The sequence below is a fragment of the Microchirus variegatus genome, assembly GCF_963457635.1.
Source record: "Microchirus variegatus genome assembly, chromosome: 21".
Lineage (NCBI taxonomy): Eukaryota > Metazoa > Chordata > Actinopteri > Pleuronectiformes > Soleidae > Microchirus > Microchirus variegatus.
In genome coordinates, this window is record NC_139822.1 from 17,382,256 (window position 1) to 17,454,344 (window position 72,089).

The window sequence follows — 72,089 nt, forward strand, 5'->3', positions numbered from 1 at the left end:
TGAAAGTTTTCTGTTGTTTAAACTTTAAAGGACCAGTACGTGAGAACGATTGGGACTTTTCCACGATACAGTTCCAGCACGACTCGTTAGTTTGTCTCCATTAAATCTCAAGAGTTGATGCATAAGATTAGATAAGATAAGAGAAGAAGAACATATATTGAAATGCAATTTTCTTCAAATACAGAACAAACATGTAATTCTGGACATTAATATTATTTTCATAATTCATTTGTCAGTTATTTTTTGTCCAAAAAATTGTAAAACAAGCTTCTTGATAAAAAGCTTTTCATTTCTACAATATTCTATCCTCTTTTTTGTGTTCTCAATTCTTTTTCATGTAATTTTTTCATTTTTAGTCCATTGTAAAACAACGTTAAATAAAATACTAGCACTAACATACCTAAGGACAAAAACGTCCTCATTGAAACCCATTCAAATCACCATTGGTGATGATGAGCGTGACAAAAACTTTTTTAAGGGTTAAAAACTTTAAAAATTCGATAATATTTGATATGTACGACGAGGACTGATGTTGATTTAAAACAATTCAAATAATATATATATATTTTTTTATAGCTTATAAGATGAGAGATGATCAGAAAAAATGAGAGATAAGTAAAGAGAAAATCACAGAAGAGTTGATAAGAAGATCAGAGGAAATAAGAGATCAAAGAAGATAATAAGAGAAGATCAGAGAATAGAGAAGATCAAAGAAGATAAGAGATAATAAGTGAAGATAAGAGATGATCAGAGAAAATAAGAGATGATGAGATAAGAGTAAATAAGTAAAGAGAAAATCACAGAAGAGTGAGGGTTTTTTGATAAGAAGATCAAAGAAAATCAGAGGAAATAAGATAATAAGAAAAGATCAAAGATCAGAGAAGATAAGAGACAATAAGGGAAGATAAGAAAAGATAAGAGAAGAGAGGATCAGAGAAAATAAAGAGATGATGAGAGAAGAGTAAATAAGTAAAAAGAAAATCACAGAAGAGTTGATAAGAAGATCATAGACAATTAGAGAAGATAAGAGATAGTGAGAAAAGATCAAAGAAGATTAGAGAAGATCAAAGAAGAGAAGATAAGAGAAGAGACAAGAAGAGAAGCTCAGCGGTAAATTCACAGCGTTACAGCTGCAAAGATAGTAAAAAAGGTAACAGTTATAAATTGTAAACATGCATTATTAACTTCTAGGAATATAAAACTGTGGAAACACGTGAAATATTAACATAATAAAAACCAGAACAGGATATTAAAAGGTAGTAACGTGTAGTAGCGTGTGAGCAGAATACGTGGTATTTACAGACAGGAAGTGAAGATCATCAGTGTCCACTTTAAAATACGTTCAGATCTAATCTAATCTAAAATAATAATAAAAAAAGAGACGTCGATAAACTTCTTCAAACGACAGAAAAACACTCGCATACGAATAAATAAACGGGTGAAAAACAAAAAAACGCACTTTCTATTCTCCTGTGCTGACCTGACAAACACACATCATCATCTCTGACTGACAAACAGCTCAGTGTGTGTGTGTGTGTGTGTGTGTGTGTGTGTGTGTGTGTGTGTGTGTGTGTCAGTCAGATGAGTGGTGTTTGTGCGTCCTCACGCTCCGCCGGTGCTCGTGCACGTGTCCTGCAGGAAGACGACGCCGTTTGGATTCAGGGCACAAAGACAATATTTGTGTCTGACGCGGCCCGATGTCATTGCATGTCAATGAGCCCCCGCCATCACCATCACCGCCGCCGCCGCCGCCGCAGCCGCCGCTATCCAACACCCGCCGTGTCCCCCGCGTGTCACTCCTGTGTGATTACTGCGAGAAAATGGCACAAATCAGGCCTTCAACCCCTAGAGAGGAAGAGGAAGAAGAGGAGGTGACAGGGCGATAAAGGAGGGGAAGATAATTTTAGACAGAGTGAGACTTTGTGATTTTGAGCATGTCTGTGCACTGTTGCTCACGTGTGTGTGTGTGTGTGTTGTTGTACTTGCGGCATACTGAGGACCAGTGAGGGTTTTTAACCAACAAAGTGAGGTCATTTTTACGGAGTGAGGACATTTTGGCAGGTCCTCACTTTGTTTTCATTTAAATCACTTCCTTAGGTTGTAAACATGCTATACTATAAAATTTGGACGAATAGTATATAGTATGACGTTTTTGTCCAATTTTGGACCAAAAATTTTGGTTCAATTTTTTTTTTCAAATTTTGGGTCAATTTTCTTTTACAAATTTTGGGTCAAATTTTTTTTTCAAATTTTGGGTCAAATTTTTTTTTCAAATTTTGGGTCAAATTTTTTTTTCAAGTTTTGGGTCAATTTTTTTTTCCAAATTTTGGATGATATAGTAGTATGACATTTTTGCCAAATTTTGGACCAAAAATTGTTGGTATTTTTTATTTTGGACGATATAGTATAGTATGACGTTTTTGTCAAATTTTGGACCAAAAATTTTGGGTCAATTTTTTTTTTCAAAATTTGGGTCAAATTTTTTTTTCTAATTTTGGGCAAAAAATTTTTTTCACATTTTGGATGATATAGTAGTATGACGTTTTTGTCAAGTTTTGGACCAAAAATTTTGGGTAATTTTTTTTTAAAATTTTGGACGACATAGTATAGTATGACGTTTTTGTCAAAATTTGGACCAAAAAAAAAAAAAAAAAATCTAAAAAGTTTTCCAGCCCTTTTTGCTCTGGGGCTCCACCTGCAGACATTTTATGGTACTGCAACCAGTAGTTCTTTGTAGATGTCATTCATGACGTAGATATTTGTAATTGTGTTGATTTATAAAGTGGAAATGCTGGTCCTCACTTTGTCAGCAACCCAGTCCTCAGTATGCAGCAAGTACAAGTGTGTGTGTGTGTGTGTGTGTGTTTGTTCTTCATCTCAGGATATTGACTTCTAATTAGCCCATGACCTTAACCTTTAACCACAGTTCAAATGATCTCAAACCAGTGCCACAGAAATTAGGTTTTGCCTCATTTAAGACCAGGTTTTGGTCTCTATGAGGACTACTTGGTCCTAACCAGGTCCTAACCCTATGAATAGCATTCAGTGTGTTTACGTGCATGTTAAAAGTCCGATTTTAGTCAGACTAATACAATAATTATGTATTTTCTGATTGTCATGTAAACACATTAGTCCAACTAAAATTGGACTACTCTTAGTCGGACTAACATAAACCTGGATAATGTTATTCATAGTCTGACGTAAAAAAGGTCAACAGAAAACTGATTCAATACGCACTAGCTTATAGAGAGCGAAAACAGCGCCACCTGTTAGAACACACTCTTCTCTCCTCCTCCGGTGACAAAATGGAATGTTTTGTTCCCCCCGAAAGTTGTCAAAACCTTCGAGCTTCGTCATCTGGAGACCACACACACACACACACACACACACACACACACACACACACACACACACACACACACACACACACACACACGATCGTGCCCTTTTTAATGAGCGTATCAAAGAACAAAGCTGATAAAAATGCGTGTCGTGGCCCAGCCTTTAAAAAAAAAAGAGAATAAGAAATGGGCGACTGTGCTGTGCTATGCAGAATGGCTAATCACCACACACACACACACATGCACACACACACACACACACACACAGATGTTAGCACAGCTATCCTTGTGAGGACTCTGCATTGACTTCCTAACTCCTAACCCTTAACTATAACCACAATTTAATCAAATCTCAGCCCTAAACTCCTCGAAAATGAGGTTCTACCCCCCCCATTAGGACCAGGTTTTGGTCTGGTCCATGAGGACTACCGGTCCTGACAAAGTCAGCGTTTATACCAGAACAAACACACACATACTCACATATATGCATATTACACTGGACAAATCAAACAAATGAACTCCAAATGCTAATCTAAAACACACACACACACACACATCCAGTCCATAATCCAGTGTCTACACAGTATAATCTCACATAATCCCATTGTTGAACTCCTCTGTTGTTATTATTACGAGATAATTCGTCTCTGGTGTCACAGAAAAACCAGGTTTTTATTCTCCTGGAGGGAGAACTCGGTTCAGGAGGATCTGTGCTCTGATGGTCTGCGGCTGTGGGGGTATTTGTCGTCCACTAGGGGGCAGCGACACCACACTGTAAACCCAGGCAAGAGAGAGGGAGCAGAGGTGTTTGGAGCTGATAATCTTCTACAGGAAGTTGCATCTCAATGAGCGATGATGAATAATGAAGGTTTTTTGTTATTAATGTGAATCTGTTGTCTTTGGTTGAGTTTGTCCTTTTGTTAAAGAGACAGCAGGACGGGGACGCTTGTTTACCCTGTCAGTGTGTGTGTGTGTGTGTGTGTGCATCAGCTGTAATTAGGTGGAAGTGTCTCCTGCTGTTCTTTGACACGAAGCAAATACAAAACACCTCTTCCTGTTTTGGGCGTGTGACGATGTCACTTCCTCTAGTGGCCAGTCGGGGTCATGAACATGGTGACGACTAAGACCAGATCCATTTTTAGTCTGACTAACGTGATTACATGACATTAAGAAAACCAAATGATTGTCTTAGTCAGACTAAGGCCTTAGCTCGATTAAACTGTGCATGTAAATGCACTGAGTTTCAAGGTTTATGTTAGTCCGACTAAGACCAGATCCATTTTTAGTCTGACTAATGTGATTACATGACATTAAGAAAACCGAATTATTGTCTTAGTCGGACTAAGGCCTTAGCTCGATTAAACTGTGCATGTAAATACACTGAGTTTCAAGGTTTATGTTAGTCCGACTAAGACTAGCTCAATTTTAGTCGGACTAACGTGATTACATGACATTAAGAAAACCGAATTATTGTCTTAGTCAGACTAAGGCCTTAGCTCGATTAAACTGTGCATGTAAATGCACTGAGTTTCAAGGTTTATGTTAGTCCGACTAAGACCAGATCCATTTTTAGTCTGACTAATGTGATTACATGACATTAAGAAAACCGAATTATTGTCTTAGTCGGACTAAGGCCTTAGCTCAAATAAACTGTGCATGTAAATACACTGAGTTTCAAGGTTTATGTTAGTCCGACTAAGACTAGCTCAATTTTAGTCTGACTAACGTGTTTACAGCACATTAAGAAAACTGAATTATTGTCTTAGTCTAACTAAGGTCTTGCATGTAAATGTACTGAGTTTCAAGGTCTATGTTAGTCCGACTAAGACCAGCTCGATTTTAGTCGGACTAACGTGATTACATGACATTAAGAAAACCGAATTATTGTCTTAGTCGGACTAAAATTGGACTTTTAACATACATGTAAACGCCCTGAGTGAATGTGTGTGTGTGTGTGTGTGTGTGTGAATGAAAAAGTGAAAGGGTGAGTGTGTGATGATGATGATGATGATGATGAGTGTGGATCACGTTCAGCCTGTGGGAAGGTGAACTTTTGTCAACAATGGATCGGACTGAATCTAGGCCTTCACATCTGTGTGTGTGTGTGTGTGTGTGTGTGTGTGTGTCCGTTGAGTAGCCTCAGGACAGACTGACCTCTCTGACTGAACGTCTTTGTACTTCCTCTCCATCTTTTCTCTCTCTCTCTCCAGGGGCTTCTTCTGTTTGAGGAGAGGAAGAGGAGGAAGAGGAGGAAGAAGAGGAGAGAGGAGGAGGAGAAAGGAGGTGAAAGTGAACGCAGCCATGACTCCATGTTCTCCTCTCCGTCCATAGATCAGCTGATCAGTGGAAGACGCATCAGAAAAGACAGAGACGACGACAGGTGAGACGACGTCTTTGTGAAGATGATGATGATGATGATGATGATGATGTCAGGGGAAATATCAATAGAATAGAATAATAAAAACTTTATTTATTGTTTTTTATGATTTTTATGAGGTCTCAAACTTGCGGCCCGTGGACCACATGTGGCCCCACAATCCATTTAATGCGGCCTATCAAGTAATCTTAAATTATAATGATTTATTTATGCCTCTATTTGAAATTTATACATGAATTATGCATCATTATGGTTTTTTTTTTAAAATAAACAAACACTTATTTTGAAATTCTGTGACAAATCATCATGAATATCTTTATTAAAAATATTATGATGGAATATGTTGATATCATGTTTAAACTGATAGTTGACCCCTGGTTTAGAGCAATAAATATAAAATAAACATAACTGCATTTATTCATTCAACAGTAAATAACTATAATAAGACAAAACACTTAGGTGTATTTTTATGATTAATTTGTTGTTATTGTAATAATAACACTTTCACACTTATTTTCTATTATTTTGCTATATTTCTATATTATTATTATTATTATTATTATTATTATTAGCATTAGCTGTGACACGACAAAGGTTAATCTTACGTCTTAAACACACACACACACACACACACACACACACACACACACACACACACACACACACATATACAGCTTTATTGAAAAATACCTTATATGAATAATTCACTATTGTTTTTCCTTCATTATCTTGTATTGATTGTAGATAAATCCGCTTCTTTTGTGAACATTAGCTCGTTTCAAATAACAGTTCAGTGCTTTAATCGACAGGAAATGACTCAGGAGACATATTTGACCAATATAATATCGAAATAATATTTATCATTTTCTCATTTTGGCAACAACATTTAAGACCTTTTTTTCCCAGTCTCTCCTGTCATTTATGAATATTTATACAATATATTTCGAAATTAAAAATTAATTCTTTAATTAATTAAAGTGCAAATTATTCAAAAAATAACATTTAAAATAATTATAATATATATAATATATAATTATAATAATATAATACATTTTTTTTGCTCTTTTGAAGTAAAGTTTTTCTTTAAGTTTTTTTTTTTTTTTAAATGAAAATTAAAAGTGTTGTAATACCATATACTACCATATCCTATGGTACCATATACTTTATATGGTACCATATACTTTATATGGTACCATATAAATATGGTAACTGAAGCCGAAAGCTTCCAAATTGTTGTTTAAATTTCAAGTTTAAAGACAAAATGTTAAAGAAATTACATACATTCACACCGCTGCCGCTGCCGCTGTCGCTGCGCCGCTGCCGCTGTCGCTGCGCCGCTGCCGCTTTTCCTCCCTCCTCATGTCTGTTTTCCCTCCTCATGTCTGTTTTCCCTCCTCCCTCAGGATGAAGCTGTGGGGCAGGTCAGCGTGGCCTTTGCAGGTGGCCTTCCTCGTCGCCGTGGTGACGCTCTGCGTTGACCTGGTGTCGGCCGGCAGCCGTAACCACCGGGGACAGACAGGTAACACCGGGTCTCGCTCTCGGCTCCTCCTTTCAGAGAGGTTAATTACACTGTCACTGCGGCGCTGCCACACATGTCGAGGACGGGCGTGGACGACGAGGGGGGTACGCCGTCGTCCCTCCTCGTCCTCCCTCGCTTTGACAGAACCTAATCTCGACAGGACCTTGTTTGCGTTTGAATAATTAAACCCCAGCAGACACATTTAAATATAAAATGACATAAAGACCGTAGACGGTGTCAGTGTAAACTTTTAAACTGAGTCCACAGTGGACGTTTACATCCCATAATTCTCTGTTTTTATTCAAAAATGTATAAATTCAGATGTGGATTCACAGAACGCAGACGTTTTCAGACCCTATTGGATCAGTTTTTAGTCTAAAAACTCAAAACTGCTGCTTAATTTAATCTGGATTGGCAGAGAAATTGACAGCAGTTCAGATTAAGATTAAGAAATAGTGTTCATTTCACTCTTTTGATGTAAAAGTTATACTAAAAGAGGTAAAAGTACTCAGAAAATGAACTACTTTAGTGTTAAAACTACACAAAATGAGTCAATTTAACTGAAACAAAAGATAGCATAAAAATATTTATTTTATTTTGAAGGAATAACTACTAAAAGAAAAGATAACATGAAAATGTGTATTTTATTTTGTAGGAATAACTACTAAAGCAAAAGCTTGCATAAAAAGTGTATTTTATTTTGAAGGAATAACTACTAAAACAAAAGTTAACATAAAAATGTGTATTTTATTTTGTCGGAATGACTACCAAAACAAGGGATGATGTAAAAAAGTGTATTTTATTTTGTAGGAATGACTACTAAAACAACAGAAAACATAAAAAAAATGTGTTTTATTTTCTAGGAATGACTGCTAAAGCAAAAGCTTGCATAAAGAGTGTATTTTATTTTGAAGGAATAACTACTAAAACAACAGAAAACATAAAAAAAATGTGTTTTATTTTGTAGGAATGACTACTAAAACAAAAGATAATGTAAAAAAAGTGTGTTTTATTTTGTAGGAATAACTACTAAAACAACAGAAAACATAGAAAAGTGTGTTTTATTAAAGAAGTTGAAGATGTGTATTTGTAACACACTTGGAAATAGGAACTTATAAATGGAACGTACCATTTTCCCCCCATAACAAACAAACAAACAAACACAGTTATCATCCTCACAGTCACACTTTGAACAGTGGATTTCTGCTGAGTCATGATCTTAGACTTTACTTTTCCTCCTCTGTCAAACTCTGTCCTTGAACTAAATTAAAACATTTCCCTTTAATTACTTTGCTCTCGCCGCTCGTTGTTTTCCACGTTGACCTTTGACCCCCGGCGGTCGGTGAGCGATGGTGTTAGTTTTCTGTCGCGACGCTTAACGTAGCGCTTACGGCGGGGACACGCGCGCGGCTAATTGCGGCGCGTGTGTATGTGTGTGTGTGTGAAGGTCAGCGCGGGTTTAAAGCCGTGAAACGCGACGACGATTCACTTTAATTATTTCAAACCGAAGTCTTGGACGTCGTCATCAGCGCAGACAACCTGTGGTTTGAGGCGGGGAAATAATTGTTTACATTTATATACTTTTGAATGACTGTTGTGGTGTGTGGTTTTCTGCTGCAGTACCAGCTGCCGCCACATGGTGGCTCTAGAGGTCAAAAAATGCTCCCGTGCAAACGTTTCCTGTCTCGTTGACTGCAAGATAAATCAGTTTATGTCTATTATGTTAAAATATGAATAAATCTCACCATATATTCTGAATATTTTCCTATTTTCTGAAAGACAGGTTTAATAATGAGATGTTTTACACATTTCCAGTCCTGAATTCATCATAAAATAGTTAAATTAACAGCGAGGAACAACACAAACAGCCGGGTTTATGTTAATGATGACGTTAAATTAAATAGATTTTTTGTTATTCCTGGAACAGTGAATAAACATCTCTGAGACATTTCTCAGTAACATGAAGCTACAGAAAATCATTAGCTTCCTTTATCGATTAAGAAGAAAATCCTTAAATACATGTTAGTGCAGTAAAGATGCACTTACATTTGACTAAAAACACTCAAGAAATGAAAAGAAAACTCAGATAAAATAGGAATAAACTGCTATTTTTCCACAGAGCAGTAGAAATACAGAAATTTTCCCTCTTTTATACGCAGTTTATTATTGATGATTTATTCCTATAAATAATAAATCCCTTCTCCATTTAAGACCAAATGTAACCACGTCACATCATATTATTATACAATCGAGATTTTAATCCAGTTTATAATCACAGTACGAGAAAAAAGGGCTTAGTAAAAGTGGACATAGTTGTGAATCTAACCAGGAAGTAATACATATATTGAATAACCACCAGGGGGCGACTCAGCTGCTTTTAAAGATAACTGAGTTTATAGGAGTTCATGGATTCAATCACTAGTTACAGCCCTTTAAAAAAGTAGTTTAGTATATCCCTTCAAAATAAAATAAAATACACATTTGTATGTTATCCTTTGTTTTAGTAGTTATTCCTTCAAAATAAAACACGCTTTTTACGTTATCTTTTGTTTTAGCCGTTATTCCTTCAAAATAAAATACACTTTTTTTACGTTAGCATTTGTTTTAGCAGTCATTCCTACAAAATAAAACACGCATTTTTATGTTATCTTTTGTTTTAGTAGTTATTCCTACAAAATAAAACACATTTTTATGTTATCTTTTGTTTGAGTAGTCATTCCTACAAAATAAAACCCACATTTTTACGTTATCTTTTGTTTTAGTAGTTATTCCTACAAAATAAAACACACATTTTTATGTTCACTTTTGTTTCAGTAGCCTTTTCAACTCTTCAAAATAAGAGTTTGCTTTGTCAGTTTTTACATGATATACTGGTTTATGTGAAGGTTACAGCAACACACAACACACACACACACGCACACGCACACGCACACGCACACGCACACGCACACGCACACGCACACACACACACACACAGCCTCAGTCGCGCTCTGATGTAGAACTTAAAGAGTGCAGACCTGTGAACTCTCTGACCTCATTATGCCACAGGGAGGAGAGCAGCTCTTTGTTCTCTCTGCTGCCTCTGACACTTCTTCTTCACCTCCTTCTTCACCTCCTTCTCCTCCTCCTCCTCCTCCTCCTCCTCCTTCTCTCTCTCTCACTAACAAGCTGCCTGTTGCTGCAGTGGGACACACTCAGTTGACCAGTTTTTTTAATCCGTCCACTGCTTCACACGTGAATAAAAGTCTGATTAAGATACTGATTTAGTTTGAAGTGGACTTAAAGCTGCAGTACGTAACCTTTAATGCTTCCTTTTCCGCCCCTGTTGTTGATGTCAGACACTGATTGGTCAGAGAGAGTCGTCACTGGAAGAGTCGCCCAACTGTAGATCAGTGAAAAAAAGACTAAAAAATCCCTTAATCTCTGACATTTTACAAAGGAAATGTCGATAATCTCAATATTTAACATCTGGCCCACGGGACAGGAAGTACAATTGAACGATTCGGTAAACAAATCTTTTTTTTTAATGAACTGATTCTAATGATTCATTTACACCCGAAACAACTGCTTTACAAAGTCACGCGTTTTTGTGTGTGTTTGTGTCGCGTTTAAAACATCAGGGCATCGCGGCAGTTTCACGCAGCCGTTACTATGACGGCTCCGCCCACTTTGAGGAGGAGCTACGACGTCATGGGAAACACGACGAGTTGGATCGAATCGAGCTAGAACTGCATTACGAATAATACACGTCTAGCATGTTAAAAGTCCCATTTTAAAAACAATATTCTATAATATACTGTATATATTAGCGCTAACGGCGCTACAGGAGCTAACACAGCTAACGGCGCTAACGGAGCTAACTGGGAAATGGTGTCTGGACTTTTTTCGGTCAGTCGTCATGGAAACATGTCACGAGTTAACGTGCCCAGCACTAAATATATAGTTTTTTAGTTGTTTTTTTTTGAGCATCACGGAAACATGCTAGTTTGAGTAACACTAATACCCGGAAGTAGAAGCAAGCGCAACCTTTAAAATTGTACTTCCTGTTGCCTGGAAAAAACGGACCGTGGCGACGACTAAAGTGAAACTTTTGGACGGATGACCTTCATGCTTCGGTAGCTGAAGGAACGAAAATATTCCAACTCACCGTTCGCTGTTCGTTTGTCGACAGGAAACTGATTCGTACACAGCGCCACCTATAGGGGCGGAGTCAGAAGTACGCCGTAATTAAGTTGAATTTCATGTCCTCTCCAGAGCCGACGTAAGAAGCGTTTGTCGGTTTTTAGGGCAGAATGATGATGATGGTGGATGAGCGGTAGAGGGAGTGGTCTTTTAATTGGGAAGGTGAAGGGTTTGATTCCCAGCCTCGACCTATGGGCAAGACATGAGTGTGAAAGATGTGATTTTTGGATTTTTTAGCTTCTTTAATGTGAATATTTTATGGTTTCTTTGCTCAATTTGACTAAGAAATCATTAAAACTGACCAACGTTGGCGTCTGAGAAGACATTCGATCTACGTTTTTCGGACATTTTTATGCACCGAGCAAACGCAACCGTGAGTGGCGACGGCACATTTATCGGTTTATCCGAAGTGTGATTGACACCTGGAATCTATGTGGGTCTGAATGTGACGGACGTTTGTTTACATTTAAAAGTTACACATTAAAAAATGTTTTTTTTTTTGCCTCACGGATAGTTTTCTTAAATAAATCCCTCTGAGATCCGCTGTGTTATGTTATGAGATTTCTATCACTGGATATAGGCTTTATATGTGTGTGTGTGTGTGTGTGTGTGTGTGTGTGTGTGTGTGCGTGCCTCAGGAGAGCCCCCCCCCCCCGAGACAGAGAAGTGAGGGAAATGAAAGTGGAGGGATGATAGCGGAGCGACGCCCTCAGAGAGCCGGGGGATCATCGACGGGTCGCTCTCTGGAGGCGAGAACAAACAAACTTTAAATCAGAAAGGATGAGAGAGGCCGCGGCCTCTGTGTGTGTGTGTGTGTGTGTGTGTCTGCGTGTGTGTGTGTGCGTCTGCTTGCCGAGCTTGAAAAAAGTTTCGCTCTCCGGTTAAAGTCACGGACATAAATGGGAATCTTGGGGCTTTACGGTACAGTACAAACCAAGGTTTTTTCCTGCGCTGTTCGGAGGCTTAGACGCAGTCATGTCAGCGGAGAGTGAAACAACAAGCTTTTGAGAGCAAAGGATAAGACGACTGCAATCCATTCAGAAGCCACAATCCATTTTTTTCCTATAAACATTTGTGGGGGATTTGTTTTTCTTTAGGTGGTACAAAAAAAATCTAGTATTCAGTCAGTGTGTGTTTAAGGTGCTTGAACAGAGAGCAGAATAACATTTAAATAGGGGACAATACAGTTAAAGCTGCATTATGTAATAAATCTAAAGCAACTGTGCCATAAAATCCTCCTAATATGTCACAGAGACTCAGGAATAATGTTCATATAACAAACTGAACTCACCAACAACAACAGTACAGACAAAATATTTGCATTAAAAAAAATATTTTGCAGACTGCAAATCATGTTTTTGCATGTGGCGCCACCTACCGCCGTCTACCGATCACTGCAGTCGGTAGAGTCTCAGCTGCCGAGCGACCACGGGTTGCCAGTTACGTCACAAAACCAAAACCTAAAAGACCTCGGTGTTTTGAATTTGAGTTCACATTCTTACATGTGGCGCCTTTAGCGTAACCGTATCGGAGGGTTTATAGCTAGCTGTTGCTGTTTTTTTTGGCGCCCGAATCGCAACGTTCATTATCTCAAGGTTCTGTGCGTAGACAACATCGTCGAGAAACGCGGAAACCCAACACTAGGTGTCAGCGGAGATTAAAAAAAAACAAAAAAAAAAACTCTCTGACTAAACCAGACTTAAAGATGTGCGCGGAATGTGCCGAGACAGGTTGGGGTGAAAGGGAAAAATGGGGGGAGGGGGGCAATGTGGGGTGAGGTAGAGACCAGGATATAGAAAATATAACAAGTGCATCAAGTTATAAGTTTAGACAAAGACAGCTCTGAGTAATAATAATAATAATAGTAATAATAGCCTCGAAACGGGACCTGGATCCTGCAGCCTGCAAAATGAGGACACAGCGAGCGAGAGTGAGAGGAAAGACACAAACTAGGGAGCGAAAGAATAAGGTTAATGACATATAATGAAGTCATATTCATACCCAGAATGCACCACAGGAATTTCCCCAGCAGTCCAGGTCTATGGCAGCCTAATAACTAAGAGAGGGTCCAGGTTACCATGAGCCAACTCTAACTATCTTTAGCTTTATGAAAAAGGAAGGTTTTAAGTGTAACTTTAATGTCGTTTTTTAGGCTAATTGTCAACATATTAATTACGACAAACGCACGACATAAAACGAGCATAAAAACAACAACAAAAATGCACCTGTATCTAATTTTGTCGACATTTATAGCTCTGGTTTTATTTCCGCTGCACCCTCTCAGTGATGTATGTGCACTTTAATGAGAGCAGCGAGCTGAGAACACCAACAACACATCACTGAAGGGTTTTTATCTGAAGAGGAGGGAAGGAATAAAGTGAATGATCCAGCTGATTTGTTTAAGTTTTCGGCGAAGTCTTCTTTTTGTTTTGAAATTCAAACGTCACAGTCACAGAAGTCACGTTTTTTTTATTTCACGGCCTCTGAAATTGCCAGGAAATAACGTCCGTCTTCCTCTCTCTGTGTGTGTGTGTTTCTCCCTCTCAGTGTCGTACCAGGTGAAGCAGGGCACGTGTGAAGTGGTGGCCGTCCATCGCTGCTGTAACAAGAACAAGATTGAGGAGCGCTCTCAAACTGTCAAGTGCTCCTGTTTCCCGGGGCAGGTCGCAGGCACCACCAGAGCCAGGCCCTCATGTGTGGAAGGTAAACGTTCTCACTGTGTCTCACTCCTGTGTCCGACTCCTTATATGGACATCCTGGTGTGTTTGTGTGTTTATACGTCATATATTCAGGGTTTAAAGAATGTGTTGTTGTACGACGGAGTATTACTGAAGAAGAAGAAGTAAAAATCGTTCGAGAATAAAGTCGTAATTATTTGAGAATAAAGTCGTAATACTATGAGAATAAAGTTGTAAAATAATGAGATTAAAGTCGTAATATTATGAGAATAAAGTCGTAATCTTTCAAGTATAGTCGTAATCTTTCAACAATAAAATTGTAATCTTTTGAGAATAAAGTCGTTCTCTTTTGAGAATAAATCGTAACATTATGAGAATAAAGTTGTAAAACAATGAGATTAAAGTCGTAATGTTATGACAATAAAGTCGTAAAATAATGAGATTAAAGTCGTAATGTTATGAGAATAAAGTCGTAAAATAATGAGATTAAAGTCGTAATATTATGAGAATAAAGTCGTAATCTTTCAAGAATAGTCTTAATCTTTCCAGAATAAAGTCGTAATATTATGAGAATAAAGTCGTAAAATAATGAGATTAAAGTCGTAATCTTTCGAGAATAAAGTCTTAATATTATGAGAATAAAGTCTTAATCTTTCCAGAATAAAGTCGTAATATTATGAGAATTATACCACATACCATAGTCTCGCGAGATTCGTGTGAAGGATACAGGAAATATCATGTGACCACCATAGTCTCGTGAGATTTGTGCAGAGGATACAGGAAATCTCGTGTGACTACCATAGTCTCGTGAGATTTGTGTGAAGGATACAGGAAATCTCGTGTGACCACCATAGTCTTGTGAGATTTGTGCAGAGGATACAGGAAATCTCGTGTGACCACCATAGTCTTGTGAGATTTGTGCAGAGGATACAAGAAATCACGTGTGACTACCATAGCCTCGTGTGATTTGTGTGAAGGATACAGGAAATCTCGTGTGACCACCATAGTCTCGTGAGATTTGTGCAGAGGATACAGGAAATCTCGTGTGACCACCATAGTCTCATGAGATTTGTGCAGAGGATACAGGAAATTGTGTGACCACCATAGTCTCGCGAGATTTGTTCAGTGGATACAAGAAATCACGTGCGACTACCATAGCCTCGTGTGATTTGTGTGAAGGATACAGGAAATCTCATGTGACCATCATAGTGTTGTGAGATTTGTGCGGAGGGTACGGGAAATGGCGTGGAGAGATTTTGTTGGATTAAGTCTCGTGTGACCACCAATGTCTCGTGAGATTTGCGTGGAGGATACAGGAAATGGCATCGTGAGATTTCTTTCTATCGCGATTAAGTCTCGTGTGACCACCATAGTCTCGCAAGATTTGTTCAGTGGATACAAGAAATCACATGTGACTACCATACAGGAAATCTCGTGTGACCACCATAGTCTCATGAGATTTGCGTGGAGGATACAGGAAATGGCATCGTGAGATTTCTTTCTATCGCGTGTGACCACCATAGTCTCGCAAGATTTGTTCAGTGGATACAAGAAATCACGTGTGACTACCATAGTCTTGTGAGATTTGTGCAGAGGATACAGGAAATCTCGTATGACCACCATAGTCTCGTGAGATTTGTGCGGAGGGTACAGGAAATGGCATGAAGAGATTTTGTTGTATCGTGATTAAATCCCGTGTGAAGACCTTAGTTTTGCGAGATTTGTGCGGAGGATAACGGAAATCTCGCGTGACTACCGTAGTCTCTCGAGATTTGCGCAGAGGATACAGGAAATCTTGTGTAATCACCATAGTCTCAGGAAAGGATACAGGAAATGGGCATTGAGAGATTTTATGACTCAATGCGGGATCTTGGGCCCCTTTGACAACGAGACGTTACATCTCAAAAGGTTGTCCGTTTTTTTGAACTCGCGTCTTCTGGGTTTTACGCAACGTCAGACAGTTGAAAGCGTTCCGCCCGCTTGTTTGCTCTGAAAGCTCCTGCTCAGCAAGAAAACAAGCAGTGTCACTGACCCCCATCATCCACAGATGCTCCGCCGAGATCACACACACACACACACACACACACACACACGGTGTCAGCCAATCACGCTGCATTAGCCTCCACCAGAGGAAAAATACACAGTTGTCTCAAAACACGAGTGGGTGCCAGCGATTCTCCGAAGCGCCCGGGTTATCCACACTGTTGAGGTCGGCCGAGCGCTGGAAACCGATTCATCACACAACAGCACACACACACACACACGAGTGAGGGGTGACGACAAACATGGAGACGCTGTCACTGTGCTTTCATTTCATTCATTAAATCACTCATTTTCGACCACTTTATGTCCACATGAGGGGGGGTGGGGCCAATCCCAGCTGGCATAGGGCGAAAGGCGGGGTCACGTACAACCAATTTAGAGCGTCCAGTTAACCTCATCTGCATGTTTTCGGACCGTGGACACAAAACAAATACAGCAAACAAAGCAATCCATGAAGAAAAGAAAAAGTATAGAGGGCAGGGGTGTCAAACATACGGCCCGCGGAACACGACTGGCCCACCAGAAGGTCAAATCCGGCCCTCTGGGTGACTTTTAAATGAAACTGTATTAATGCTATATTTATCAGTTACAGACAACTGCGAGTAAAATGTTTGTAACGCACACGAAATCTCCCGTGACCACCATAAACTTGCGATATTTGTGCGGATGATGCAGGGAATCTCGAGGGACCTTCATAGTCTCGTGTGATTTGTGCGAAAGGATACAGGAAATCTCGTGTGACCACCATAGTCTGGCGATATTTGTGTGAAGGATACAGGAAATCTCGTGTGACTACCATAGCTTTGTGGGATTTGTGCAGAGGATACAGGAAATCTCGTGTGACCACCATAGTCTCGCGAGGTTTGTGTGGTTGATGAAGGAAATCTCGTGAGACCATCATAGTCTCATGTGATTTGTGCGAAGAATACAGGAAATCACGTGTGACCACCATAGCTTTGTGGGATTTGTGCAGAGGATACAGGAAATCTTGTTGGACCACCATAGTCTCGTGATATTTGTGTGGTTGATGAAGGAAATCTCGTGGGACCTTCATAGTCTCGTGTGATTTGTGCGAAAGGATACAGGAAATCTCGTGTGACCACCATAGCTTTGTGGGATTTGTGCAGAGGATACAGGAAATCTCGAGGGACCTTCATAGTCTCATGGGATTTTTGCGGATGATGCAGGAAATCTCGTGGGACCTTCATAGTCTCGTGTGATTTGTGCGAAGAATACAGGAAATCACGTGTGACCACCATAGCTTTGTGGGATTTGTGCAGAGGATACAGGAAATCTTGTTGGACCACCATAGTCTTGCGATATTTGTGTGGTTGATGAAGTAAATCTCGTGGGACCTTCATAGTCTCGTGTGATTTGTGCGAAGAATACAGGAAATCACGTGTGACCACCATAGCTTTGTGGGATTTGTGCAGAGGATACAGGAAATCTTGTTGGACCACCATAGTCTCGCGATATTTGTGTGGTTGATGAAGGAAATCTCGTGGGACCTTCATAGTCTCGTGTGATTTGTGCAGAGGATACAGGAAATCTTGTGTGACCACCATAGTCTCGCGAGGTTTGTGCAGATGATGCAAGAAATTGCATGCGACTACCAAAGCTTCGCGGGATTTGTGCCGAGGATACAGGAAATCTCGTGTGACCACCATAAACTTGCGATATTTGTGTGAATGATGCAGGAAATCTCGTGGGACCACCATAAACTTGCGATATTTGTGTGGATGATACAGGAAATCTCGTGTGACCACCATAGCTTCGTGGGATTTGTGCAGAGGATACAGGAAATCTCGTGGGACCACCATAGTCTCGCGATGTTTGTGAGAGGATACAGAAAATCTCGTGTCACCACCACAAACTTGCGATATTTGTACGGATGATGCAGGAAATCTCGTGTGACCACCATAGTCTCGCGAGATTTGTGCGGAGGATGCAGGAAATCTCATGTGACTACTATAGCTTTGCGATATTTGTGCGGAGGATACAGAAAATCTTGTGTAACCACCACAAACTTGCGATATTTTTACAGATGATGCAGGAAATCTCGTGTGACCACCATAGTCTCGCGAGATTTGTGTGGTTGATGAAGGAAATTGCGTGTGACTACCATAGCTTTGCGGGATTTGTGCCGAGGACACAGGAAATCTCATGTGACCACCATAAACTTGCAATATTTGTGTGGATGATGCAGGAAATCTCGTGGGACCATCATAGTCCTGTGTGATTTGTACGAAGGATACAGGAAATATCGTGGGACCACCATAGTCTCGCGGGATTTGCGCAGAGGATACAGGAAATGTCCTGTATCTCCTCGTGTGGTAGTCACACGAGATTTCCTTTCTCAGACTCTCACACGCGTAAATGCTAAATTTAGGGTTAATATTGTCAAAATTTTACCTATTTTTCTCAAGAAATTTCAGGTGTTTCATGTGTTTTATAAAAAGATACTTTGTAAAACGTACTTTCACACCTTCAAAGGTGTTTTACGCGGCGTGCATGAAACAAACATGTTGTTTTCCATAGCTTTTTTTGAGGGAGTTGGGATTACAGATCTCGTTGGTGTGAGATCCTTCACTTCTGCACTTTACTTTACTCTCCTTTAACTTCTTTACTTTAGCTTTTATACTCTGTTGAAGAAGAGATCTTATATCTCCTGTCTAAATAAAGGATTGACGGATAAATAAATACATGAATAAATATGAAAACCAAACCCAGCAGAATTCACAGTATTGTATTCAAAACAACATTATGACATAAAGATAGACAATGAATGGAATAACTACAGTCGTTATTTCTCATGAATACAAGTTGCGTGTTTTGTGACAGTTAATCGCAGCTAAAAACAACAACAATACATATTTAAAATTGACAAAGGACAACAAATGCACAATATTACACCCATTTAAATGCAGATTATTCATAAACTGGCTCTGTCATTTCCTGCAGAACTTGTATTTATTGGCATCTTATTTTGTAGTTGTTGTTTTTTTAATCCCTGTGTGATTGATTTGTTTAGGACTTTTCTTTAGTATTTAGTATTTTTTTAGCTTTCCCTCTCCCTCCTCTCTGATTACCTGTTCCTCCCCTGATGTTTTCCACCTGGTGTCTGATGAGTTTCACCTGCCCTGTGTGCTCTTAATCCAGCCTCCTCAGTCTATTTAATCCCTGTGCACTGTCAGGTTTATCTGTTTGATTTGGTTTATTGTTGTATATCGTGCTGTGTTTGGGTTTGTTGTTTGTTTCTGGGCTTTTTTTTGGGACAAAAACAGAGGTTTCATTTAAAAACACACGTTCCCTCATGCTTTTTAAGGCAGAATGTTGCATAAAAGACCTTTACACATTCTATTTTTTTTCCCATTTTCCTTTAGCACAGCCATTATTTCCCCACCAAAAAGGAAAAAAGTTCATATTCTATGTATATTTCTTACTATTTTGCCTTCATTGACACAGTCACAGTGTCAGTGGTGAGCCTCACAGTGCTGCTGTTCCCACCTGCAGCCAGCAGAGGGCGCTTTTCCCATTCGAATGACTCGTGTCTCACACCATCGCCACACCATCGCCACACAGAGCTCAGAGTTAGTTTCGGGAGTAGATTTGTTGTTCATTTTGATGAGTTTTTCCCCGCGTGGGAACAATCACTCGATAATGATAAAAATCAGGGAAGCAGAGCAGAGATGATTGGCTTTGTAATGAAAACTGGGATAAATAAGGAATCATGTGAGCGTTTGTCAACCTTTGAGGGAGGAAGAGGAGGAGGAGGAGGAAGAAGAAGAGCTGCTCCAGCTTTCTCTTTCTGTTCACTTCAAGGATTTAGAAGATTTGATCAAAGAAGGGAACGACACTGTACCCTCACACAGACTACTAATCTGATATAATCTACACTGATATCAGATAACCTGATATAATCAAAACTAACGTGATATAATCTACACTGATCTGATATAATCTAACCTGATGTAATCTAAATTGATATAATCTAAAATAACCTGATATAATCAAAACTAACGTGATATAATCTACACTGATCTAATCCCACTTGATATAATCTAACCTGATGTAATCTAAATTGATATAATCTAAAATAACCTGATACAATCTAAACTAATTTGGTATTATCAACCTAATCTAACCTGATCTAAACTAAACTGGACTGATATAATCTAACCTGATATAATCTAAACTAATTTGATATAATCCAACCTAATCTAACCTGATATAATCAAACTTAATCTAACCTGATATTATTCTAACCTGATATAAGCGAACCTAATCATAACTAACCTCATATAATCTAACCTAATCTAAACTAACCTGATATAATCTAACCTAATCTAAACTAACCTGAGATATCACTAACTTGATATAATCAAACCTAATCTAAACTAACCTTATATAATCTAATCTAATCGAAACTAACCTGAGATATCACTAACTTGATATAATCAAACCTAATCTAAACTAACCTTATATAATCTAATCTAAACTAACCTGACATAATATAAACTCACGTGATATAATCAAACTTAATCTAACCTGATATAATCTAACCTGATATAATCTAAACTAACACATTTAATTTGGTTTTAGACTAAAGACCAAACTTTCTTGAAAGTCTTAAACCACGTGTTCATAAATCCCAGCGAGTGAATGAGTGAATAAACAAAGATTGATTCTCTGTTCAGATCAGATTCATATTTGACCTCTGACCTCTGACCTCACTCACACACTAACACTAGTGTTTCTCTGTGTGATTCTGACGAACAGACAAAGAAATCCTCGCACAGTCGGTCTTTGAAGGCATCGCTGCAGCGATAATGCGGCTCCATTATTGATGCCTGGGCTGAAACGGGGGGAGTAAATGTGAGCAGGAGAACATTACTGTGAGACTTAACTTTCTCAAGTGAACTCCATTCATCACCGTGTTTTCTCCCCTGATTTTTCTCTTCATTAATCACAGAAGCCACTTCTTTTGTTTTTGGCTCCGACTCCTTTTGTTTTCTCTTGGAATTAATGGTGTTAGTGTTTTGTGTGAATGAAGAGGTGGTGATTAAAAAAACGACAACAAATGTGTGAAGAGTTTAACCCTCTTATGACCGTCATAATGATCAGGCCGCCTGCAGTTATTTAGATTCCAGCTCTATATATACAAGCTAAGCTAAGCTAAGCTAAGCTAAATGACGTTAAAAGTTAACCTGAAACCAAACCTACAGCCTCATCCTCGCGTTTAGTACACATGACAACAAACTTCATGAATCTTGGAACTGTGAGTGACCCGAGTTGCTAACTTAGCGACTTTAGCCATCGCTAGCAACTCTTTTCCAACAAAACTAATTAGCTAGCGACTTTCTCTGATGTTATTGGAGACGTATGGAGAGTTAATTTGCAGTTCTATACATATTTTCTATATATTTTATTAACTTTTTGTCTTGAGTACACACGCTGGAAACACAGCTGTATCTTTGGCTAGCAATAGTTAGCAATACCACTTCGGTAACAACGCTCCACGCTGTATTCTGCTCACACAAACGGTGTAGCAACATGTCTGTGGCTAACAATTCAACGGTAGTATTTGTACGACCGATTTTCTGTGAAATAAACACAAAATACGTGCTAATACAGGTAAACACGAGCAGTGTTTGTACGGTGGCAGCCATTTTGGAATCCTGAACTTTGAAATGTGAGGTTTGCTCTTCAGGAACGCTTGAAACATCAGAGTTCTGACTGCAAATGCAACGTAGCATTAGTCAAGAAATGTTCCCGCGCTACACTCGGGTAGAGCTAACCGCTAAGCTAACAGGCTTGTTCATTACTTTGCCATATTATGTGGCGAAGGACCCGAAATACTTCGACCTGTCACGTTTCAGATGTTTTGTTGTCTGCTCAAAGGACGATTTAGCTTATATACTCCCTTTTTATAGCAAAACTACATAGATTTCACCGTTTTTCTTCTTCTTCTGATGAACCGAAAATGGCATTCAAAGTAGATCTAAGGGCTGTAATGACCTCGGATGCTCTGATGCACTTCAAGGTTGTATTTTGAACATTTTTTTTAAAGGTTTTAAGTGAAAAAATTTGAAATTAGCATGAGGCTAAATAGCGAGTAGAACATTCCTAAGGAGACATTTCCCATGGGAATTTTCTTTTTGTTGTTGTTGTTGTTGCAGTTGTAGTTTTTCATGATTTTTCCTCACTATGTCGACTTCAAATACTCACAAAAACCATCGCACTCTCACTTCTAATTGAATCGCACGGTTTGATGCGTGATTTGCGGCGGTTTTCTCAAAGTCTCGCTACGGACGACTAGAACAAAGAAGCGTGATAAATACTTAGAATCTGTGCATTTTCTCATTCCACGCGCATTAGAACGCCCAGTCATGCTTAATACTTAATACACGCTTAATACTACACTGGGTGGTAAAGTGTGTTTAAAGCGACACTGAGATGAAAATGGCTGATGAGTGGATTTGGTTTGCTGTGAAATGTGGTCACAGACAAACTGGGTTTCATTAGTGGCAAAAAAGAAATCAAGTTTAGTGTCTGAGCTCAACATCAACCTGCTGTTGTTTACTGGAATATCTGCTCTATTATATATGTCATTATTGTGTCAATAAATGTGTGTGTGGAGCCGTTTGCTAGATATAATACATTTTCTTGTTACCAGGCCCAGAAATGAAAGAATATCTAAACCAGGGGCCTCAAACTCAAAGGACCTCGGGGGGCCCACTGAGCATCTAGTTTGGCTTGTACAGGGCCGGACAAGTGGGAAAAGCTATTGTTTAGTTGGGGGGCAAAATCCAGCTTTAAAGGCGCCATATGTAAGAATGTGGCCAAAAACGGTTACTACATTCAAATTCAAAAATATCAAGGTCTTTTCATAACTTCACATAACCCGTGGTTGCTTGGCAGCTGAGACCCTACCGACCGCAATGATTGGTAGACGGCGGTAGGTGGCGCCACATGACGCCAAAACATGATTTCAAAACATAAACATGATTTGCAGTCTGCAAAATATATTTTTTAGTGCAAATATTTTGTCTGTACTGTTGTTGTCGGTGAGTTCAGATTGTTATATGAACATTATTCCTGAGTCTCTGTGACATATTAGGAGGATTTTATGGTCCAGTTGCTTTAGATTTATTACACAATGCACCTTTAAATGACAGATATTGCAAAATCAACAATTATTTGGAGATAAATAGATTCAAACGACTGGTATTTAGGACAGTAGGGGTGGGCGGTATGACAAAAAAATATTAAAATGTCAAAAATACAATTCCGTACATTGATTTTTTTTGGCAACCAACAGTGCAGCTCAATTATTTCTCTGTGTAAAAAACATAGCAATAAAAAAACGGCCAACTTGTGCCAAATACAATAGACATTTAACGAGTATTCAGGACTTGAAGTTCACTCAGTTTAAGACATTTTATTTTAATTTGAAAGGTTAACAACGGTGCAGACTTTTGTGAGCTAAAAAGGTCAACGCTTCAGTTACTGCTTTCCATATCTTGATCACAGCTGTTATCAAGTTTATTTCATTCTTAAGTTACCTGTCACTACCTCTGCTGGCGTCGTCTCTGTACGTGGTTGAAAAACTGTCATGTTGCCGCCTGACGTTTGAATCTCGTCTGTGCTAACTTTGCAAATAACTGTAGTTTGTGTATTTTTTTGGGTGAAAAAGCCAAATCAAAAGTTTTCTTTTTGGAACAAAGTCCTCTACTTTGTTTGTTTTGGTGTGATTTGGCCGAGAAAAACAACAACTTTAGAACAGCAAAGGATAGAATGTGTGATCATCAGTACGGTCTAGTATCGTCATCAATTGTCCACGGTTCAGTTTGGAATGGTATAGCCCTGGTTCAGGCTTGCGTTTCCACTGAGAACACAGTACCTTTACCCTTTTAGAAGGGGTGTGGACTGTGCCCGATGGCCATGCAACACAGCAGACAATAAAGGAGGCAATCCAGCAGCTCGTTTTTGGACCATTTTACTCTGGTGTATGGGAACATAAACGGAACAGTTGGGGCTTAGTTTGGTAATTTTTCCTTGTGGAAACGGCGAAAATATGTACCGTAGCGAAACTGAAGCGTTCGTCTGTTTTTGAAGATGTGACGTTAGGTCGGATTTAAAAGGGTCTGGACTCCTTCATACTCCTTTTTCAGACATTAAGCGCGATAGTTTGAAAGTTCAGCTTTTCTGTGGAGTTGGTGTGATCTCACATTTATTCCCAGATCTTCTTTTTAAAGCGTTGTTCCATGCGTAGCATATGGATTTGGGTGCAAACTTGTTTGTTGTTTTTTTTTTTTTTTATTATTTCTGGTGATGTGATACGATGTGACACATGAAAAGAGTGAAATACCTGCAACGATGAGGGAAACTGCATGCATTCTTACCTCGAGGTGTTAATTAATTGCCATCCACTAAAGTGCACTAATGATGAACTATTCTTATTTACATTTTTTAATTTGAGTTGGTGCGTCCCGACGACGATTGTTGTCGTTCACAGTATAGAACGTAGTTGTGAAAAACAGTGAGAAGTACATAACAAAGTTTTTTTTTTTTTTTTTTTACATCAGTAGATTGATCCCCTTGAGAAAGTGAAACAATAAAAACACACTCATTAGCACATTTTTCTTTTCTTGTATTCAAACATGCAAGAGATTAAAACACAGGTATTATTTGTGTTGTTTTACAGAACCAGGAACGTATTAAAATACATAAAATGATAAAAAATTTAAAGCAAAAACATTGACAAATAAACCAAAGAGGAAAGCTTAGCTTACTTTTTCCATGTTCCAGGAGAATATAACGCTCCCTCGAGGAGAACAAAACATTGGTTTTGTAGGTAATAGATAGGAAATGTTTGATTTTATGCCACATTTTAACCTTTTTGTATTCAAGAGTCACATTTCAGTCACAGAGCGGAGGGCAGTCGTCTTTTTAGTCTCGTACACAAAAGAAAAGGCAGTTTCCACATGAATAGAATGTTAGAATATTGTGTTCATATATCACTTTAAACAAGCTCTCAAAGGCCCCCAAATACATAACCCTGGTCCTAGACCCTAACCCAAATACATAACCCTGGTCCTAGACTCTAACCCAAATACATAACCCTGGCTCTAGACCATAACCCTGACTCTAGACCCTAACCCAAATACATAACCCTGGTCCTAGACCCTAACCCAAATACATAACCCTGACTCTAGACCCTAACCCAAATACATAACCCTGGTCCTAGACCAAAACCCAAATACATAACCCCGACTCTAGACCTTAACCCAAATACCTAACCCCGGCTCTAGACCTTAACCCAAATACCTAACCCTGACTCTAGACCATAACCCAAATACATAACCCTGACTCTAGACCCTAACCCAAATACATAACCCTGGTCCTAGACCTTAACCCAAATACATAACCCTGACTCTAGACCCTAACCCAAATACATAACCCTGGTCCTAGACCTTAACCCAAATACATAACCCTGACTCTAGACCCTAACCCAAATACATAACCCTGGTCCTAGACCTTAACCCAAATACATAACCCTGACTCTAGACCCTAACCCAAATACATAACCCTGGTCCTAGACCCTAACCCAGATACATAACCCTAACCCAAATACCTAACCCCGGCCCTAGACCCTGACCCAAATACCTAACCCTGGTCCTGAGCCCTAACCTGGATACATGACCCTAACCCAAATACCCAAATAAAACATTAAAATACTTATAATAATAATAATAATAACTTTATAAGTAGGTGATTTTCTCTTAAAAGTAGTCTGAACTTGTCATGAATGACGTTTTCATCTATGACTGTAAAAAAAAAAGGAAAAAAGAAAGAGTGGGCCTGCAGTTTCAACTTTGTCCACATGATGTCACAAACATTACGACGACAGTGCAGGCGTTGTTGGCAGCAGCAGCAGCAGCAGCAGGAGGAGGAGGAGGAGGTGGAGGAGGAAATAAACCGAAAGCTTTGTCGTCCTGAAACCCGAATGCTCACGCAGCCGACGCACACCCTCGCTCACACGTACACACAAACGGGAACGAAAAGCTGTAACCCATCACCGGCGTAACGCTGAGTGACATTTAGAAGGTGTTGCCGTCGGATTGACGCGTCGCTGTGATCGGCGGCAGCAGCAGCGGCAGCAGCAGCAGCAGACACAGAGCTGTGGGCAGCCTTGTAGCGGCAAACCACAACAGACCTAATTTAGAGCAGCACAGAGAGCCGACTTGAACCCAGGGAATTGAATAGCCTCGGTCCCTTGTGTTGCCCTAATCACCTGCACCTTAAGCAAAGCACTGTCTAGACATATTTGCTCTCATCTGATCCTCGGTGCTGGAAATTGGAGCGAAAAAAGAAAACTTTAAAAAAAAAAAAAAGGAGCGGAATGAGTTGTAATAAGCTAATAGTAACTGTGATGAAACTCCTGAGCTGCGACTTTTTTTTTTTTTTTTAATTAGCATATATGCAACCTTTGTGAATATGAATGTCGACTCTAAATGAGACCGATGCAATTAGAGCCGCGCGGCGAGAGGTTCTTCATGTGTTATACACATTGTACCTGCGGATTGCGCATGTTTTCTATTTCCAGAAACTTGGCAATTATTCGCTTTCACACGTACTAAAGAGTTCACAGGACAGGTAGTGCCAGAAAGAGTCAATTTGGCTCGTTAATTTTAAGAGCCTAATAATGCTCCTGCAGGGTTTTTTTTTTTTTTTATCCCGACTGTTGGTGGAGTTCACTTTGCAATTAATGAACGACCTAAAGTGTTGATGAGTTCCACACTTTGAATTTGTGAACAGTAAATATGTAGATAGAGCCGGCAGCTGCATGGTTCGTTGACTTTTAGAAACACTGTGGATAGTTGCTAACATGGCTGTGTCCGTGCTAATGCCTTTGGATTTAGAGGCGCTAGTTTTTTTTGTCTTTGGACAAATTAGCTAAGATAACTACTTTCCCCATTGACAGTGGCTTTATATTTTATATATATATATGATATATTAAATATGCATTTAAAGGCAACATCAGGTTGATGGAGATTTAGAAACACTGGATAGTTGTTAGCATGGCTGTGTCCGTGCTAATGCTTTTGGATTTAGAGGCGCTAGTCTTTTGTCTTTGGACAAATTAGCTAAGATAACTATTTTCCCCATTGACAGTGACTTTATATTTTATATTTTGCATATGAAACACTAAATATGTATTTAAAGGCAACATCTGGTTGGTTGAGTTTTAGAAACACTGGATAGTAGCTAGCATGACTGTGTCAGTGCTAATGCCTTTGGATTTAGAGGCGCTAGTTTTCGGTCTTTGGACAAATTAGCTAAGATAACTATTTTCCCCATTGGCAGTGGCTATATGTTTTAGGAAAGAACGTGGAAACACATGAGTAGCTAGCATGACTGTGTCTGCTAGTTGGGAACTATAGGCATGTTTGTAGCATCAGACATGCGACCTTGTGGTAGAATATAACCTGGAAATACTGGGTATTAGCTAGCATGTCTGTGTCCATGCTAATTCGAATGGCTTTAATGCACTTTTTTGTCGTTGGACATGTTCTTAGTTGAGTTTTCGGGAAAAAAAATGCGGAAACTGTATACTAGCTAGCGTGGCTTTGCCGATTAGGGTGTCTTTAGAGATGCTATTTGTGGATTTAGTTTGTCAAATACGCTAAGTAAGCTATTTTGATGTTGCTAGTAGCTTTGTGTTAATAAAGTAAAGCTGTAGCTCAAGCCATTATCTATCATATAAATTGAGGTTTAGACAATTATCTGGATATTCAGCCTTGTAGCTAGCATGGCTGTGAGGTATTAGGGTTAGCATTTAGTCAATAAATTCATTGTCACTCAGGGAATAAAGTGTTGGGGGAACAGAAGTCGAATGGGCGCCAGGTCTGTTGAATGAGGTCCATGGTGCGACAGTTCAGAGCTACATTATGACTACATCTGCCACTGTTACTGTCCATTTTCAGAGGATGTCCCTTGCAAAGAACGAGAGTGACACAAGGCTTTATAATTTACAGTTATAGACGCCGAAATGAGAGCTACACCAGCTAAGGCCAAGAACCTGTTGAAGTCCCCTCATATATCTTCAAAAGAAGGCTTGCAAACAGACATTTATAGGACATTTATACAATCGCTGACCTCATAGTTACAAGGTAAATCAATCCAGCGCTCGTCACTCTCTGCGCAACTAGGTCGTTCTCCAAAGTCGATGATCTCACGATACACTACAAGCACTCATGTCATCTCTTTATCGCTGACCCGTCCAGACCCGTCTCTTGAGATCACAGGACTGTTCCATCTCCGCCAACGACAGGCAGGTGCGTGTCACGTTCTACCCCCGCCCCCGCTAGTAAAAACACGAGATAAGCCGCAGGGAACGCTAACTCCGTAATAGCACTCACAGGCCATGCCCATTAGCTCTAAATAACACTCTTGCGGCGCAAAGCACCGTTGTCGACACCATAATGGCCACATTAACGAGCATTACACAGCCATTGGTTTTTAGAAGCGCTTACTGCCACTGAGCTCATGCATCATAACAATGTGTTCAACATTACGCCTTGTGATAGCCGTGAGAGGTTTTCTTTCTTCCTTTTCTTTTGTGGTGACTTTGCAGTTTGGCACTGGACGGCGTCTCTTCTCACGACGTGTTTTCTCTTCCCATTTTCCACTCCACTGTTTGTTAGTCTCTCCGTCGCTCGTTTCCCCCTCTTTGTTTAATCTGCTGCTCGGTCATCCTCACACAGTCTCGGCTTCTCTCGTTTCTAACACAGTTTGTTTTACGAAAGGCATTTTTCAACGACACAGTTACAGTACGACTCGGCACAGCGGTAGTCGCTTTTTTTTTTTGCTTTTCCACGATCGATAGTACCTGGTGCTTTCGTTGGTAGCAGCTCTGGCGAGGTTTCGGAGCTAGCTGAGCCGATACTAAAATGTGACGTCAACAGACTGCATCTACAATGTTGATGAGTTAAAAATCCCCCCAAAAATCTCCAACATTTAGCAAAAGAAATGTCTAAAATCTCACGTCCAGTCGTATTTCAGTAATGCAGGAAGTACCGAACGATTCTAAAGATTCCGTACACCGTAAAACAACTCCTTTACAAGTCACTAGTTTGTGTGTCGTCTGACAAACCAATCAATTCCGTTGTTCAAACTGAAATTCTAGTTTGAAACTTTTAACATTTACTACGTTATTTTACTATTACGGACCGCGTTATCTTGTGAAAGTGTCTTCGACTGACCGTAAAGGCTCTATAAAAATATATATTCCATATTATGATGACTACACATTGAGGCTGTACTCCTGTACTCCATGAAAGCCAATTTTTCCAGTAATTCAGGAAGTACTGAACGATTCTAATGATTCCGTAGTCCAAAGAAAGTGACGAGTTTGTGTTGCCACCAAGACCCCACTTGTTAAAACTGGCATTTCCATAGTTTTAACATTCATTACTTATTTATTACGGACCACGTTATGTTGTTAAATCGCCTTTGAGTGACTGTAAAAAAGCACTATCAGGCTGAATCCCAATTCCACCCCTTTCCCTTCCCCCTACCCCTTTGTCGGAGTTCCCTTGTTGAGGGTTCAGGGTGCTAGGGGTAAGAACGTTCCCCTAAGAAATGAGACACCACTCGTGTGTTGATTGCGGATCAACAATCGAGGCGGCAAGTCTATTGCATCAACAATCTAAAAATGCCGTCCTCACTAGTAGTTTTTCAGCTTTTACGACTGTCAGGTCGTAAAACCAACGACATCGGAGGCGACGATATCTCATCTAAACAAATAGCGATAGCAGCTAGCTAGCTAACCATTTACGAAAGGAACACCGGGATATTAGCGTTGGCTACGACTAGCTAGTAATTCAAAACAAACAAAAAAAAAGCCGACAATTGAAGAAAACCGCAATAGTATCATTACACATGACTGTCAAAAATTAAAATGCGGAGTTCTTGGCTTGAGCCATCGCTTCCAAAATGATATACCCGCCGGCTTTCGAACTTCGCTGACTTTGGAAGCTTCATTTCAAGGGCTACGTAGCCCGACGGCGTGGCCCTAGCCCTTAACCCATACAAGAAACGAGACAACCCTACTTGTCGATATGAACACGCAAAAACAAGGGGTTGGGTTAAGGGGTGGAATTGGGATTCAGCCCAAAAATCGGATGTATTATGTGCTATGATGACGATGTGGAAAAGCGTCATTAGCGAACACCTATTATTTAGCCCCGTCTTCTGCGTCCTCTCTCTCTCTCTTACGAGATGCTCGAGAGGATTTTGTCCGTGTTCTTTTGCATAATGCGGCTAAAAGCTCATTTTCTCCTGCCAATACCCACCTCATCTCCAACCTCCTCCTCCTCCTCCCCTCGTTGGAAACAATGGTCACCGGAGATCAAAAATTTCCTCCTTCTACGTAAACACCATCAATCCTGCAACCAAATTAAGTTGAGGGTGGGTGAGGATGATGGGCTCAGAGTCGTCTCGATGCCTCTCCGTCTCCACACACGGGAGACAGACAGGAGGAGGCTGTGGACGGATGATGGATGGAGCGCCGGAGCTTACATATTCTCAGCTGTCAGACTGTCTTCCATGGAGACGGGAGGGTCAGATGATCTGCTAGATTCGAGTGTCAGCTGCCGTCGTCTCGACACCAGATTTACTGTAGATCAAGTTCGGAGGCTGGATCTCGTCCAGTCTCTTGCACCTAAATATACTACAACATTATTGTCATTTCATTACTTTAAAGCGGACCTAGACCGGAAGTTTTAGTGTGTATCTGCGTCATTACCTCGTTTATGAAGCCCTGAAGGTTCTAAACAAACAGTTCAGCCACTGCTGAGAACGCTGTGTTTTATTGTAATCTCGGGGCTCAGCGAGATCTCTGAAAAAAACCCGGTCCGGTTACGTAAACACTGGTTCTCCTGAACAGCAGATCGTCCTGCTCCGGGCACTAGTCCGGGCACATCCGGTTGCGTACATTGAACCGCAGAAGAAGAATAAAAACGTCTGGACTGCGGCGGGGAGTCGTGAAGAAGCTATTTTTAAACACTTGTTAAAACAATGTTTTGATAATGAGTAGCAGTGCATCCACCGTTCCAGAGGGGGGAGCTGCTGCGCTTCTGAGAGCGGGTGTGCCGAATATGTCACTTCCGGGTACTGGCCAATCACAAGACAAGTCTGTCGTCTGGGTGTGAGAGTTGAGTCTGAAATATCGCGGCTGGGGAACAGCGTCAGAAAAGACAGATTTCTATCGGCTCGTTTACAGCAACTAGGAGGTTTTTGACCATAAAAACAAGTGAACGTATGCAAGTAGACCTCCATAACTCACATATATGTGCAACAGGACCACTCTATGTGAGCTTTAAAGACGGCTTTTATTCATCATAGTACATGCAAATGGGATAATTATCACCTGTGCCTTGTGTTTTGTAGATTACACCAGGACATGCAGAATTTGGAACTTCATTTAAAGTACAGGAAGCATCTTCATCTGCACACAAACACACACTCGTACTGTATTTTCGCCTCCTCTATTCCTTCTGGGTGACGGTGTACGATTTCCGTTGGTGTCTTTGTTTGAGAGTGAAAGTCTGTGTCTTTATTATTATTATTATTATTATTTCCCTTGTTCTTTTCTACTTTCATTTATTTTATCTGCCGGATTCCAGCTTCCCAGTTCCACGCTAGGTTCAAGATCACATTTGGGAGGAGGGGGGGGACGGGGCGGTGGTGGTGGGGGCGGATTACGTTAATCTGATTAAAATGAAAAACACAGGTAGCTGCCGCTGCTGAATTTGAGCTCCTGTGTGAAAATCCCCAGCAACCGCACTGAGCTGAGCTGAAACAAAAGCTCCGGATCAGCGATGTTGAGAATGTTTCGCGAGCGGAACGCGACCTTGTCGTCGTCGTCTGACGCCAACGATCGTAATCGTCGCGGGTTTTTTTTACAAATTCTCGGCAGAATTCTAAGTTAAAATCTGGCAAATTATGGCAAATTCAGAAAGATGCGGTAGATGTAGCCAATTTGATTGATTTAGTAGCGAATAATACATTACTTTTGATTTGATTTTGTGGCATTTGGTCATATTTAGCACTTTACATGTGTAAACTTGTTTGTGTTGTTGTTCATGGTGGCGTATGTTTGCTTTTTCTTGGATTTAACGGAAGCTTCACGTCCTGCATTAGTGGAAAATACGTTTTTTTTTTTAGTTAAGTTGCCACTACATTATTTTTATTGCTCTATTCTGCAATCCCGTCCAAAGACCGGAGGATTTTTTGAGTTTCCACGGTTTGTCTTATTGAAAACAGCACAGTTGTCGTCGTTGTTGTTGTCGTTTACCTTTATCTCACTGGTTCACCATGTGATCATTTCACTAACCTTGCTCTCTGTCTTTTCCCCCCACTCCCTGAATCTCCCATCTATTTTCCTGCTCCAGCGTCCATTGTGGCTCAGAAGTGGTGGTGCCAGATGCACCCGTGCATGGACGGGGAGGAGTGTAAGGTCCTGCCTGACCTGACGGGCTGGTCCTGCAGCACCGGCAACAAAGTCAAAACCACCAAGGTGAGCGAAACGAACGCTCTACATCCCCAGCTGACGATTTCTGGTTCCCCCAGAACGTTCTGGGAACATTCCCTGAAGGTTCCTCCAGAGGTTGTCCTCTGGAAAGTTTTCCTAACGTTACTTTGTCACGACCCAGAACGTTCTCGTAACCATGGCTTTGTCACAACCTTTTATAGAATGTTCTCTTTTGGTTCCCAGAACTTTTCCTTGAACGTTCCTCCTTAGGTTTTCCTGTGGCTGATATGGAAAGTTTTCCTTCCGTTACTTTTTCGCAACCCTTTTATAGAACGCTCTCGTTTGGTTCCCAGAACGTTCTCGTAACCGCCAGTTTTGTCCCAACCTTTTGGTTCCCAGAACTTTTCCTTGAAGGTTCCTCCATAGGTTGTCCTTCAGTTACTTAGTCACAACCCTTTTATAGAACGTTCTCATTTGGTTCCCTGAAGGTTCCTCCATAGGTCGTCCTGTGGCTGATGTGGAAAGTTTTCCAAACATTACTTTGTCACAACCCTTTTATAGAACGTTCTCTTTTGGTTCCCAGAACTTTCAGAACCTTTCCCTGAAGGTTCCTCCTTAGGTTTTCCTGCGGAAAGTTTTCCAAACATTACTTTGTCACAACCCTTTTATAGAACGTTCTCTTTTGGTTCCCAGAGCGTTCTCGTAACCACAGTTTTGTCCCAACCTTTTATAGAATGTTCTCTTTTGGTTCCCATAACTTTTCCTTGAAGGTTCTTACATAGGTTATTCCTGTGGTTGATGTGGAACGTTTTCCTAACGTTACTTTGTCACGACCCTTTTATAGAACGTTCTCGTTTGGTTCCCAGAACGTTCAGAACCTTTCCCTGAAGGTTCCTCCATAGGTCGTCCTGTGGCTGATGTGGCAAGTTTTCCTTACGTTACTTTGTCACGACCCTTTTATAGAACATTCTCTTTCGGTTCCCAGAACGTTCTCGTAACCGGCAGTTTTGTCCCAACCTTTTATAGAACGTTCTCTTTTGGTTCCCAGAACGTTTCCCTGAAGGTTCCTCCCTAGGTTGTTCTGCGGCTGATGTGTACAGTCTTCCTAACGTTACTTTGTCACGACCCTTTTATAGAACGTTCTCTTTTGGTTCCCAGAACGTTCTCGTAACCACGGTTTTGCCACAACCTCCGTTTAACCTTTTTCATAGAACGTTCTGGGTTTATTTAAAGGAATAAGTTGGAATAAGATTTTTTTGCCTTTTATTTATGGTTTTAGACGAAAAGACTAAAGTTATTGTTACATCCAGAAGGAAACAATTATAGCTCTGTGAAAACACACATTATACACATAAGTCAGCAACATTTCTGAGTATAAAAACATGTCAGACTCACCATCACAACAACAACAACAATCTTGACTACCTCTTGTTGAACTGTAACCACAGATAACTATTGTTCATTTTGAGTTGCTGTTTCTATTTTTACACGTTATACATCTATTTACAGCATATTTTCAATAAAGCAGTTGAACGCAGCCTATTTTCCGACATGTTTCACTTGAAATGACCACGTCATCTGAGATTTGTCCGATTCTTTTTGCTTCCCTGTCTCTGGTCCCATTTTAACGATTTGCCTTTTGAATACATTCATGTGCACATTTAAAGCGCGTTACCTCACATTCGTTCCCCCCCCTCATCCTTCAATTTGTTTCCTGTGCCGTTTCCTGTGCTGTGTTTCCTACATTTATATCTGACCAGGCCCAATTATTGCAGTAGCTTTGATCTACCTCCCTAATTTGTTGTGTGTAACAACAACAAAGCCCGGAAAAAAATAAAAACACAACAAAACATAAAAATCCCCCCGAGGCTAACACAATGTCCAAAAAGAATAAATAAAAGTACAATCACTAGAACTGACCTTGATCTTCAACTGAATAGATTTTTTTTATTTTGTCTGTGAAACATTTTGGTTCAATTAGTGTCGGCGAGTAAAAACACTTTCATATTAAAGCTGTGAGCAACAACAGCAACGACGACTGTCTGGTGACACGGATCTGAACTAGTGCCGGGCAGGTTAGCGCGTTAGCGGCATTAGCAGCGTTTCCATGACGACTGACCAGACGCCCCGATTGTTAAAACGAGTCTCTAAAGTAGCGCTAAACTTTAAAAACAGAGGCGCACATACGCAGTACACGGGTACGCTGGTTATTTGTAGCGCTCCAGTTCCACTGTAGGCGCGCTAACGGCGCTAAAAGGAGCTAGCGGCGCTTACTGCTAAACGGTGCCGCGGATCGGTCGTCATGGAAACGCGTTGACTTGCCCAGCACTAATCTGAACCGTTGTAGAATTCTAGACGTAGCTTCAGGGAAGCTGCTGATGCTTCCTGTGCCCACCAGGTGGCACTAGAGAAAGAATAGCATGAATTCTAGACGACTGCCTGAAAATATAAAGCTCAAAATGTCACGTACAATTTCTTTAGGGAGTTTTGGAGAAAGGTTCCATGAGATTTTGGACGCGTAGAAGTTCTTCTTCTACGAATTTTAACGACAGCTTGCGTCCACGAAGTCGCATTACTGCCATCTACTGGAGCTAGAAAGCTCCTACGCTACCCAGTCTGTCGCATCGTTTATTGACCAACGCCAAGGCGGTATATGTTTTTGCCAAAGTTTGTTTGTTTGAACTTAACTTGAAAAGTCACGGACCGATTTGGATGAAATTTTCAGGAAATGTCCGCAACGGTACCAGGAACAAGTGATGACATTTTGGTTTTGATAAAAAGTTTCGATTTTGGAAATAAATAAAATAAAAGTCTTCTTCTATGGGGTTAAAAAATTCATATAGTTTGTTTCTTCTCATCCAGTTCCATTTTCTTCTTTGTTTTTGCGTCTCAATTTCTGAAAAAGAACAATAATAATAATAACCAAAGCAAAGATAATTGTGTCTTCACAGCACACCTCACACTGTTGACTTTTATTGCTGTTCTCTCACATAAGAAATGCACGAACAAACAAACAAGTGATTAGAGAAATCGCTCTTATTCTAATTTAGATTCATTTAAAAAAAGATAAGAATTTGTAACCACTGCTGAATGTACTGGTCCTGTGCACACTCTTAGAAATAAGGGTTCCTTCTACAAGAGCTGAGGTTCTACCTGGAACCATTTGCTTCTTGGTAACACTAATGGTTCCAGTAAGAATCATTTTGATCCAGTGAACCCTTTAAAACCCCTTTCCTGAATAAAGGGTTTTAAAAGTGTTCTTGTTGGAAGCCTCCAAAAGGGTTCTACCTGGAGCCAAAAAGGGTTCTCCTATGAGGACAAGCCGAAGAACCTTATATGGTTAATTGGCGGCGAAATTTCCCGCTGTCTGGACGTGTTAAGACACACCGTCCTGAAATCTGGCAGGACGCCCCGCGGCGCTTACAACTTTCCTCTTTGCTCGCTCGACTGTACGATCGTAGACGTCCTCCCGCATCCGCTGTCGGCCATCTTGTTCCCGGACGACTTCCAGCTTCTTCTGGATCTCGTTCCTCCGACCAGATACCGATCAGGCACTTGGTTTCGTAGGCGCTCCACCCACGTACCAGCGTCCGGCGCCCCCCTCCTTCACCCCCCGGCCATTTTTGTTTTTATTTGGAACAAAAGTCCCGCGGTATATGCTAACTAGCGCGCCCTATATAGCTAATCGCCTCAACCGTGACCTCGCGACAGTCGCGAGCCCGACGCGTTCTTTCTTTATACGCACTTTGAAGTTGTCGGGGGGACTCCCGCCGAGTTGTCGGGCATGACCACTTCGCAGTTGTCGGGAATCCCGTTGTCGCGAAAAAAAAGCGTAATGTAAAGTGGGCCTAAGAGTGTATGTTTACTAAAGTGTTGTGACAATGAAAGTGATTGGATCTGAGGTCGTACAAAGTCCAAATTTCAAATGTCGGTAAATACTTTAAAACTAATTAACAAGTAATCTGCTGTAGCTGTTTAGACGGGGGTTGGAAAACCCCCCCCCCCCCCAAAAAAAACAAGCGATGGAACAAGCAAACACCTCTGTGGTCTGTGTTCCCCACACAAACTGCTGCGTGCGATCGCGTTAAACTGACACAATTCCCGACGAGGAAGCGTCGCTTTAAACGAGGCTCCTCCATGGCCCCTTTGTAAACTGTCGAAGTGTGAAAGTTAATTTGCGGGACTGACGTGTGTGTGTGTGTGTCTTTCTCGGTGTCTGTGTGTGTGTGTTATGGGACGGCCCAGGTGCAGTTTATTTACAGGTGACGTATAAAAAAAAAAAAGCGAAAACAGTTGCGAAGGAAAGCGTCGAGCAGGGCCGCGCGGCCGTAAGAATAATTGCTCGAGAGAGAGACGCCGTAACAGCACAACATCTGTCGCGTTCATTAGAACGCATTATGGCCGGGCCGCCTTTTCCGCCGAGGCTTTACAATTAAGAGTCGTAATTAAATCGGTGAGCGAGAGACAGACTGAGGAGCGGCGGCGGCGGCACTGCCGGGCTCGCTCACAATACAGTGGAATTAATGACCCTGGGCCTAACCGCACCCAACACTGGGACTGACAGGTGCAATTATCCTCATTCTGTTGCACGATGTCATTTCCTGCACTTCTTCTTCTTCTTCTTCTTCTTCTTCTTCTTTGTCGCCCTCCTTTCCTCGCCTCTCTCCCTCTCTCTCCGAGTCTGCTCAGCTGATCAACTGCGAGAGGAGCGAGGGGAAGCGATTGCGGCTGACGACTGCATCGGTGGACGTTAATTGTGCGTTTGCGAGGTGTTTTGGGAGCAGCGAGCGGTTACTTGGAGACTTGGAGGCAGATGTCACCGGAGATAGTTTCAGTGGGACTTTTCCATTCCCTGGCAACTGCTCACTGAGCTCCACTCCCTCCCTCGCTTTTCGTTATGTCTCTCTTTATCCTGCTTCTCTCGCTCTCTCTCTAACCGTGGCCTTCTTTAACCACCATCGGTGTCTCGTTCGCCACAGTGATTTGTATCTGTCCGGCTCGATTTCACTCCCACACAGTGTAGGTGTGCTGTAGATGAGCCCGAGCGAGGCAGAAGAACACGGTTTAACGAGGAAGAGCAAACGCTCTGCACTTTAAGATCTATATACGAGTGTGTGTGGAATATGATTTTTTTCTTTTTTTTTTTTTAAATGTATGAGCGCGTCTGTTTATCGTAAACACGCATGGGATCGAGTTTGTTGACGTAAAACGAGCTCAATTATGTGCCATCAACTTACTCCCAAGTGAAAATGAACCATAGCTATTTGTTGAGCTCCGAGACATGAGAAATCCAGCTTTAGCATTCGAGACTCCGCTGTTCCCGATCAGTCACCTAAGAGCGACACAAATGAAATGTTTTCAATCCAATGAAAACCACAGCGAGTCAAAAGAAGCAAACATAAATGGTTAGCTAGCTATCCAGCTAGCTATCTATCCAACCATCCAACTATCTCTCTAGCTATCCAACTATCTATCTAGCAATCCAACTAGCTATCTAGATATCCAGCTATCTATCTAGCTATCCAACTATCTATCTAGCTATCTAGCAATCCAACTTTCTATCTAGCCATCCAACTATCCAACTATCTAGCTATCTAGCAATCCAACTTTCTATCTAGCTATCCAGCTATCTAGTTATCCAACTATCTATCTAGCTATCCAACCATCTATCGAGCTATCCAACTATCTAGCTATCCAACTATCCAGCTATCCAACTATCTATCTAGCTATCTAACTTTCTATCTAGCCATCCAACTATCAAACTATCTAGCTATCTAGCAATCCAACTTTCTATCTAGCCATCCAACTATCAAACTATCTAGCTATCTAGCTATCCAACCAACTATCTAGCTATCCAACTATCAGCTATCCAACTATCTATCTAGCTGTCTAGCAATCCGATGTTCTATCTAGCTACCCAACTATCTAGTTATCCAACTATCTATCTTGCTATCCAACTATCTATCTAGCAATCCAAGTAGCTATCCAGCTGTCCAGTTAGATACCAAGGTATTGCCCAAGTGTAAACAAATGACAGAAAGTTGAACGCTGCTTTCTACCTATGTCTATCTAGCTATCCAACTTTCTATCTAGCTATCCAACCACCCATCTAGCTATCCAACTATCTATCTAGCTGTCTAGCAATCCAACTTTCTATCTAGCTATCCAACTATCTATATAGCTATCCAACTATCCAGCTATCAAACTATCTAGCAATCCAACTTTCTATCTAGCTATCCAGCTATCTAGTTATCCAACTATTTATCTAGCTATCCAACCATCTATCGAGCTATCCAACTATCAGCTATCCAACTATCTAGTTATCCAACTATCTATCTAGCTATCCAACCATCTATCGAGCTATCCAACTATCAGCTATCCAACTATCTATCTAGCAATCCAATGTTCTATCTAGCTATCCAACTATCTAGTTATCCAACTATCTATCTTGCTATCCAACTAGCTATCCAGCTGTCCAGTTAGATATCAAGGTATTGCCCAAGTGTAAACAAATGACAGAAAGTTGAACGCTTCTTTCGACCTATGTCTATCTAGCTATCCAACTTTCTATCCAGCTATCTATCAAAGTATTGCCCAAGTGTAAACAAACTGAAAAGGACAACGAGTTGAAAGAGGCAAAAATAAAGGCTTTACAAAAATAAGTTATCAAACACAAACGTTTGCCAGTTTCTGTCCGTCTGCCATTACTGCCCAAGTGTAAACAAAACGTTTTCAATCCAATGAAAAGGACGGTGACTCCAAAAAAAAATTATTCTGACCCGATTGGCTCTTTTCAAAAAAACAAAATATTCACTTTTTGCAAAAGACGAGCGTGAAGTGGGACACAGAAGAGTCTCTCCGTGTGATGACATGTCTTGTTCCTCATCTCTGGTGTTGTTTCTTTCTTTCTTTTTTTTTAGGTCACACGATAGCAAGAGAGCCAGCGAGCCCCGAAAAAAAACCTGAAACTCTCCACGTGGAAAAAGGAAGGATGACTCTTAGACACTTAGACTGTGCGACGAGGGGGAAATATCACAGCAAAGGAACCGCTTGTCAGACGATCCATCACAAAACAATGGGATAAAAATGTGCTCATCGCAAACTGTGTGCACCCCCCGGAGACGCGGTTACACGGCAAACCAATGGACACCCAGGGTACCTCCGGACACAAAATGGAGTCTAGTTTTCCCAACGACGGACAACGTGCGACGAACAAAACAAAAAATGGATTTAAAGCATTTTCAAAGTATATATTTCAACAAAGCATTTGTGAGTGAAAGCTGCGTTGAAAAAACGTAGCGCTAACACCGAGATGATGATGATGATGATGATGAAACGCGATAGCAGCTCATAAACTAGCAAATTAGCATCGAATTGCTCTTGTGGGTCAAGTTGCACGCCGCGGAGACCGTTTTTTTCTGCGGGAGTCATTTTGCAGTTCCAATTAGGAACGGCAGCGTAGGATCACAACAGCGTATTAAAAATTCATGTATGATATTTGCACTAGATGAAGCCGTTTGGGAATGTTTTGTTTTTTTCTAGATTTTATCGCCCGTCTTTTTGCTGTGGATGTCACATCAAAGTTGAAGGTGTGAGCATTTTTGTAAAATGTCTGATAGATAATTATATATATATATATATATATAAATACACATACATATATATATACAGAACATCGGCCCATGTTTCCTCAGTAGTTATTGGTTAAAATGGCTCACGTACAATATGAACTATGGAAAAACCCCCCAAAAAAAGTGTGATTCATCTGTCTCATTTTCGCCCAGGAACATTTTCATCGATATATTTCATGGATTATAATCTGTGACATCTCTTATGTTAACTGTTAAAACGAGGCCCATAAAAAATGTTCAAACAAAGAGAACGAGTTGTCGTCATGATGTTATTTCACCTTTTGTTCTGATTCCACACCATACGTATTAAATTACTCAAGATCACATACTCTGGTATATATACACTACCGTTCAAAAGGTTGTTGTGTTTTCCATTAAAAGTCGCACTTTTATTCATCGAAAGAGTTGCAAAATGTTATAAAATACAGTCAAGACATTGGCAAGATTAGAAATAATGATTTTTATTCCAAATAATCATTTCGCCCTTTCGTCAAAGAACCAGCAAAACTGTTTTCAGCTGTGCTAACATCATTGCGCAAGGGTTTTCTAATCATCCAATAGCCTGCTAACGCTATTAGCAAACACGAATGTACCATTAGAACACTGGAAATGGGCCTCTATACACCTATGTACATATTCCATTAAAAACCAGACGTTAGCAGCTAGCATAGTCGTTTACCACATTAACAATGTATAGAGTGTTTTTGTGATAACGGTTACTACATTCAAATTCAAAATACCGAAGTCTTTTAGGTTTCGTTTTCTGACCTAACTGGCGACCCGTGGTTGCTCGGCAGCTGAGACTCTACTGACTGCAATGATTGGTATACGGCGGTAGGTGGCGCCACATGCCAAAACATAAACGTGATTTGCAGTCTGCAAAATATATTTTTTAATGCAAATATTTTGGCTGTACTGTTGTTGTTGTTGTTGGTGAGTTCCAAAGTGACCCCAAACTTTTGAACAGTAGTGTACAGTAGTACCACCAGAAGAAGCTCGCGTACCACTGGTGCTACCCATCCCCCACTTTGAGAACCATGGACTCGGGGTTCTTGATCAAATGCTTTTGTTCACACACACACACACTATCCATTGATTCTCCCTCCAGTGTCATACACTGAAATAATTGGCACAGACAATGCCAGTTCAACCCTTTGTTTTGTTGTTTTCTCCCCTACAGGGCTTCGTCGTTACTGCAGCGAGTACAAACGCAAACCGTCCCCGGCGATCTCTCACTTATATCTCTGTATCTATTCCGCCTCTCGCCCTCTTGCTTCCCTTGAATCTTTCATTCCACCATCTCTCTTCTCTGCTACGCCGCATGTCATACAAGAGATGGAACATTTAAAATAGTTTTGACACTCTGTCCCATATAGTAGATCTTTATTTCTCACTTGCTGTTTTTTTTTTTTTCTTGTACTTTCCAAATCCATTTTTCTCCCACAGACATATATCCAAGTGCAAAGTATTTTCCCAAACTGTATCTGTCTGCTTTTTCTGATATGTGAATGTGTTGGGTCAGTGTGCCCAGGGGTCAGCCAGCTGGGGGGCTGCTGCTCTGCGAACGAGAGCTTCTGCTTTCGGACGTGCTGCCTTTGTGAGCTATGATAAATCTGTGCACTGCCGCTTCTCCAGCTCCAGTGCTGAGCTCTGAGCCACAGGGATCTGGAAGGGCGGGGGGGGGACAGCAGGGCTACCAGTCGCAAAGGCAGCTCGGCGCTCTCATTACTGAGAGGCCTGGATAGCACTGCGGCTCCTCTCGGGACCACTGACATGGAATATTTTTAGGCCTACGGTGCGGCGCTGCAGTTAGGCCAGTCGCGCACACCCACCCACCACACAATGCCCTCTTTCCTTGAGTCGTGTCTCGGGGCAACAATGGCTAATTTATAGCCGCGGACGCGGTGACATTCTGCCGACATTTGCACGCAAACAAATGCGCCTGCCGTCACAAAAAAAAGCTTTCTTTTCCCCGTCGGTGAACAAGAAACGTGGATCAGTGACGGGCGATGTAAGGCACAGTGCCACCTCCACCGCCCTCCTTAAAACGAGCATACCCTCTGTCCTAGAAGGTGATATTTGAGGACAAATCGCACTGCACCGCTGCTCTCTCCCTGGCACGAAAGTTACTTCGTTTTAATGGGGGGAAATTCTGCTTACTTCTCACTTGATTTATAACATCAGTTAACACTTTTACTGCAGAGTTAATGATCTCGGTCGTCAGTGTCGGTTCTCTTCTTCTTCTTCAATAGGACACGATGTCGATTTCGTCAATGATGTTCCCCTTTAGTGGGGCCAAGAACTGTGACCCCGGACTGACCGAGGGCCTTTCCGCGTGGAGTTTGCGCGTTATTCCCATGTGTGAGTGGGGTTTTCTCCGAGTCCTCGCCCTCTCAGTGACCCTCATGTGGAGGATGAAGCGTTAGACAATGAATGAATGTTCCCATTTAGACGATACAGACTGTACCACCCGATAGGTGCTTGCACGAAAATAGCACCTGTCAAATCACAACTGTTTTGTTTTGCAGCCTAGAACACTTAGGTTGCCGTGTTTCCGTCATGGTACAGTTCCGGTTTGGTACAATCCGGTACCATTTGGAAGGGTAAATCTCCTGGGTCGGGCTTGCATTTCAACTGAGAACAGTAACTTCACTTGGTAGGCGGGGGCGTATGCTGTGCCCCGATGGCGGTGTACGAACAGCGACATCCAACGCGACACAACGGGCAACAAAGGAGGACATCCAGCAGCTCGGTTTTTCCTGTCTCGGAAGAAGTCAACCTTGCAAGGATGCAAGGGAGTGACGCTTTTCTGTCACCCAAGTTACCCCAAGGGAAGGGTTATTTTGGTACTATTCCTAATGGCAACGCAAAAACATGCGGACCAAACCATTGTACTTGGTGGGAACACGCCACTAGTCCATGTCTTATATACCAGGCATGTCCACAGTCCGGCCAATCAAGGCCCGCAGCTTTGGTTCATTTTTAGAAAGAATTATTAATGGCCAGGGATGGAAAAATTGGTCACAAGCCATCCCCATTAGCTCCGCTGGTAAGGAGTCTAAAACCCAAGTCCAGGGTTTGACAACAGATACACGCACTCACTAACTATACAAGTGTTATTAAACGGTGCATTTGTCAATTCTGGTTTGGACACCCCTGCTATTTATGGTCCATGCTCTCACACCATTTAAGCCATGCTTAGACATCCTGGAGGTTGATTCACAGCTCAATCACTGCCGCTAGTTAACAACAATAACAACCCCCCCCCCCCCCCCCAAAAAAAAAGTCTGCAAACTGCACCGTGGATATATTCCCAACTGCTGTGCAGAACGGCCAGCCCTGCAGACACACACACTCACTCCCACCTCTGCCAATTTATGAGAAGGAAGACGGCCGAGCCTCAAGGTATCTTGGAGGCATTTCGCATTAGCATATTCACCTTTAATGAGACACAGGCTCTGGCATTCCAATTTAACAGACATCACTGCCTTCCCGTGGATCTATACGTCGTCTGCTCTGCGTTTAAGAAAACCCCATAAAAAAAAATTGCTTTCTTACCAGGTGACTTGTTAGTAACAGTCGTTGTTATAAGAAATGCATCGCATCAAGTCGTAAAATCGCTGTGATGTGTCATCAGAAAAGATGTTTTTGAAGACAACGTTTTGAACATTTCAAGTACGTGGCTTCGCTGATAACAATGGCTCTATTGTGTCAGTTCATGCAGAACCTAAATTTAAATTCTCCACACGTCCATTTATACGGCCTGTAACACTTCAACCTCGCGGGATGCCAGAAGAGTTAGCTACGAGTCCAAAAAGGGCGAATGTGACCAAGCCTAGAAAGCCTCACCACTGCTCTCAAAAACGTCCGCAGTGGAGAAGCCGTAAAATACTGATGTTTTAGACACATAAACTTGTTGTGGATCATTTTCTCCTGGACAGGGAACACAAAGTTAGCAAACAAATCTCTCGCATACATATTGTCAGTCAACGTCATGTGATAAAGCAGACATTACGGCTGCAACGATTAGCCGTTTATTCACTTAATCGCCAGATATTTTGATGATCAATTAATCACTTTTTCCTAATATCTAAAGTTCTCCTTTTTCAGCTTCTTAAATGTGAATATTTCCTGGTTTCTTTGCCCCTTGTGACAAAGAAACGCGATTCAAAGTGAAAATGTTTGGTGGGTGTACAACACTTTTGAGGACATCGTCATTTTGAGGTTAGGCGAACACTAATCAACGTTTTCCCAACATTTGATGGACCAATCGAGGAAATGATTGTGAGTTGCAGGCCATTCTACTTGGTGGAAACATGCCATTAGTCCATATCTTATATACCAGGCATGTCCAAAGTCCGGCCCGCAGCTTTGGTTTGTTTTTATAAGGAATTATTAATGGCCAGGGATGGAAAATCGGCCCTGGCATATAACGGTAGTCACAAGCCATCCCAATTAGCTCAGCTGGTAACGAGTTGTGCTCTAAAACCCAAGTCCAGGGTTTCACAAACAGATGCACACATTCATTTACTGTACAGATGTTATTAAACGGTGCATTTGGAACCATTGGCCCCTGCGAATCTTCACATTATCAATTCTGGCTTGGACACCCCGGCTATTTACGGTCCATGCTCTCACACGCCTTTAAGCCATGCTTAGACATCCTGGAGGTTTTCACAGCTCACAGCTCAATCCCTGCCGCTAGTTAACAACGATATCCTTAACCTATGAGGACGACCCGAAGAACCTTATATGGCTCCCAAATGTGTGCTGTCATCTACGAGGATTTGCAACTGGTGGGAGTCGGAGGTCAGGACCGACGGAAGCAAAGAAACGTCACGGTGGAAACCACTGCGGAATAACACGCAAATAAGAGAAGAAAATGACGATGGAAAAGAGGACGACGATGAGCTACCGAGAACAAATTGCAGTGATTGAGACTGGGGGGGGAAGAAGTGTGTGAAGAGTATTTAAAGTATGTCTTTGTTTATAGACGAGGCCTGGTCGGTTCCCGAGAGGCCACTCACGTTGTCAAACCAAACGCCTCCAATAGTCCATCATCACACTTGTCAGCAATTCACACACAGTCAGAGCCTAGAGAGAGACAGGGAGTGAAGAAAATATGGGTACGAAACACCATTGTCTTGGCTTATCCATCATATTTTGTCAAGTCCAATTTGTATTAGCCCCGCAGCTACGTCGAGGAAATAAGGGTTCAGGATTCATGTTCAGTAAGAATGGTAATCTTCAGATGAAGCGAGACGTGTGACAACCTGAGCGCACTGCAGGAAAAAGACGGCGTTTCCACACTTTAGCTCCGGCTGCGCGACACTGACGTTGATTTAATACGAGTCAGACGGAGATTAGCTGACGACGACAATCTGATCGCTCTTATCGGGCGCCGCGCGGCGTACGCGGGCGTCCCCGTCACTGTCGCTTCAGAGAGGGGGGGGGAACGATTTAGCCGAAGCCAAAATGTTTTCTGCGGGAGATCAAATCCTTTTTACAGCCCAATAACTGTCGCGCATAATTACCGGAATGTGCTCAGAAAAGCTCTCAAAAGGAAATGCATTATTCAGAACCCAATTTCATTGTTTTCGGGTCTTCTGTCGTCGTTGAACTCACCGGAGAACACGGTTACAGTTAGCGCCCCCCCCCCTTCGTATTTAGTATTCCGAGGCAGCGCCGTTAGAATTGTGAATCATGGGCCGTGTGGGTTTTTATCGGCTCGCACAGCTGATTAACCTTCAGGTGATGGTATGGGGATTAATTGCATTAGCCGCACTCTCTTACCCAGCGTGAAATATGTGACAAAAACAGCCCATTAAAATTCAACAGCAAACAATCACAAAAGCGTCTTTAATATTCATTTTGCAGGAGAAGCCTGCGACGGGCCGATATTGACGCTGGAGTGAATAAGGGGATTCATTAACATCTCCTCCTTCGCCGCGTCTTCCTCGCCGCGCCGCGTCGTCAAACTCACTTATCTCTCTGAAGCAATTAGCCACTGGAGGCTCCATTGACCTGAGCCCCTTTTGTCAGACTAGCGGGGGCTACATTAGCATGGCCGTAGCCTGGCGGTCTTGGCAATGCACGCGTTTGTGCCAATGTGAGGCGCGCTGATAAAGCAAGAAACCCTGCGGTGAGCGCACGGGTAGGATACAAGAAGCTGTTGTTGTCCTGCTCGCGCACAAAAATAGCGTCAATAACAGTCCTGTGTGCAGACGTCCTATATATATATATGTGTCTTTGTGCTGTGACCGCAATCTGGATGCACAGCGGCACTGACAATGCAAACAAATATCATGTTTTTCCATTACATGAACGTAAATATGTCACATTTGTGCCCAGAGTGACATGTTTAATTTGCATACCGACGCTACGTGACTACACGCGTGTACAAGTGACAGCGTCGCTGTAACTATACAGAGACCGTAGCGCGGAAGCGTGACCTGTGCGTGGCTCACACGCCGCCTGTTAACCGTTCCTATTTAAGGCGTCGTTATAATTTGAAGAAAATTGCATTTGCTTTTGTTGTCACGCTGTTTTTTTTTTGCTGACAACCACGTCGGCGAATGTACTCGTGACATTTGAGAACCCCCCCCCGACAACAGAGAGAATCCACATGAAGATGACAATAAATGTGAAATTAAGTGCCCAGGCAACACAGCCAACAGATTTATGCTAAGCAAAAAAAAAATATAGCCCACGAGCAAGTGTTTCATTGTTTACGACGACGACAGCAGCAGCTAAGTGTGCCTGCATTATTCATCATTAATTATCCAAATGTGCCTCTCCTTCCTTATTTACCAAATGAATGGTTTGTTTTGCTGAGAAATGTCTTCTGTCTGCTACGTCGGGCGAAGAAACGGCGTCCTCATAAATTTCCCCGGCAGGTGAGGTATGGCGAGAATGATGAGACAGAACACGGGAGGATGAAACACAATTGAAACCATTAGTTCCGCTGCTTCTGTGGCTCGCTGTTGTACAACTTTTGAAATGACCCCGCAAGTTCCACAATGATGTGCGACTGGAGAGACAAAACATCTGCTAGCTAACCTCCGTTTCACTAGCATTAGAGTGGAAGTTTTTCAGTTTTTCAGTGTTCTGGATTCCAATCGTTCTAAGTAAAGCTGAGGACGTTGTGTTATATTTTATTAGTAGTTTATTTTATGTGTTATTGTATGCGTAAATTGTCCGTGATGTACAGTTAGCGGCAACAACAAACAAGCTAACTAGCTAAATCAGAAAAGTGCTCTTTTTCCAACGCAGACTACGAGTAACCCTGAGGGTGTAGAGAGAGAAAAGGAAAACAATCCCAGTTAACTTTGTCAGACAACGCGACACGGAGTTTGAAAACATGGAGGGACAACGTCTGCTAGCTAACCTCTGTTTCACTAGCATTAGAGTGGACGTTTTTCAGTTTTCTGGATTCTAATAGTCTTAACTAAAGCTGGGGACACCGTGTTACGTTTTATTAGTAGTTTATTTTATGTGTTGTGTTTATTTAAATCACATTGTACGACTAACTTGTCCGTGATGTACAGTTACCGGCAACAATAAACAAGCTAACTAGCATTAGAGTGGAAGTTTTTTCAGTTTTCTTAAGGTTTTCTAGTCCTAACTACAGCTGGGGACACCGTGTTACATTTTATTAGTAGATATTTTATGTTGTTTGTTTACAAATCATATTGTACGACTAAATTGTCAGTGATGTACAGTTAGCGACAACGACAAACAAGCTAACTAGCTAAATGAGACAGAAAATATTACCAGGCAGCTGGAAAACATCAGCTGTCTTTCATTAAAGTGAAGGACACATTAGAACATGAAGAAAAGTGCTCAATTTAGAACATTAAAGCAGACTACGATTAACCCTGAGGGTGCAGAGAGAGAAAAGGAAAACAATCCCAGTTAACTTTGTCAGACAACGCGACGCGGAGTTTGACAGCCAGCTACTTTATTCGTCCCAAAGGGAGTAATTAAGATGTTAATTCACAAACAGAATCAGGGTGTGTTTGCATAGATTTTCATGCTGATGTAGTTACTGTATATCGGGGGAAAAACAGTGGTTAAATGTTGAGATTAAGAGGTTAATTCAGGATGAGAGGAACACTTTGGAAAAAGGGTCTCAATAAAAGAAATGAACTGAGAATAAGTTTAAAGAAAGTGACATGAGAAAAGTCTCCAAAGGGATATGGAAATTAATTCCATCATCAAATCCTTGAATTTAGGTACTTACATGTGCAGTTAGTGACCTCAGATGTTCTCTTCTGGTTTTCAGATGCTCCATTTATTGCCTTTTTTTTTTTTTGCACAGGTGCAATTCAGGAGGAAAAAAAACAAAACAAAGGGAACATTAATTCATGACACTTTAGACTGGGATTCGACTCCAAATTGGGTCAAAGATGGACTACGATGGTGCAATGTATGCCCGGGTTAAACCACATGAGCATGTCCTATAACCTGAGAGAGCACAGTTCGGATTAGCAGGAATTACAAGACTTAGGGTGAATTCCAATTCCTATTTTAACCCTCAATCTTAACCCTCAATCTCAAAAATGCACTCTCCCGCTAGTGCAAGTGCTGTCTGGTTCTCAAAAAAATTAAGTTGAGGGCCAAGTTTAAGGGCTGTATCGCCCTCAATATTGAGATTTTGCGAGACCACCCTTGGGAGCAAGGGCTACCCAGAATGCATTGCGTGTTTTGACATAAGAAAGATGGCGTCGAAAGCAGCGAAGCGAGTGCGATACAAATGAAGTAATTTCTTTGTTAATAGAGATATAAAAATGATGAAAACCATTGTATTATCTTAGTTTAGGCCCATATTATGGATTACTGACGTCATTGTTGCGTAACATTTATTTTTATTTTACGATCTTTTGTCAATAGCCGGCCGGCGCGCACACGCGATCGTTCGCTATCGTTTACCCTTCAATTAGCCGTGGTGTGTGGTAACTGTCAGCTGAATATGTCCGTGGTTGTGGTATTTGTATGAGTATCATCTTATAACTAACTGACAACCTAATAACTCGACTGACAAACGGATCGTAATAAATAATCGTGACGTAAACGCATTCTTCTTCTTCTTCTTTTTTGGAGTTGACAGACTGGACGCAGCTTTCGCGTTATTCTGCCCCCTACAGTCTGAAGACGTATCTGCATTTAAGGGGTGTCCCATTTCTAAGTGACAAAATAACCGTCAACACTTGGGTTTTGAGGGCCAGTTAAGATAGGAATTGGAATTGGCCCTTAATACTTAATAATTTCCCCGTGTAGATTTCACAGGAAAGGCTAGCGCAGAGATTAAGTATTATAGCTCGCCCACGCAGCTGGAACATTATCACGGGAGCTGTAGTTTTCACATATGCTAACAAGTACATTATTATCATTGTCCACCTTTGTCCCCGTTGCAGGCCCGATATCCGTTCAGTCACATATTTCCACAGCCCCCAGAACATCTGGCGGCACTGGCAGCCAGATGCCGTCGCCCTCGACCCAGACGATAAGCTCCGCGGGCGGACGGGCGGTGACGGGCAGCACTCATCCTTTCTCTGCTATCATCAGCCTCGGTGAGCGCTCGGGAGATGGGGTTGGGGGGGCTACGATCATCCGCCTCTATCGGGCTGCTCTTGTGCCAGCGTTGACAGATGCCCTGTCAGCGCAGATGTGTGCGGAGTCGGGGGGGGATTTGCGGGAATTGAGCTAAATCACTGTGTAATCAACGTGTGGTTGTTGGAAGGTGATGGGGGAGGAGGGGGGTGAGGGGGATCAGCGGGCACACAAACATTTACAATTGTCCGGGCAGTCCTTGTAAACAGGAGCGGTTGTACAAAGGAGCCGAGCTGAATAATTGATAGGATGTAAGAGGATCTGGCTTTGGGGGATTTTGGAGCATTGATTCGGGGGCTGAGAGGGGACTGAACACGGGGAATAGAAGGAAGGCTTTTCCTGGTGCTAACCTTTGTAAGAATAAAAAAAAAAAAGAAAAGCTTTTCCACTTACCTTTTAGCCCTCGCTTTGCTCACACCTGGTGATTCATTGGATGCATTGGTGTAGTATTTCCTCTCTCTCTCTCTCTCTCTCTATCTCTTTTTCTGTGTGTTCTTCTTTTGTAATGTTTATTTTCTGGGCGGAAATCGGTGGCTAAGCTATCATGGCAGCTCACGACAAGCACACCGCCAGAGAAATAAACAAGCAGATGGCTGCGCCGAAAGATAGAAAGAATGAAAGGAAGACCCACAAGGAGGAAAGAAAGACAGAAAGAAAGACAGGACCCAAAATTAAAATATAAATAAATCAGGAAACGGAGATACAGAGTAAAGACAGAGAGTTGAGAGCAGAGCCTCTTTAAATAGCAACGTTCTCATGGTTTTTATGACAACTGTCATAACAAAGCATTTCATTCTGTCTCTGCCCCTGGCACAAAAATGGCAGAAAACAACTAATATAATGCATATATGATACCCCCCCCCCCCCCCCCACACACACACACTTTACCTGGATGAAAGTCATTAATAATCTCTGTTTCTCTGCTACACACACACACACATAACCCTTTCATCTTGCCAGCTGCAGGGCTCATAAAACCGACTGATATAAATAAATGTACCAGCTTGGTTTCAAGCCCGTGCTCTTTGTCTGCCAACACACACACACATGAAGGCCAACACTGCACAAATACACAAATAAATGGATAAACACAAAGCCGTCTTGTCAGGACACTGCATTAACCGGGACAGCCTGACCGAAGCCTCATTTCTAACCGGTTACGGAGGGAAAAAACTGTACGTAAAAAAAATACCTTCGACGGTGACCTTTAGCGAGTAAAACGATCACAGTTTGAAACAATGGAGACTTCGTAACGCAAGGTGCATTATGTAATAAATCTAAAGCAACTGGACCATAAAATCCTCCTAATATGTCACAGAGACTCAGGAATAATGTTCATATAACAAACTGAACTCACCAACAACAACAGTACAGACAAAATATTTGCATTTAAAAAAAGATATTTTTGCAGACTGCAAATCATGTTTATGTTTTGAAACCATGTTTTGGCGTCAGGTGGCGCCACCTACCGCCGTCTACCAATCATTGCAGTCAGTAGAGTCTCAGCTGCCGAGCAACCACGGGTTGCCAGTTACGTCAGAAAAACGAAACCTAAAAGACCTCTGTGTTTTGAATTTGAGTGTAGTAACCGTTTTTGGCCACATTCTTACATATGGCACCTTTAATAGAAAATCACTTGTTTTTTTCCATGATTGACAGGCCTGGGACAGCCTAATCAAAGCTTTATTGCCTACCTTTACAGAAATATTATGTAAATCATGTTCAACAACATCAACCTTGAGCGACTAAAACCTTTACCGCGATCCCACTTCAAAACATTTTCCGTAACGCGTAAAAAACCGGCGCGTTCATACTCGTACGCATCTATAACCCTCCAGTTAGTAGTATAAACATTGAACCAATGTACGCACTTAAAGCTCCACTGTGTAACTTATCTGACAATAGTTTTAAATGTAGTGGACATTTAAAGTTGCTATTTAAAAGTTACACACTACAGCTTTAAATGTTTGTGTCTGCAACAGAGGGAGATTAAACTGTGAAACTGTGTTAGCGTTATTTTACTTGTGAGCAAAACTGGCCGTTAAATTTTTTATCAGTGAAGCCGTTATTTCAATTTAGCAATGTTTTCTAAATCTCTGATGATAAAACATCACATGGTCCACAACTCAGATCTTAATTCCAACCCTCAGAAATTAGCGCAACTGGGCTTTAATCCCCCATGAGGAGGTCTTGTGTTTATACCAGATAAGGTCCTATAGAGGTTTAAAAAAAGAAGAAGATCATATATATTATATCTACACACACAGTTTCAGAGTTTCCCCCTTTGATCTGCACACTTAACATTCACGTGGTGCCCACAGACTGGGGAATAATCTTATCTGTGGTCATTTTCGCCGGAGCTGCACTTCCCATCAAACTCAAAGGCTATCGAGATGTCACGTTTTCTAAACCCTGGTCAAAGTGCAGCTGCCGCTGCCACTTGTTGTTATTATTGTGCAAATCACAAGCACTCTTGCGCTGTTTTAAATGCAAATATCTCGTTGTACGGACGTAGCGATCGCGTGCTGTGACTGTACGTCGCAGAAAACATCACAAACAATACATTTTCAATCTTGTACAGTTCAACAACAGAATAATCTGTACTTCCGTGTCACACGCTGTCACTGTTGTTCTTCCACGTGTCCGCAGTTGCTGACGTGATTTTAAATGTAGAGTTCAGTTAAGCTGAAGGTGTTTCACCTCTCATCCAAGAAGCTTTCACGCAGTTGCCGAAAAGAAATCCATTCCAGAATATGTAGCAACATTATCTGAAGGTTGTCAGTCATCCAGGTCATAGTCATCTTCAGGAGTTCAACGTCATCTTCATAGTCCTCAGAGTTCATAGTCATCTTCAAGAGTTCAGTCATCTTCAGGACTTATATTCAGGAAGTCATAGTCCTCTTCAGGAGATCATAGCCCTCATCTTCAGGAGTTCATAGTCCTCATCTCCAGGAGTTCATAGTCCTCATCTCCAGGAGTTCATAGTCCTCATATTCAGGAGTTCATATTTCTCTTCAGGAGTTCATAGTCCTCTTCAGGAGTTCATAGTCCTCCTCAGGAGTTCATATACCTATTCAGGAGTTCATAGTCATCTTCAGGTGTTCGTAGTCTTCAAATTCAGGAGTTCATAGTCATCTTCAGGAGTTCATAGTCCTCTTTGGGAGTTCATAGACCTCATCTTCAGGAGTTTATAGACCTCTTCAAGAGTTCATAGTCCTCTTCAGGAGTTCATAGTCCTTTTCTGGAGTTCATAGTCATCTTCAGGTGTTCGTAGTCTTCAACTTCAGGAGTTCATAGTCATCTTCAGGAGTTCATAGTCATCTTCAGGAGTTCATAGTCCTCTTTGGGAGTTCATAGACCTCATCTTCAGGAGTTTATAGACCTCTTCAAGAGTTCATAGTCCTCTTCAGGAGTTCATAGTCCTTTTCTGGAGTTCATAGTCCTCTTCAGGAGTTCATAGACCTCTTCAGGAGTTCATAGTCATCTTCAGGAGTTCATAGACCTCTTCAGGAGTTCATAGTCCTTTTCTGGAGTTCATAGACCTCTTCAAGAGTTCATATTCATCTTCAGGAGTTCATAGTCCTCATCTTCAGGAGTTCATAGTCCTCTTCAGGAGTTCACTGTAGGCAACAGTCTTCAGTTGTTGAACTGAAGAAGAGTCTTGGATGAATGTTGAAATGTCTTCAAGTTAACTTGATCCAGTCCTGGAGCCAACAGTTAATAAAGAACTTAATCTGCTTAAGTCTTTGATATCTTAAGAATATGTTTAGCACTTTAGCAGTTGGATTCTCAGAGTCCCCAGAGAAAATGTGCATTATTTTTTTTTCAATCACAGCTACAAGAATTGTTAATCTGCAGCTGCCTCACAACCAACGACTTCAAATGTGTTTTCTTGTGACCGAAGGGTTTGAGATCCTTTGTTTGTATTTACCTTAATGACTTTAACTTTGACTAAACAAAGCAGCAGGACCAGAGCAGCGGCTCCTGTTTCCCTGCGAGCTAAAAAAAATGATGATTGTCCTAATGGACTTTGGTGCAAGAGAGAAGAGCAATTTGCAAACATCAGTTTCTCGCGGTGACTAATGGTGAGATGAATTTGCACTCGCAGGCAACTCCGGGCTTAGATTTTATGAGGTGAGCCTTTTCTTAAATCTGTTTTTCGTGTCCAGGTCTCAGACTGATTCATCCCTTTAAAAGTCTTACGTATTAGCTCTTAGCACAACACTTTGTAATAAGCTACGATGGCTATGCTAATGATGTTCCCTCTTCTTGGCTCTTCTGTGTCTGGGGAAACTGAAAAAATAAAGATTTCTCTTTATCTTGACTTCAAATGTTCTGTGCATGAAGCAACTGCACACAGTGGGTGGCTTCTTCACGGACAAGAGACATGTGTTTATTTGGCATCGGGTGGGTGGATTACATCACGGAGCTGTCCGCCTCATGGCCACGCGGCTCCTTTGTGCCGACACAAAGACGACTCGCTGAGACCATCATCAGAGGAAATTAGCTCAGTGGCGTTGGAAGTGCTCGCTTCTCACAATAGCCAGTGGCGATGCTAAATCATTAGCCTGTCACATTGTTGGGGTTGAGTCCAATTATTGTCTCAATCCGCCTCCGAACCAAATTGCATTATTGCAATTATATCCCTTGCGTGACATATTGTGGCAGAGGCTGCATGAGTCGGGGAATAAGGAGGAGAGAGGCTGAGGAAAATGAGGCAAATGGAGAGAGAGCAATAATAGAGCTTCAGAGTTTGCCTCGCTGTTTGCTTGCTGACTCTATAAAAGGGATTATTGATCATGTCTCCTTCTGTAATGAACGTAAACATCTCTGCCTGTCACCCACGCTCTCGCTTTTCACTCATTGACTTGTGGCTCGCTCGCTCGCTTTTCCACTTTACAGTTCCAGCACGGCACAGCACGACTCCACTCGGTTTGATATCGCTTTCCATTACCGCAGGACCTCTCCTCATCATCGTCATTATAGCACGGCTGCAATGAAACTGCAGTGACGGCGTTTTATACGTGACACAAACTGGTGACGGTCAAAGCAGTGGTTCTCAGTGTAACTGAATCATTAGAATCAGTTCGTTAGGGTTAGGTTTGGGGTTCAGGTTGGGGTTAGAGTTTAGAGGTTAAAACTCTGTTGCACAGACCTTCTGATCCGGTGAGTGGTGGTGATGGTGGTTTGGTCCAGGTCTGTCAGCCAGGAGGCCAGGGTTCGATCCCCAGGGAGAGCTCTGGGCAGGAACAGGGGGCCCACTAACTGAATCTTTAGAATCAGTTCGTTAGGGTTAGGGTTGGGGTTCAGGTTGGGGTTAGAGTTTAGGAGGTTAAAACTCTGTTGCACAGACCTACTAATCCGGTGAGTGGTAATAGTGGTTTGGTCCAGGTCTGTCAGACAGATGGCCAGGGTTCGATCCCCAGGGAGAGCTCTGGGCAGAAATAGGGGGCCCACTAACTGAATCGTTAGGGTTAGGGTTGGGGTTCAGGTTGGGGTTAGAATTTAGGAGGCTAAAACTCTGTTGCACAGACCTTCTGATCCGGTGAGTGGTGATGGTGGTTTGGTCCAGGTCTGTCAGCAGGGAGGCCAGGGTTCAATCCCCAGGCAGAGCATTGGGCAGGAAGAGGGGGCCCACTAACCGCTAACTGAATCATTATAATCAATTAGTTGGGGTTAGGGTTGGGGTTCAGATTGAGGTTAGAGTTTAGGAGGTTAAAACTCTGTTGCACAGACCTACTGATCCGGTGAGTGGTGATAGTGGTTTGGTCCAGGTCTGTCAGACAGATGGCCAGGGTTCGATCCCCAGGGAGAGCTCTGGGCAGGAATAGGGGGCCCACTAACTGAATCGTTAGGGTTGGGGTTAGAGGTTAGGAGGTTAAAACTCTGTTGCACAGACCTAATGATCCGGTGAGTGGTGATGGTGGTTTGATCCAGGTCTGTCAGCCAGGAGGCCAGGGTTCGATCCCCAGGGAGAGCTCTGGGCAGGAAGAAGGGGCCCAATAACCGATAACTAAATCATTTGAATCAGTTGGTTAGGGTTAGGGTTGGGGTTCAGGTTGGGGTTAGAGGTTAGGAGGTTAAAACTCTGTTGCCCAGACCTACTGATCCGGTGAGTGGTGATGGTGGATCGGTCCAGGTCCACTAACCACTAACTGAATCATTAGAACCAGTTCGTTGGGGTTAGGGTTCCCTAACCCAAAGATTTGTTCACAGAATCGTTCAGGACTTCATGCAGACTCCATCTGACACTGAACTGAAATACAGTAGAAGGTTCTACATGGAACCCTTTTGGAGGGTTCCACCAAAAACCCTTTTAAAACCCTTTATTCGGGAAAGGGGTTTTAAAGGGTTCTCCAGATCAAAATGCTTCTTATTGGAACCATTGGTGTTACCACAAACCCTTGAAAAACCATTTCTTCGGGAAAGGGTTTTTCAGAAGGAAATGGTTCCAGGTTGAACCTCAGCCCTTGTAGAAGAACCCTTTTGGAACCCTTATTTCTTAGAGTGTACCAGGTACTATTCCTAATGGAGAAGCAAAAAAAAACCCAGTGCTGATTCAAGCCGTGCTGGAATTGTGTCTTGAGAAAGTGCCGTAGGACGCTCCTGTTGTGTCAGACGTCGTTATGACGGCCTCGACTGTTACTTGTTCATTAAAGACTTTTATCACTTTGCTCCCTGTCGTTCCTTCAGCCACTTTCTCACCGCGGCTCTCGCTTCCAGCGGCACTCTTGTCATCAGGCTGTCACCGCTAATCAGGACACGGTGTCGGCTGATCACCGCGCATCAGATTATTACCCGCCGCTTCCACTCTGACGGAAGTCCGAAGGTGTAATCCTGTCAAACTCGCTGTCTGTTCTCGCGGCGTCACCTCCTAAGAACTGTGTGGATCATACTTCCTGCCAAGAGACTCGGCGATGACACTGGGATGTGAGGTGTTCCGGCTATTACTGTAACTGAGGCTACAGACACACTGCTACGTTTTTGTTCGGATATGACAATTTCACGTAACAAAAAAAAAAGATTTTCAGATGAGCGTTTTTATTACTAACCGGGCACGTGGGCGCCAATATAAATAGAGAGTTGACTCTCTCTCCAGCAGCTGTTCCCAAACTGGTTTCTTATCCACATAGAACCAATGTTTTGGAAGCCAAAAAATGCGACTTTTTTGGTCCCAAAGTGGCACAAAGAAATCCATATACAACACGCGTGTCAAACTCAAGGCCCGGGGGCCAGATGTGGCCCACCATGCCATTTTATGTGGCCCTGCGAGTGATTAATTGGTCTTAAAAATCCGTGTTAAAATAGGTCTACGTTGACCATAAACTACATTCCCTACATGGCTGATAGTCAAGTCGTAGCCAATGAGAACCAATCAGGAAGCAAATCCGTGTCAACTTTTTCAAATTTGCCATTTCCGTCAGACCAGACTAATCAAACGATACACACAAGAAAGAGATTAAGAGAATCTGTGAAGGTTTTTCACAGATTCAGGGTAAGTGCTCGGACAGACGATGCTCTTGGAAGAGCTGGGTCTTTCAATAACTTCTTGAAGATAGACAAGTAGCACTCGGACCAGCGAGGAACGACGCGTGAAAAGAGTCTGGATCGTCTCGTGCGCGGTGTTGGCGTCGCCAGGCGACAATCGTTGGACGAACGGAGTCGTCGAGGGGTAACGCAAGCCTTTAGGAGAGCGTTTAAGTGGGTGGGAGCAGACCCATGGAGCACTTTGTAGGCTAGCATCAGTGGTTTGAATTTGATGCGGGCGGCTAAGCTGGTGTTTTAGTAGCACTGAAACGCAATTTTCTTTTTGGAAAACACATCCAAGAATGAAAAATACCACCGTTACAACTTTGGGAAAACGATGAATTCACAGTCCCATCTTTTGCTTTAGCATTTCGTCGTTTTTGGGTGGTTTCCCGTGTTTGGAAATTGTGTAGAGAAAGATCTGTTTCAGTGGGGGATTAAAGCCTAAAATGCTGTACGGGAGATTTCAAACAAAAACAAATAACGGAGCCAACAGGATTGTGTCGATGAACAAGTGCAATCAAAGCGGAATTTGTGTGTTTTTGTGCTGTAATGTGTAGCCTGAATTCATTCCTCAGAGCTCCGGTGTCAAAACATTTTTTCTTCTTTGTTTTTTTTTGTTCCACAACAGTGAACTCAGATCCTAACAATAACGCGAGGATTATCCCTCCGAGTGTAGCAAAGATTTGTATTTGCAGCGTCACTTTGCAATTTTCCAACTCCCCCGACAGCCGAGTCGAGGAGTTTTTTTCCTTTTGCTAACTGCGGTTTCGCGTCAACCTCTTTTCTTTCTGCTTATTGGCCCGGACAAGTGTGTGTGTGTGTGTGTGTGTGTGTGTCAGCGTGCCCTTGTGTGTCTCTTTGCAGGGAAACTTTAGACCCAAATGTAATTAGACTTGGTAATGATGTGGCCTGTTTACAGCTTAAGCCCCAGTGCTAATGGTAAACGCACTTGACGTGTGTTAGTCCGCACTGCACTTCAACAAGAGCGAGAGAGAAAGTGTGTGTGTGTGTGTGTGTGTGTGTGTCATGAATTTAAAATCCCAGACCTTGTGTCCCGCGTTTCTCGGAGACGTTTTGGACGGACGTCGGTTTTCGACAGCTGACCGACAGCTGACCCGACCGAAGCCTGGTGTTACGCGAACCCGTAGACGTCTTCAAAATGTGTTTGTGGTGGCGACTTTAGCTGAGGGCGGAACGAGTCACAGACACTGAAGAGTCGTTGACCCTCTTACGGCCGTCATGATAATCTCATTTTTTTATTTCATGGCTGTGGAATTGTCAAAAAATGTCAGATAGGATAACTTTCACTTTCTATATCTGGCAGCTATTCAACCGTTTGGGAAACTCTACTATAACAGTGAACGCTAGCAGAATTAGCTAAGCTAATGCTAACGGCAGCTTAGCTAACTGAATCGTCTTCATTTCCCACTTTAGCTGCAGTAGTCAGTAGTGCTGTGCAAAAGGTCAACGCGCGTTAACGCGTCGCACGTTTCCATGACGACTGACCGGAAAAAGACTGGCGAATGACGTCATGTTTACGTGCCGCGACACCGGAGTCCAGGCACCGTTTAACAGTTAGCTCCGTTAGCTGCATTAGCTCCTTTTAGCGCCAGTTAACGCGTCGCACGTTTCCATGACGACTGACCGGAAAAAGACGCGTGAATGACGTCATGTTTACGTGCCGCGACACCGGAGTCCAGGCACCGTTTACCAGTTAGCTCCGTTAGCTGCATTAGCTCCTTTTAGCGCCAGTTAACGCATCGCATGTTTCCATGACGAGTGACCGGAAAAAGAGGCGAATGACGTCATTTTTATGTGCTGCGACACCGGAGTCCAGGCACCGTTTACCAGTTAGCTCCGTTAGCTGCATTAGCTCCTTTTAGAGCCGGTTATTGCGCCTACAGTGGAACTGGAGCGGTCTGTTTATTAAAGAAAAAGAGCAGCGCTACAAATAACCAGCGTACCTGTGTACTGCGTATGTGTGCCTCTGTTTTTAAAGTTTAGCGCTAGTTTTAGAGACTCATTTTAACAAACGGGAGTCGCGTAAACATGACGTCAGGCGTGTCTTTTTCCGGTCAGTCGTCATGGAAACGTGTCACGCGGTAACGTTTGACAGCACTAGTAGTAAATAAAAGAAACAACAACGTTGTAACAGTGAACACGAGAAGAATCCTGACCCGAGAAATAAGCTAATCTATTGCTAACGGCAGCTTTGTTAGCAGCGCACCGCAACCTTTCGTTTTTCTGTAAGAATCAGAAAAGTCAGGACAAAGCTTCCTTTGGAACTAAATCCAGAGAGTCACCTTCAGCTCGATGCTTTGAGCTTTGCTCTGGTTGGTCATACATCCTCTAACGCCTATGGTAAAGGTACGGAAAGGTAAAATAAGGTAAGCTGACCTTAATGTCCCTAAAGTAACTTGGCCTAACCTCACTTTAGAAGTTACGCTTGGCTGCACAGGATGGATAAATGACTAGAAAAAACGCTCAGCTAAAGAAGACTCTATGGATTTACTTCCAAATAAAGTAAAGCTTGTTCTCTTTTCACTAAAAAGGCTTCGATATCACTCGTATGTAACATGTCTGTTTTCATTGAACAGGCACAATAGCTCGCTCGTGGCATCATGTGTCTCTAATAAGTGGAGACATCATCATGACTCTGGGTTTTCCTTTGGTTTTAAGTTCTTTGTTTCCTGTTTTCCTTCTTCCATGTTAGTTTCCTGTATTACTAACTTTTCTCAGTTTTCCCTCCTCTGTGATCGTCTGCCTCGGCCTGATCTGATTCACCTGTGTTCAATTAGCCCTGTCGCCCTCCCTGTGTATGTATTAGTCATGGTTCTCCCATGTGTCTTTGCTAGCTCTGGTTCCCTCCACGTTTCAACCCCCTGTGTTTGATTATTTTGTGCCTTTTGTTCATTTTTTTTTTTTTTTTACAATCCTGCATTTGAGTCCCAATTTTTTGCAAACGTGTCTCTTCTCAAAGTTTACTGTGTTTTTCGACGATGTCCAATGTCCAAGTTTAGTTTATATGACAGCGGCTCTTTACTCGCCATACTGCACAGGGTCACCGTGGACGCTCTGCCGCCTACACCTTAGAATCTGAATAAAACAAATGTTCTCCCTCGTTAATCCACTCAGCATTTATTTGTACGCTAATATATGACCACTCCGTATGTGTGTGTGCAGCTCGCTTTATAGTCCTTGTGTGTGGGTATAAACAGTGGTCTGTTTCCCCAGAGGTGAGGCATTGCTGCTGCTGCTGCTGCTGCTGCTGTTGGTGGTGGGATTATTGCAGGCAGGTGTGAGGTTGATGTGACAGCGCCGGGGCCAGAGAAAGTCGGCTCGGTTCAGCTCCGTCTGTGGAACCTTCTGCTCCTCCACCGGCCGACCTTTGACCGTCTTTAGGTGTTACACGACAAGAATATCTGAGCCGGCGCCGCAGCCTCGGGATACACAGAGGTCGGTGGAAATGTGGCTCCAGTGAATCTCACGTCTTGTCGAACGACAGAGCCAGGATTCTCTCTCTTAGCCAATGAAAACCTGGGATTAACATCAGTCCTGAGTGATCTGATCATGTCCAGTTCAGGTCTGAACGCTCCAGATCCGTTGCGAATGCATCCTCGGATCAGTTTTGAAAGGTTGTTTGAAGACCTCTAACCCATCTTAATCCGAACCTAATCATGTTAATGTTACAGTAACGTGAGTAGAGCTGTGTGATTCACCCAGCTACCACTTATCTCCGGACAGCTGGAAGCTCAAATTGGAGCCACAATGAAGCCATTTTGGCAGGAAGTTGTCTGTCCTCCAACTCAAATGAGCTGCGGCGGTTGATTACGACCCATAGTTGGGATTTTAAAAATAGGCGCCACTTAGCGATCTGGTACCGTTGGTGTATCTGCGACAAGGCATCGATATCATGCGACGCGCTGATTAGATCGAACTCCGTAGCCATCGTCAAGTTTCCGCCGCTGCTATGCTAAGCTGTAACACACCGCGGCGCGCGCGCATAGCACACTAGCTAGTGGTGCTCGATAAATTACTATTGCCTACTTCAGTTCCGTGTTGTAGTTATGCTAGCGCATCCTCAAAAATAGAAACATTTCAAAGCGAGACTGAAGTTTATGCACGTTTTAAATAAAAGTAACGATTTTTTAAGACCTTTCAAAATTGTATTTAAGACCTTTTTATGAGATTTTAGGAGAATTTAAAGGGACACTGTGTAGTATTTATGGGTTTATATGACCCAAAATCCACTTTTGTGGACGACATTTGACCGGCTGAGGATACCGTAGCGCTCAGGGGAGGGAGGGGGTGAGCAGAGGAGCAGTTCTTTGTTGTAAATTCCAGCCTCTCCTCTAGATGGAGTGGACTATAAACTACTTACTTCACCTTTAAGACATTTTGAGGCCTTAAATTCAAATTATTGGATTTAAGACTTTTTAAGACCCCGCGGATATCCTGAGTCAAAATTGGTGGTGGACTGAGGTTCGGCGTTACATTAGGCTTCTCTTTGCATTTCTTGGTAAAAAAAACCTGCACGGGCGCTTTAGTAAAAGCTTTGATTCACACTTGACACCATGCTAATGAGCGAGAGAGAGAGAGAGAGAGAGAAAACTGCAACTCCACAACTACTAATTTGGGTGAAATATCCCAAAGTCAGCCAATCCACTGAGGACACGATAGAGAGAGAGAGAGAGAAAATTAAGCATCTGTTTCATTTCCCTAACTGGCCGTAGCACAGGCTCATTAACACGAACTCCGCTCATCCAGCGAAGCTCGCGTTTCCTCATCGGAAAACGCGCGCAACTCTGCCAGCAGGAGGAAATTAAAACAGGACCGTTAAAGCCTCGGATCGCGGAGAAGTCGCACGACGACGCGCTGGATTAGCGACAAACCGGCGATATCAAAAGTTCTCAGTTGACAGAGGTTAGCGAGAGTAGGGAGGAATCAATTAGCGAGGTTCTTGTGAGGAAAAAAAACAAAACACCGCCACGACGCGCTGATAATTACATCTCGCAGTGATTAATACACTTACTGTAACAGAAAGAGCGCTGAGAAGGCAATCGTGGGCTAATGGCTTCTTCCAAAAGTTGATACGATCAGCCATTTTTTTTAATGAGAGTCAAACAGGGCCGGGGAAAACTCGAACCGCACTGTGCCGAAGGATAGAGCCTGTGGTTATGAGACGTGGAAGAAACACGGCTGCTATTGAACCACAAACAACAAATACACAAAATATGCAAACGCTCAAAAAAACTGCTTTTTCTGGCTGGAAAACAATGTTTGTAATCTGCTAAATTCCCCAGGGTATCAGTGGGGTCTTAAAAAGTCTTAAATCCAATAATTTGAATTTAAGGCCTTAAAATGTCTAAAATTCTCCTAAAATCTCATTAAAGGTCTTAAATACAATTTTGAAAGGTCTTAAAAATCTATCAACGTTACCTTTATTTAAACCATTGGTTCTCAAAGTGCGGCCCGGGGGCCAATGGCGGCCCGCAGAAACATTTCTAACGGCCCCGCAATGAATTACAGTTGATAGTTTTAATCCAGGAGGTATTAAGCTTGTTAAATGTTTATTGGACATTACTGGATACAGACCAATAAGTGTAAACAAAAATACTGGGTATTTACCTGGTTTCTATATGGTGAATTTTTGTGTATTATTGGGTTATAAGCTGGTAATAAGCAGGTAGCTACAGCCCCCGATTACTAGCTATTTACCCAGTAAATATATGGTAACAGAAATGTGTTACTTGGTATAAACCTGTAATTAGAAGGTAAGAACAACTGCCCGGGGAGAATTTATCGAGCAACACTAGCTAGCGTGCTCTGCGCGCGCCGCGGTGCGTTATAGCTTAGCATAGCAGCGGAGAAAACTTAACGAAAGCCCACAGCTAAGCCCAATTTCAACGATTTACGGCTCCAATTTTCCTTCGTGACTTTTGTACTTTTTTTTGCCAGTATGGATTTGAAATGTGTCTTACATTTTATTCATTATGGTCTTAAAAAGTCTTAAATTTGACTTGTTGAAACCTGCAGAAACCCTGTTCCCGCACCAAAGTCCATTGAAAAAAGCAGTGATTCTACATCACAGCACAGTATAGTTGCTCATCCACTTCTGCCTCCATCAGTAAGTTCAAATTTAATATTTAATGACTGAGGTTTTTTAAAAATCCTTCATTCAGATTTACCTTCAGGACACAAACGAACCAAACGAGGCAGCAGGAGACCAGAAGCTCCTGAGTTCCTAGGAGCTAAAATCACTGATTTTCTCCATGGACTTTGGTGCAGGAGGGTAATTAGTTTACAAACTTTAGTTTTAGCTTAGTTTCTTAGACTGCGAATGTGTGTATATTCTAATAGGTGAGGCCTTGGCTCGCCTATAAAGTGGCTATAAGTGCTGTCCCGATTCTCAGAAAAATTAAGTTGAGGGTCAAGTTTAAGGACTGTATCGCCCTCAATTTTGAGATTTTCCAAGACCACCCTTGGGAGCAAGTGCTACCCAGAATGCATTGCGTGTTTTCACATAACAAAGATGGCGCCGAAAGCAGCGAAACGAGTGCGCTACAAATGTAAGTGTTTTCTTTGTTAATAGAGATATAAAAATGATGAAAACCATTGTATTATCTTCGTTTAGGCCCATATTATGGATTACTGACGTCATTGTTGCGTAACATTTATTTTTTATTTTTACGATCTTTTGTCAATAGCTGGCCGGTGCGGACAAGCGATCGTTTGCTATGGTTTACTTTTCAATAAGTCGTGGTGTGTGGTAACTGTCAGCTGAATATGTCCGTGGTTGTGGTATTTGTATGAGTATCATCTTTATAACTAACTGACAACCTAATAACTCGACTGACAAACAGATCGTAAAAAATAATCGTGAAAATTTGCTGTTATTCTGCCCCCTACGGTCTGAAGACGTATCTGCATTTAAGGGGTGTCCCATTTCTAAGTGACAAAATAACCCTCAACACTTGGGTTTTGAGGGCCAGTTAAGATTAAGGGTTGAGATTGAGGGTTAAGATAGGAATTGGAATTGGCCCCAAGTCTCAGGTTTGCTCTTGGAAACACTGAGGACAGAGTTGACAGTGTCCACAAGAATAGATTTCATCTTATGCCCCATTTACACAAAAGGAAAATGCAGATATTTCAACGCGGTTTGGACTCACATTTACGCGAAAAACCATTTTTTATCACAGAAAACGATTATATCTATATATATATATATAGCTCCAGCCAGAGTGGAGATTTTCGGGAAAACGCCAGTTAGAGAAACGGGGTTTGAGTTTCTCAAGCGTCACTCTGTTCGTTGTTGTTGATTCTGAGGATTCCGATTGGCTGGTCATGGCTTTATCCTTATCCCTGCACTGCCGCCTTTAGGTGTGGAGGTGCTCGACAGCGTATTTATGCGGCTTGATCAAATGACAAGGTTTTTGAAAACGCTATGTATAAATGTGGCCTTAGTCCTGGGTATTTGAGACGCGTTGCCTGGTATTTTGGCACAACTTCCTCTTGGATCCAAGCGTTGGGGCGTCTTGACCACATTCCCTGACCTCCTTTGCTGTCTATCATTCGAAGGTGAGCAGAGACTCGGAGAGGACGCCAAAAAAGCGCCGCCCCATTCGTCCTTAATGTGCCATATCTGTCAGCGAAAGGTCCCTGTCAAAACCAGGAAGTGGAAGTGTCGTAATTAAAACGCCCTGAAGGTGCCCGGGTGTCAATGTCACAATCCCCCAGTGAACGTCCTACAAGCTGTAGGCAGCAGGCAAGGTCATCCCTGACTGCAGGTGAGTCACATTAGTTGTTCCTCTGAATAATAATAATTTAAAAAAAGAGTAAAAAACCCAGGATCCCATCTGTAGATGTGACAGATGTTGGTAACAGCTGGTGCCGTGTGGAGATTTTTCAATGGAGCGATTCTGCTTCAACACAGTGGAGGATGTGATGTAACTCACGGGGGGAAAAGTTACCCATGTATGTTTGAGTGGACGTGGGGTTGTAATTGATAATTATACGGTATATTAATGTAACTAAAACAGGTTCATTTAATTCTGGAGCATGTGCATGTCATTTTGATAAAACCCCCTGCTGGAAATGACGTAGTACTACATCGTGAATAGTCAGTTTGGGGCCTTTTCGTACTTCCTACGTCCTTTGTCCGCAGAGAGTTGAACGTGCAAGTCTGCTAATCCGATGTTTCCCAAACTTTTAATATAAAAAACACACTTTTTAAAGCTGCCAAACTATCACGATTGTATCGTATCGCAAATTTATGCGTAACGTAGCGGCCCCTTTTTTACAGCCTAATATCAGACTGAATTGGTAAATTGGTTAATTTCCAAGATATGTTTGGTAATTGGATTTTATGCGCATTATTTAAAGGCGCCATATGTAAGAATGTGGCCAAAAATGGTCACTACGTTCAAATTCAAAATACCGAGGTCTTTTAGGTTTAATTTTTTTAAACCTAAAACTGTTTAACTGGCAACCCGTGGTTGCTCGGCAGCTGAGACTCTACAGACTGCAATGATTGGTAGACGGCGGTAGGTGGCGCCACATGACGCCAAAAAATTATTTCAAAACATAAACATGATTTGCAGTCTGCAAAATATATATATTTTTTTTATGCAAATATTTTGTCTGTACTGTTGTTGTTGGTGAGTTCAGTTTGTTATATGAACATTATTGAGTCTCTGTGACATATTAGGAGGATTTTATGGACCAGTTGATTTAAATTTATTACATAATGCACCTTTAAAACACTACTTAAAACAATCTGAACTGAAAGGTTGGGGAAAATTCTGCTAATTTGGAAAAAAAATCTCTCCCTCGGATTAGGGTTCCCGAGCCAGTGTTTGGTAATAACTGTACTGATGCATTACACACCTGTGTATCCATTTATACTAAAATTAGGCTCTGCTGGTCCAACCCTAACCAGGCACAGTCAAAGTGTCTGGTCCAGAAAATCCCAGGAACCAATTATTCCAATTGGAAACACAGCCGATGCATGAAGTGGGCCATTTAATTTTAAATCTCAAGCACCAAAGAAAAGCCCCGACACCTCTAACCAAGCGGTTTTCCGCCCACGTTGATTGCTCTCGCCTTAACTTCACCGTAAGGTTTCCGACCACTGTGAAGTTCCACAGACATCCATCCATCTCGCTGGTAATTTGAGCCCGTGAGAGGAGGGAGGTCCCTTCTTAATTGATTATTGTACGCTTGGCAGGTAGAGCCGCAAAAACCTGGGTCCACGATCAAGGGAACGGTAACCGCTCATTAGGGTAATGTAATAGCATAAAATGTCCACGGGGGGAAAGTCGTAAAAGCATCTCCTCGTTATTGCTCCCGCACGCCTACGCTGGTGTGAAAGAGTCCACGTGTAAACCGTTGTCCTTGGGTAAAACCTCCAGTGGGTTGGGGGGGGGGGGGGTTGGTGTTGGGGAGATCTGCATGTGACGTTAACCGCAGGAAATGGAAGCCCTTGAGAAAACTGTTGGATGTTAAAACTTTGGACTGTGATCGTGGACGATTGGCATACGATCAAGAGGGAAATGCACCGGTTCACTTAGAAATGTGCTTATTTTTTTAAAGGAAAAGCACCTTTTTTTTCAATGAATATAACATTAAATGAATCAGAAATACACTCTATACATTGTTAATGTGGTAAACGACTATTCTGGCTGCAAACAGAGGCGCAGTTTGTGAACAGGCAAGGCAGGCAACTGCTTGGGGCCCCCGGGCCGATAGGGGGCCCCCCCCCCCGACACTCGGAGCCTGAGGGCTGTTTTTGTTGAAATGTGCAGTGAGCAGCCGCCTCACGGTCCCCCTTAAAAAACAATAGGCGATTTGCAATGACATCTCAGTAGGAAACCCCCCCCTAAAGGGGCCCCACCTCACTTTAACCTGTGTGAAGTTATCGTTCTGCAAGTTGGAAAATGAAGAGGATTATTTTACAGTGTAATGCATATCTTTTTTTACTCCGTTTATATAGTTATTTAAAAGCAATTTACAGTATTTTATTGTTCTTTACATTTATATTTTCACATACTTTTTAATTAAAAGGTTTTTCCATGTTATTTCATTCATTTAAAAAATGTATATATTTTGAACTCATACATTTTTCGTTGGTTTCAGATTATTTATAACATAATGGTGATGAACACTGGTTGGAAGGAAGGGCCCCCTGGGAATTTTTGCTTAGGGCCCCTACAGACTCTAGAAGCGCCTCTGGCTGCAAACATCTGGTTTTTAATGGAATATGTACATAGGTGTATAGAGGCCCATTTCCTGTGTTCTAATGGTACATTGTGTTTGCTAATGGCGTTAGAAGGCTATTGGATGATTAGAAAACCCTTGTGCAATGATGTTAGCACAGCTGAAAATTTTATTTTGAATAAAAATCATTATTTCTAATCTTGTCAATGTCTTCGCTATATTTTCTATTCATTTTGCAATTCTTTTGATGAATAAAAGTGTGACTTTTAATGGAAAACACAACAAAAATTGCATATTTGAGCCCAAACTTTTGAACGGTAGTGTATGTATAAACTTTTTAAAACACATAAACTGAACTCCTCACTAAAGTAAATTCCTCATCCAACCTCAAATTTGGATTATAACATAGTAAACATCATAACCAAGGGTATTACTTAGAAATACGACAGAATTACAGTATTGGCTGTAATGTCTTGTTTATAAAAAAAATCACATTTTCTTCGTTATTATTTGCTTTCCCTTGGACGTTCTGTTGTCCCTGTTGTTTGACTGCGCACAGTGTCTGTATATAATACATTAAATCAAGGACAACTCAGGCGTCAAAGTCCATTTCAATGACAGTCAACTGCGTCTCAAAGGTTTTCACTTCACGAGCCGAGAACAAAAGGACGCCGGCGACGGCGACACGTAACCGTCTCGTCGATAGAGGGTGCGAGGAAAAATGTCTGCAGTAAATCGAAGGCACCTCGGGCGAGACGATTAAAGAGTGAATTCAGTGAAAACAGTGAACATATAAGACAAACTTTACGCAAAATAAGTCTCACAAGGTCACTCACAAACACATTCTCCCGATCGGCATCATCAGTGTAATGAAGCACAGCACTGGCGGCAGCGGGAAAAATACATGTCAGCGAAGGGCAACACCTGCAACCGCTGCCAGGAAGATCGCTGCGCTGGTGATGAAGGTCTTCAGCTGGCGGCGAGGACCAAAAGAGTCAACGGCAGCATCTGCAATCCACTGCCAAACAGCAGCGCCGGTGTCCGACATGTGGGTGAGAAGAAGAAGAAGAAGAAGAAGAAGAGGAAGAATAAACAACACTGGCGGCCTGAGCTCCTCTCAGATGAACACAGACATGATCGTTTACGTGTTGCGGTGGAAAACCTGAGGCACTTTTTCCTTCTCTGAAAATCTGGACTGGTACTGCAACGTGTTTTCTTACATGTATCATGCGTTAACGTTGACGCCGTTGACGTATCAAACGTATCTTGGGATGACTTGAAATTTTAATGAATTTTTGACATTTTGAAAATGACCCATTTTGCCCTGATGCACTTTGACAGTTCACGAAAACGAAAAGTATCTCGGAATGACTTGAAATGTAGAATCACAATAGTTGGCATCGCCCTGAACAAGTATCTGTTCAAAATATTTACAAACCTCTTAAGGAATAATTTTAATGAATTTTTTAAATTTTGAAAATGACCCATTTTCCCTGATGCATTTTGACAGGGAGCTGAGTTTCTTCTCGAAAACAAAAAGTATCTCGGAATGACTTGAAATTTACCATCATAATAGTCGGCATCGCCCTGAACAAGGATCTGTTGAAAATATTTGCAAATCTCTTAAGGAATAATTTTAATGAATTTTTGAAATTTTTGAAATTACCCATTTGCCCTGATGCACTTTGACAGTGAGCTGACTTTCTTCTTGAAAACAAAAAGTATCTCGGAATGACTTGAAATTTACCATCATAATAGTCGGCATCGCCCTGAACAAGGATCTGTTGAAAATATTTGCAAATCTCTTAAGGAATAATTTTAATGAATTTTTGAAATTTTGAAAATGACCCATTTGCTCTGATGCACTTTGACAGTGAGCTGACTTTCTTCTCGAAAACAAAAAGTATCTCGGAATGACTTGAAATTTACCATCATAATAGTCGGCATCACCCTGAACAAGGATCTGTTGAAAATATTTGCAAACCTCTTAAGGAATAATTTTAATGAATTTTTGAAATTTTTGAAATTACCCATTTCCCCTCATGCACTTTGACAGTGAGCTGACTTTCTACTCTAAAACAAAAAGTATCTCGGAATGACTTGAAATTTACCATCATAATAGTCGGCATCGCCCTGAACAAGAATCTGTTGAAAATATTTGCAAACCTCTTAAGGAATAATTTTAATGAATTTTTTAAATTTTGAAAATGACCCATTTTCCCTGATGCATTTTGACAGGGAGCTGACTTTCTTCTCGAAAACAAAAAGTATTTCGGAATGACTTGAAATCTACCATCATAATAGTCGGCATCGCCCTGAACAAGGATCTGTAGAAAATATTTGCAAACCTCTTAATGAATAATTTTAATGAATTTTTGAAATTTTGAAAAAGGACCCATTTTCCCTGATGCATTTTGACAGGGAGCTGAGTTTCTTCTTGAAAACAAAAAGTATCTTGGAATGACTTGAAATTTACCATCATAATAGTCGGCATCGCCCTGAACAAGGATCTGTGGAAAATATTTGCAAATCTCTTAAGGAATAATTTTAATGAATTTTTGAAGATCATGAAATGATCCATTTGCCCTGATGCACTGCAGGGAGCTGACTTTTTTCTTGAAAAACAAAAAGTATCTCGGAATGACTTGAAATTCACCATCATAATAGTCAGCATCGCCCTGAACAAGGATCCGTTGAAAATATTTGCAAACCTCTTAAGGAATAATTTTTATGAATTTTTTTAAATTTTGGAAATTACCCATTTCCCCTCATGCACTTTGACAGTGAGCTGACTTTCTTCACAAAAACAAAAAGTATTTCGGAATGACTTGAAATTTACCATCATAATAGTCGGCATCGCCCTGAACAAGGATCTCTTGAAAATATTTGCAAACCTCTTAAGGAATAATTTTAATGAATTTTTGAAATTTTGAAAATGACCCATTTTCCCTGATGCATTTTGACAGTGAGCTGAGTTTCTTCTTGAAAACAAAAAGTATCTTGGAATGACTTGAAATTTACCATCATAATAGTCGGCATCGCCCTGAACAAGGATCTGTTGAGATTTTTTGCAAACCTCTTAAGGAATAATTTTGATTAATTTTTGAACTTTTGAAAATGACCCATTTTCCCTGATGCATTTTGACAGTGAGCTGACTTTCTTCTCGAAAACAAAAAGTATCTCGGAATGACTTGAAATTTAGCATCATAATAGTCGGCATCGGCCTGAACAAGGATCCGTTGAAAATATTTGCAAACCTCTTAAGGAATAATTTTGATGAATTTTTGAAATTTTGAAAATGACCCATTTGCCCTGATGCATTTTGTTAGTGAGCTGACTTTCTTCCCGAAAATAAAAAGTATCTCGGAATGACTTGAAATTTACCATCATAATAGTCGGCATCGTCCTGAACAAGGATCCGTTGAAAATATTTGCAAACCTCTTAAGGAATAATTTTAATGAATGAATTTTTTAAAATTTTGGAAATTACCCATTTCCCCTCATGCACTTTGACAGTGAGCTGACTTTTTTTCTCGAAAACAAAAAGTATCTCGGAATGACTTGAAATTTACCATCATAATAGTCGGCATCGTCCTGAACAAGGATCCGTTGAGATTTTTTGCAAACCTCTTAAGGAATAATTTTGATGAATTTTTGAACTTTTTAAAATGACCCATTTGCTCTTATGCATTTTGACAGGTAGCTGACTTTCTTCTCGAAAACGAAGATGATCTCGAATGACTTGAAATTAACCATCATAATAGTCGGCATCGCCCTGAACAAGGATCTGTTGAAAATATTTGCAAACCGCTTAAGGAATAATTTTAATGAATTTTTGAAATTCAGGAAATGACCCATTTGCACAAAGAGTATCTTGGAATAACTTTACACATTAATCTCCAACATTTAACTGTACAATGGTCAAGCGCCATAAATGTTACACACTGGACATTTCATGTAAAAATATAACACAGCAGCACGAACGCACACCGTCAGTGACGATTCTCACTGGTATTTTGAGTTATGACTCCCTCGAATCAGGAGGTGACCTGTGGAGAACCACATGCGGCTCAACGTCGGGTCAATTCTCTCCTCTGCTACATCCTCATTTGAAACTCTTTGGAGCTTGTCAAGTTATTACTTATGTCGACCTCTTAGCGTCTGCCGGCACATCTCGCTGCAGAAAGCCTTTTAGAAGCGGTGGACTGTTGTCCGACAGACAGTTATATTGACTTTCATTCGCGGCACATGGCTCGCCATTTGCTCGGTGTAAATGTCACAGCGACACAGGACTATCCTTGACTGATGCCGCCTTTTTTCCGACTAAAGTAAACATGAGCGACCCTGAGTGTTGTAGCTATCGCCTGTCACCGGGACGTTCGCTCCTCTGTTACAGCTGCCGGGGGCCGCGACACACAAC

General features: G+C 41.7%; 1 protein-coding gene across 1 annotated transcript; it reads left to right on the plus strand.

Annotated features, from left to right (window-relative positions):
* Positions 1-7,122: 7,122 nt before the first annotated feature.
* On the plus strand, positions 7,123-41,965 carry tafa4b (TAFA chemokine like family member 4b; the record flags this gene model as incomplete). The annotated part of the gene is made up of 4 exons (XM_083908069.1): positions 7,123-7,237; positions 13,967-14,122; positions 32,601-32,725; positions 41,834-41,965. 4 exons carry the CDS (start codon positions 7,123-7,125, stop codon positions 41,963-41,965), a joined length of 528 nt encoding a protein of 175 aa, XP_083764195.1.
* Between the last annotated feature and the right edge of the window lie 30,124 nt (positions 41,966-72,089).